At 44.1% G+C, this 72,089-nt stretch overlaps 1 protein-coding gene across 1 annotated transcript; it reads left to right on the forward strand.

Moving 5' to 3' along the window:
• The first annotated feature begins 7,189 nt into the window (after positions 1-7,189).
• LOC147603892 (exopolysaccharide production negative regulator) lies at positions 7,190-35,848 on the forward strand. The gene is made up of 5 exons (XM_086796211.1): positions 7,190-7,894; positions 10,228-10,349; positions 19,079-19,204; positions 19,315-19,445; positions 35,457-35,848. The coding sequence occupies exons 1-5, from the start codon at positions 7,624-7,626 to the stop codon at positions 35,767-35,769; spliced, it is 963 nt and encodes a 320-aa protein (XP_086652337.1). The 5' UTR covers positions 7,190-7,623; the 3' UTR covers positions 35,770-35,848.
• Positions 35,849-72,089: the final 36,241 nt, after the last annotated feature.

Consider the following 72,089-nt stretch of genomic DNA (forward strand, 5'->3'; position numbering starts at 1 on the left):
AGGGAGAAAGATTAGTGGAAGGATTAATTCTTAAGCACCTTTTTTCATAACTCATTAAGGCTAATGAGCATTGAACGGAAAGATACCAATGAGTTGTCAAATTATCTATTTTGGAGCTCATTTATGAAGGGTGTAAGGGGGCGTCATAAAGGTGTGACTTTTTTTATTCCCACTTGCCTTTTTGGGGAAATGCCCATATATCCCTAATTTAAAATTCAAAAAATATTCCCTCCACACAAAGAAATTTGAATTTCCCACTAGACTCCAAATAATAATAATAATAAGACGTTTCACAAGTTAGTGTTTCATGGTGTGAAAAAGACCCCGCGGCCCAAATTTTTTTTTCGACATTTCATGAGTTAGTGTCTCATGGTGTGAAACACATCTATTTCATGGTGTGAAACAGACCTTGTGGGGAAAAAAAAACAGATAGTTTACAAGTTTTAGTCTCACGGTGTGAAATAGACCCCATGGCCCAAAAAAAAATATCGATGTTTCATGATTTAGTGTTTCATGGTGTGAAACACATTTGTTTCACGGCATGAAACAAACCCTGCAGCCATTTTTTTTTCGTAAAACGTACACTCATGAATTAGCGTTTCACGGATTAAGGGTGTTTCGTGGATTAGCATTTCATGCCCCAAAAAAATAATCTAATTTTTTACGTGAAGTCCCATTCATGTCGTGAAACCCTGCTGGTTCACGTCGTGAAACAGGTCCATTGGCCTTTTAAAAAAAGAATTTGACATTTCACAAGTTAGTGTTTCACGGCGTGAAACAGACTCCGTGGTAATAAAAATCGTAACACGTACCTCTTTCACGAATTAGCGTTTGAGGGATTAAGGGTGTTTCAGGGATTAGCGTTTCATGTCCAAAATTTTTTAAATTTTTTGCGTGAAGTCGATTTTACGTCGTGAAACCCTGCTGGTTCACGTTATGAAACAAGTTCGTTGGCCTCCCCAAAAAAGAGTGGAAAATAGCCTTGTTTGGAAGCCCATATTTCCTAAACCGTGAATCCAATGAACGCGCTCTAGTGCTCATTGGAAAGCCAGCATCAAGCTCTTCGAAATTGGTCTTGAGTGTCCGAGAATAAAATCCATCATTTTGACCTTCGACCAATAGTCTCAAAACTTGACTCGAAAATACCTCTTTCTCATGAATTAGCGTTTCACGGATTAAGGGCATTTCATGGATTAGCGTTTCATGTCCCAATTTTTTTAAATTTTTTGCGTGAAGTCCATTTCACGTCGTCCTTGTTTGGAGGCCCATATCTCCTAAGCCGTGAATCTAATGAACGCGCTCTAATGCTCATTGGAAAGGCGGCAGGGAGATCTTCGAAATTGGTCTTGACAGTCTGAGGAAAAAATCTATCATTTTGGCCTTTGACTAGTAGTCTCAAAACTCGACCCGAAAATGGAGGCAAAAAACGGGCCTTAAAGCACTAAAAATTGCATTGAAAAGGATTGCGTACCATATTCAGGCTATTTTTTAAGTGTCTAAACGACAAAATTACAAAAAAATCACAAAGACAAAGTTTTAGTACTCCAAAAACACTATAACTCTCTCATGCAAAGTTTTTCCAAAATCCTTTTAGAACACATTGACAAACAGGTTGCGAAACAGGAAAATCTTTTTGGAAAAAAATTTCATTTTGAGACAGTGACGGGAAAATAGGTTTTGAGACCTCCTCTTCCATCTAGGATGCTACTGGCATGCACTTTTTTCAGAAAAGTTCATCCTCCTAAGAACATTCATATACGCTTTTAAGACCTCGGCTTCCATCTGGAACACCAGTGGCATGCACTTTTTTTAGAAAATATGTCAAGTTGTTCACGTGCGTGTAGCGCCTAAGCTAATTAGGGTAAACGGATACTCGTTTGACCCAAAGAAGGGTGCGCAAGGCCTTTTAAGGCTGTACGGGCTCTGTAAGAAAGCCTAAAAAGCAAAAAAAAGACACGTGCTTGCTCATTAAGGAGCAATTGGCAACGTTAAGATATGGCAACAATAGAGGGATTACCTGGGCTCACACCCAGATTGAACCCAATGGCTGATATCTTCAAGCCATTAAGATCCATGTCCCAAATGCATCTCCTAATACCTTTTTGACATGCTGACAACAAGCGTGTCATCGGGTTTTATACCCCCTGTCACATCAATCCCTCCAAGATTCAGTCCTTTGCCTAGCACTACCACAAGTCCTAAACCTTTAGGAGGGCTAGGTACCAACCCTTTGCAACCCCTAGATGCCCACACCTTGGACATATTGATTAATCTAGGAAGGGAGGTTGCCCAAGAACTAAGTGAGTCTCTACCCACATTAGCACCCACACACAGCCTAAGTGACTCATATAAGAACACGGTCATACAAATTTCCAAAATCATGGGCAAGTACGATGGTACGACTGATCCTGTTCAATTCTTACAAATGTTTGAACATAGATGTGAAGCCTTTGGAAATCCAAAGTGTCCCACCAAGGTATATGTGTTGAACCTATGCTTAGTGGGAAAGGCTAGTCGATGGTTCATTACATTGATGCCAACGATCAAGATGAACTTCAGGACCTTAAAAACAGCCTTTTTCCACGACTTTTTAAAACAAGGTGATCGGTGGAGTGCAGCAAAAGAACTCTATTCAATTGAACGTAAACAAAATGAAACCATTAGAGATTTTATCCTTCGGATAAAAATCTTATACTCATGATGTGAGCCATGGGAGAAACTAAACAATGCTCAATTGAAAAGATGTTTCATGACGGGCATAAAGAATAACAACTTTCACAAGTTCATCATTGTATCCAATCTAGAAACATTCGATCAATGATGTTGTACAGAAGAAATACGTTTAGATAACAACATGATGGAAGATGATCATGATACAAGATGTTTCTCATCTAAACCAAGTGAAGCAATGGCTATATAAAAATTGATCTCGGAATTGTCATTCCCTAAATTCTATGCAGCCTTGCTTAAAAGCTTTGAACCAAAATCTCCAAGAGAGCATGAGCTCCCTCAAAACCAAACATCCTTAATGCCTCTCAAAGTGATGGGTGAAATGCCTTGTGTTCATTGCCATCTCTATACGACCATCCCAATCCCTAATGTGCGTACAATAGGCCTGTCTTTCTATACGACCATCCCAATCCCTAATGTGCGTACAATAGGCCTTTCTTTCTATACTATATATATTGCAAAGCCTTTGGTCACAACACACCCCAATGTCCTAATTCACCCACAGTTACCTCAAAACCTCAATCTCCCGTGTCCCCAAACAAAAACAGTCCAAAGTGTAGAAACTGTTCAGGAAGTAGTTAAGTAAACACTCCAATGTTTCTATCATCGTGGACTGCACAAGGTGGTAGAATGCACAGTTTGGAATACTTCCATGCCCACAATCATTGACACCTTAGAACCCATATATATGTGGTATCGATCACATATTCCGAGATTTCCCAAGGTGAGTTGCTTCCCTGCAACCTGACTCACATAATACAACTCTTAATATCTTGAGTATACAAAACGGGCAATTGTACACGATACCCTTGAATGTGTTTACACGTTTCAAGCCAAGGCATGAGCAACAATAAAAAAGAATGCAAAAGAAAACACTTCAAAATGGATAGAAGAGCATGTTTTAAAGCAGAAACCAAAAGAGGAAGCAAAACCTTCTAAACCCAAGAAAAACAAGGGGCAACAAACTGTCGACACCAAAGTTGAAATAAAGGATAGGGGAAAGGAGCCTGTGGAGTACCTAAACCCAAAATAGCCAAAAACTACACATGATGCAGAAGCATCAACCTCAAAGGTTACCACTTAAACCACCTCAAAGGCTACCACTCAGATAGAGAACAAAAAACAAAAAAGAAAGTTCGTTCTCGTCACATGGGCAAACATAATGAAAACTTGAAGATCCAAGGAAAGTTAGAAGATGAAACAAGTTCTTATACACCACTTAGTAAGGATGAAACAAGTTCTGATTCGTCACTCAGTGCACCTCACATACTAATCAAGAAACTAGAACTCGCCCAACCACCCCAAACTGAAAATCATGATTACATGACATATGCGCAATGCAAAAAGCAAGCTCAGGAGCGCATGCTTAGCATTGTTGAGTGTCATACATGATCACCGATTATGATTGAACCTCATAATGTTAAACGTAAAAACCAACCAAAATACAAAAATCGGAAGAGTATTGCCTACTTTTTCAAGAGGAAGACATACTCTCTACAAAAGAGTCATTAGAGGCATTGCACGAATGATGCGGTTGAAAAAGTACATGAGGAATTCGATGAATCCTTTACGAAATTAAAGTAGTCTCTCAAATCCTCATTTGGAGGAGTGCTCTTCTCTCGTATTGAAGCCAGCATAACGTTAACACTTGCACCTTTGAAGGCTAATCATGAGTTATACCACAGCACATCAAGGGCTACTGCCATTATACACATTGGGTACTATTAAAAAAGCTGAAAGCCAAGAAGAGGATGAAAGTGAATGGGAATATGAAACCAAAATGGGATCTGAAGGCTGAAACATCCATGGTACCACTAGAAGATTCTCTCATGGTATGGTTAGATTTTCCTACGGGCAATGATGTCAAGGGCAAACACGCATTGATTAGCCCTTGAGCTAGTCATAATATCATGCCAATAGACACTTGGATGTCATTGGGGACAACCTAAAATCATCCCTAAAGATAATGGTCTTGCAAGAAGTGCCAATGGACAAAACATTGAAGTTCCAGGTTGCTTTAGCTATTCTACTCAAACAATCGGTGGAAATGTTGAATTTCGATTTTATGTTACCCCAGATTCCCTTGAGTATGATGTCTTCCTTGGTGGAACTTGGGTACGTGACTTGTTGTATTCAATTGATGAATCCATGCAAACAATCACCTTGAACACTCCTGCAAGCATTGTGCAATTGCTATTACGGGAGGGAGAGACCTTGGAGGAGCTGGAACTTCCAACATATCTTACTCATAGTATCCCAAGAATTATGGCTGGATTAGAACTTTCTAATAAAATAACCACAATCCAAGCATATCTTTATCCACAACGAGAGCACAATCTCATGACCCTCGAGTTATGGGATTTGTTAGGTCAACCAACACTCACGGCTCATCCCAATAGAATTCCATTTACACAAGACTTGAATATGCCATGTTTGGGGTACTTTGTACATACAATGTATATTGAAACTACTCCCCTTACTTGCAAGTTTTTTGTGGTTGAGTATGTGTTGGAAGCAGATTTGATCTTGGGGCATAAATGGTGGACTATTACTGCCCAAGCGCCACTGTACTTTGCTAGCGATAGGGTCATCGTGATGGTCAACGACACAAAGTTGACAATACCATACTGCACAGAATAGGATCCAACCCTAATGGATTTCTATGATGCTGAATGCAAAAAGCTACAAGCCTCTTCCTCGAAAGCCCCTCTACATGAAGACCTCCCATCTGAGTCACTAACTAACTGAGACAATGCATCTACCCCTTCACCTCCATCCTCACCAACAAAGTCGAATGCCATAATCTCGCAATCAACAGCTATTTCCAACCTCATCAAAGGAGACAACGGCATGCTCAAACGTGTCATCATCAACAACGTCCATAAGTCTCAAACCCGTAACCTCAGTGCTAACTAATGTGAAGGAGGGCCCTAACCCTTCCACTTCATCCGAAAAAGAAAACTCCACCAAGACAGCCAAGATCAAGATATCTTAATGGTATCCAAATGTGGGTGGAAAAGTAGCTACTTGTAGCTCAAGGCTACTACGAAGGTGTCAATCAAATTTGGGTGCCTCGATCATCAAAGCCTCTTCCTCAATGCAAAACTCAGAGGTAACAACACTAAAATTTTGTTAATGGATACACAATCACTAATCATGTGGATGACTACACTCTTTTGGTATGGCTTAGACAAGGCCTAATCACGTGAATGACTATATTCTTTTGGTATGGCTACAACAAGGCCTAATCATGTGGATTGCTACACTCTTATCGTATGGCTTAGACAAGGCCTAAGGTGGTTTGTTGGGCCTACCCATCCCTCTATCTTTGAGCTATCACCTAGAAGAGCCATGCAAAGCTATAGCGGTGCTTCTACCACAAGATTACCTACTCCTACTCCTAAAAGTTCATTGTCTTGATCCCCTTCTTTTTAGACTAAGTAAAGTCTACACTCTCCATAGGAATCTTTATGCATAAGTGAGCATGCACTTATATGGTTCCCTAGATGATTAAGAAGATTGGAAAGCATGAAAAAAATGTATAACTAGGGGGTAGACGGTTGGTTAGAAGGCTCTTCCCCCTCACCCTCCTACCTCCCTCCCCCCCTTCTCTCTCTCTCTCTCTCTATAAAGTGGTGGTTGGCTCATGGGAATAAGTCTCGTCTCAAGATTTTACCATGGCTATCCCAAGAGACTATCGTTGTGTCAATCAATGATGATCAATGGCATTGATTGGGTTAACTCACACACACACACACACACACACACACACGCTCTCTCTCTCTCTCTCTCTCTCTCTCTAGTATGTGATACTAAACATGTGCTTTTGAAAGTGTGAAGCCCCCCTCTCGACTCTCTCATTGTGTACTGCTAATTGCCTTCATGGACCAAGAACAAGGCTACCCGACGTCAAGAGGTAGATGCTTTGGAAGGCTATGTGGAGCGAGAAGACAAGTGTCCTTTTTGTTATTGTTGGTCGATATAGGTGTAGAAGGGTTCTTATCTTTATGCTAGAAGGGAAAGAGACTCTCTCTCTCTCTCTCTCTCTCGTGCTTCTCAACCTAACAGTATGTTTGAACCAGAGAAATTGGAGGGGTGGGTGGAGTAGAAATTATCTTTCTCCCCCTCCCCCTCCCCCTCCCCCTCACATTGATGCGCAATCCTGAGTAACAACACTAAAATTTTATTAGTCTAGCTGTTAGGGTGCACAATATCTTTTTTGAGAAGTTTTAATTGGGCTATTGCTAAAAAAGGAAGATCACAAAGGATTACATACTAAAACTGGCAATTCAACAATGAATTTAATTTACGTAATCAAAACCTTTTTTAATTAATTAATGAAAAATTAATTAATGAAAAAAAGATAGTGGGTGCATATATTAAATATTAATCATTTGTGGGGACGCCATACCCTTAGATTACGACATACATGATGAGGTCGATGATGATGGTGAGCCACTTTATACTTTTTTCTCAAAATGCATTTCTTCTCTCGAGTCTCCGTCCAACAACAACTTCACCACACAAAGCATCAACGGCATCAATGCAGTTTGACACGTTAGGAAGAGCCATTGGAGCTAATGGGGATTGAATGCTGGATCAGCACAACGCTGCTTAGAGGCTGGGTGAGCTGCAAGCTTAACGGCTGGATTTGTGGGTGATTAAGCTGAAAGGCCCGCCTTAAGGGCTGGATTTGTGCTGAAAGCTTTCTGGGCGCTGGATTTGCAAACGATTAAGCCCAAAAGCTGTCCTTAACGGCCGGTTTTGTGGGTGATTAAGCTTTAACACCGGGCTTAAGGGATGGATTTGTGGATTATTAGGGGCCGCTCGATGCAAGGATGGATATGGGGTGTGATTAGCTGCTGAAAACCTTGATTTCTATGCGGGGCGGCCATGGTGGTGGAGGCCCTTGTGTTTGGAGTGCCGGTGGTGGTGGTGATGCTAGGGGTGCCCATCTGGCACAGCATTGGAGAGTGCAGAAAGGGTCACGCTGTGCAGCTCCGCCTGCTACGATGGTGGCTCATATGTGGGCTTATTGTTTTCGTCTCCATGCTCTCTGGCCTCGCCTTTGGAGTCGCTGGATTCGTTCTCTCCAACCTCTCTGCTCTTCCCTCTCCTTCCAAGGCCTCCCAAATCTCTACTGACTGCAGAATTCTATCCTCAGGTAAAAAAATATATTGAATTTTTAAAAATAACAATTTTTGATGTGCATGTGCTAATGCATCCTGGAGAAGTTCCACTTTGCAGGAAACCCAATGTTCAATTTACCAAGGCACATACCTTGATTTAGAATTTATCATTTTGTATAAAATAATTGAAATTGCAAAAAAGAGAGAGAGAAAAAACCAAGCTTTGGTTTTGTTTTATATTTTTTAAAAGTTCGGAACTTGCATTACTATCATTATCTTCAATATAATCTGATTATGTCATAGAAGTCACAAACGAAGGCTTCTTCCTAGTCAATCAATACGGTCTAAGTTGCAGTGGCTGTACACCTATGGGAACACTTGCCAGAGAGGACTGGAAGGCTCAGCGGACTCTTATCGAGGTAGTTTGGTTCCATGGCTTCCATGGTTTCGAGGAGATGCGAGCTATGGCATTTTCAAGAATGACTCTATGGAGAGAGCTTGCCAAGCATTCTCACATAGAGGCCTACAAATAAGGGAGGCTGGAGTGAGAAGCTCCAAGGACCTCCTGGTAGACAGCTAACAAGCTTCGTCCTTCACAGGGCCAACCTATGCAGCCAAGTGGACAAGCCACGCGAAATTCCTGGCTGAGGGCCCATTCAAGAGCATTGAGAGACAGAGGTTGCAAAGCGAAGACCAAGGGTATGCAGTCACAACATCTGGATCAACAAAGTACACCTCCACATCAGGGTTTTTCATCAACGCACAAAGGAGAGCAATAAGCATTCATTCATAGCATCAGATCATGCACATCATTTAGGCTCAGAGATGAGAGTTGTATCTTTGCCAACCATTGTGTGATTACTGATTCATTCACTAATATATAGTAGCAGTAAAGGGTCTCTCTCTTCTCCTTCTCTCTACTTCTGCTTCATCATTGTGCATGTGATTAGCATTTATCTCTATAGCTTAGGGTTAATCATCATTAATCACACTTTTGCATAGTTTAGCATGTTACATATAGGCCTCCTCTCTCCCCCAAATAGGGACGCGAGGCTTGTGGAACCACCAACAACTTTAGCAATTACCCTAAAGTGTGAATGGGGGAGTGTACGCAGCACTAGGTAACTTTTTAGAAACCTTACAGGGGCAACATGGAAATTGTAGGAGGGGTATGTTCCTTAAAAATAGTTGGTGTGATGGAGAATGCAAAGCATTTAGACAACTTTGGAACTTTGAGACTAAGTGTAAGGATCGCATATCCTTGTAGAAGGAGAATGGATGTTCCTTAAAAATAGTTGGTGTGATGGGGAATGCAAAGCATTTAGACAATGTTGAAACTTTGAGACCAAGTGTAAGGATTGCATATCCTTGTGGAAGGAGAATGGATGATTTGCCCTAAAAACGATAATGCTGGTTGTCGATGATCAGGGCTGAGACGTGCATTGCAGGCATCGTGAGCTGATGGCTAGAAGCGCCTAGAGGTGCTAAACTTGCCTCTTGAAGGATTTGAGCTAATGGTGCCTTGTAGAGGGAGCTCTGAGCTGATTTCCAACAAGGGCCAGTGAGAGATTAGTGAAAAAGCTTAAGAAGAAGATTAAGGTAATGAACTTGGCTCTGGTACCATGTTGTAATTATGTATTGGCATGCTATAGTGGGTAGTAATGAGGCTTATACATAATGATTAAGCATGACAACGATGCTAAGAGAAAGTAATTAACACTAATGAAATGAACAAGACTAATGACAAAAGATGATGAGCATAAGCAATGTTGTTCCTCCATTAATCAAATGCCTTAAATAGGCTCAAGTACATGGCTGTTTGGCAGGAGGAATCCACGAGTTCTTCAAGTGGCTTTAGAATCAATTCAAATCCCAAATTCGCTCCACAATCATCCCCTATATTCTAGGCAAAAAGTGGCTTTACTTCATGGTGAATTTAACTAGCATATTCTTTGTTTTTTTCACTAATAACCTTAGAACCCTTGAACGTTTGCTCACTCTTAATATTGATGGATAATTATTTGCTCTTTCCAATATACATATTGTATCAGCCATCTAGCACTGAGAAAATTGTTAGCGAGTTTCTTTTATTCAGTGTTTTCCATGACTCGGTACTCTCATGCATTTATTGTAATACTTTTTGATCTTATAGACCATTGGAGTCTTTTGAAGACGTGAATAGAACTTTCTTTCTCTCTCTATATACATGCACACTCGTCCACACATATTGGCACGCACATATGCATGTGTGTGGTTGATGGTATGTGTGTGGAGAGTTGGTTAATACTTAAAAAAACCTTAATGTTTGATTGTTTATGTAAGTTCAATATAGCAGGCTTGATTTTGACTGATCTCAGGGTGGTTATAGGTATCGATCTACGATCGGCCAAAATTTGTACACCTCGACTCTTATCAAATGCTCAAGACACTGTAATGAAGCGCTCCAAATTTCGTTGCTATTTTGAGTATTATTGGGCTTCGGTTTTCAAGGTAAGTTTTTCTGCTGTATGACACTAGGATGAGAAGAACTCTTGTAGTTGGCAAGTGTTGAGTTTGCTTTTCACGAGTTCTAGGTTCCTTTTGTGACTTCTTCTCCTTGTTCTCCTTTGTACTACATTTGTTCTCATAGATCCTTGAGGTCTGACGTTAATGTATCTCTCTCTCTCACACATACCGACGCCACACACTACCATCTACTTCACACATGACATGGCAGACATATATACTGGCAGAGTAGAGGATGGGCTCCTACTCATGGATCCCTTGGCACCTATGGATACCATTACAGCCCAGCTGGCATCACTCCTACACACGGCTGCATTACAGAGCTTCCCACATCGTGTCCACTCACGAGAGCCTGCGAGATCTGGGACTATGCCCCAGAACAGATGGTATGATGACGAGTGCAGAGCCCTATACTCACGGCTCCGCATACAGAGAGCCTTGGGAGCCATCATAGAGCAGGAGTCGAGGAGAGAGATGAGGAGACTTACTCGCCGCAAAAGGCGGGCTTTGCAGAGATACAGGAGCTAGAGATCTTTCATTTCTTCATGAGTAGAGATAGCCCTATCTCATGGCAGCATTTCAGAGAGCCCCGGACACCGACACCTATTGCAGACCCACAGACATGGCACACATATGCAGAGGGCCTATACCACGCCCCACAGTAGCCACCTATACCTCAGCCACAGGAGCCTCGACCTACCACAGCTAGCTTCTTTACCCACTAGATGGTAAAGGAAGCTATCCGCCGCCTACAGCATGGACGGGCCGTCGACCATATGGGCCTGCAGGGTGAGCATCTCATATATGCAGTAGATTCTTTGGCTCCTTTTCTTGCACACCTGTTTAACAGGGCACTAGCAGAGGGTTTGCCTGCGGAGTGGACGATGCACACCATTGTGCCGATTCACAAAACAGGGGATATGCTCGATTGGAGCAACTCCAGGACGGTTATGGTTGGCCACGTGTTGGCCAAACTCTATGGTGCAGTGTTGGAGCAAGCGCTTAGCTTATATGTTGAGCGAGCAGGTTTACTTTCATCAGGGTAGGCAGGCTTTAGGAGAGCTTTCTCTACCACTGACCATGTATTCACTTTGAGATGTATGATTGATCAGGCCAGAGTGAGGAAGAGAAAGCTCTATTGCTACTTTGTGGATTTCCGCAAGGCATTTGACACAGTACCACGAGAGAGGCTCTTTCAGCGCCTGCAGTCTCTTGGCATACCAGCAGATATGACATGGGGCATCTATGCATTATATGGGTAGGTTTTTAGGCGAGTCAGATGTCCAGGAGGTATGTTCGAGACTATTGCTAGCACCATTGGTGTGAAGCAAGGATGCCCACTTTCCCCCATGCTATTTGGGTTATACATTGATGAGGTGGCTGACTTCATTACATGGGGAGGCGGAGATGGAGTTGATTTAGCAGGTACCTCAGTACATATTATGCTTTATGCTGATGATATTGTATTAGTGTGTGAGTCTCCAAGAGGTCTACAGCAGCATCTACATGCACTCCATGATTTCTGCACACAGAGGGGTCTTACTGTGAACCTTGGGAAAACCAAGGTTATGGTCTTTCATACATTGAGACAGGGCAAGAGTCAGCTGACATTCACTCTCGCAGGACGCCAGGTGGAGGTGGTGATATCATACGTGTACCTAGGGGTTACCTTCTCTGCAGCAGCCACACGCTTCACCATGGGTTCACCAGCCAGAGCTAGATTGACACGGGGATATGCAGCATTGGCTATGCTAGAGAGACAGTGCCACCAGGCGCATTTTCAGGAGCCCTGGATGAAGGGGTGGCTATTTGACACATTAGTCACACCGGCACTGATGTATGGAGCAGCGGTATGGGCGCCAGGCCTTGCTACCCATTGGTGGACATAGATAGAGAGACCACAGGCCCTCATGATGGCACGCATGATACGCAGCAAACCGTCAGTACCTCATGACATTATCCGAGTAGAGTTTGCTGTGCCCCCTATGATGGTAGAGGCCATATTCCAGACTATATGCCTGCTAGACAGATTCAGAGAGATGCCACAGGACAGATTGTCATACAGAGCTTTTGAGGCATCTAGACAGCTGGCTGAGGCAGGAGACAGAGGATCATGTATGCACAGGTCACACATTGGTTCTCACAGCATGGCCTAGACATGGATCATCTACCACCATTCCAGTAAGACAGGGATGCACCACATATCTGTCTCTCATAGTGAGAGGAACAGAGTATTGAGACAGGACCTATGGCAGCTCTATACACGAGAGACATGGATATTGCCTACACAGCCTCTTCCATCGAAGATGCTATACTACAGAGATCACTTCATGAGTATCACTGATGATGGATTTATAGAGAGGCCTAGATACATGGAGGGCTTTTTACCACACAGCTCCCGAGTGGCTATTGGTCAGCTTAGAGTTTCATCACATTGATTGGAGATCGAGACTAGCAGAACAGCACGGATCCCCTGAGAGGAGAGGGTATGCAGATTGTGCAGAGAGGAGGTGGAGAGTGAGGAGCATTATGTATGTAGATGCAGAGCATATACAGCCATAAGAGAGAGATATCCCATTTTATTCAGAGAGCCACATTCCCTACGCTAGATCTTTGAGGCAGCAGACCAGCGCATATTGGGGAGATTCATTCTAGACATACAGCGTCACAGAGAGACATCATTACAGGCTTAAACAGCTCCAGAGGGGGGACGACAGACACAGATTACTACATTTTTTCAAAGATCCATTCCACTCCCAGCCCCTACACGGCAGGGAATTACTCTCCAGAGAGCAGAGACACTGAGAGCCCGCAGGAGACAGAGGACACCTGGCTTTCGGACACCACGCCTATACTAGAGAGAGATGACAGAGATCAGAGCTCAGTTTCACAGAGAGGGTGCGGAGTGATTGGCTCGCTTCAGAGCAGACCCAGGCATGTTCTTCAGGGAGCTGTGGACACCCCCTTCATTGATGTATACCATTTTATACCCCCAGTATGGTATAGGATGGAGCTAGCTAGGTTGCATATCATGATTGTATACTCCATGCATATAGCTTTGCATTCTCCTAGTAGTAGAGCTCCATCCCCTCCCCCACTCATTGTACTTATTGCACACCCAGATTCAGCTTTTTAGTTCAGTACTTTTTCATTTTGTTGGGATGACAGAGGATACCCCATGCAGGTACACCGATTTGTCTCATAGGCCAAGTTCGGTCTTTTGGAAGACGTTAATAAAATCTCTCTCTCTCTCTCTCTCTTCATTTTTCCAGAACATTGGCCAGGACTGCAATAGAGAGACATGTAATGAAGAGGAGATACAGGGACATTTGACAAGAGCATGACTCAAGAGACCCGCACCAGAACCCTATTACCAAAGGCCACCAACCAAGGATCTCTGGAACCACGGCCATTCAGAGGGAGATCACAAGTGACGTGTTCCTTATGTGTACAGAGGGATTAGCCCACAGCTTCTCAAAACATGACTCTCATGATTGTTTGTAACCCCATTGCCTTGAGAAAGAGTGAGATCACAGCCGGTGGGCCATAGTTGCATTCACTACTCGGTACTTAACCCCAGGCCTGATCATTACAATACATACTATCCCCGATCAGGATGTCATTACTTTTACAGTTTGCATACATTAGGCAGTTTACTGAACATCCTCAACCACTATGAACAGCCCTCCAATAGTGGCATATGTAGAAAATTTATTGAGGTGTAGCATGCGTAAGGTAATTTTCACATGGTCACCTCACCTCTTGTTTTCATTTCATTTTATCTATGTTATAATAGCTCTAGTGAACATGATAGATATCCTCCATTTTTTACAGATTGTATACATTCTGTACCACTTGTTGGAGTATGCACGCGGAAGCGTAGACAAAACAAAAGAGAGAGGGAGCAAAGGAGATAGAGAGCTTGTGGACAAGATCACCTTTTATAATAGCATGCAGCTTTACAATGGCAATAGCCAGCAGGAAAGTGTTGCACTTGTGCTTGGATTGGTTACATGAAGTGAATATGTGAGGCCCCTTTTATAGTGAATAACTGAACTGGCTGAGTACCTCTAGAAACAGGCTGACAGCCCATGACTTACTAAGAAAATAGGTAAAAGTCCATAAAATAGGCATTGCCCAAATTACACTGAGATGCACAATTTCTAACACCACTTAGGTCTCGTTGGCCATCCTAGCCTTTCGCGATGTTAATGAAGCTCTCTCTCTCACTATCTTTCCTCCCCGCCCCCCCCCCCCCCCCCCCCCCCCCCCCCGCGGCAGTAATGGTTGGTTAATTAGATTACGAAAATGTAATACAAAGCAAAGGTCGCACGACCAGCTATACAAACATGTACATTGAGGCCATTAGACCGCACACACTAAAAGGCCACATGAGGCATGCCCACTGTGCGAAGAGCATGTAACCAGGGGTCAGCTTGGCCCTGGTGATAACATGTGCATCCATCAAAGAAGAAACTTGCCAAAGCAATAGACCACGAACACGCTGGACATGACCTTTCACCCCTGATTGTGAATCAAAGATAAAAGCATTTCGCATGAGCCAATTATGCCAAAGACCCAACCATCGGATGGAAGCATTTCGCATGAGCCAATTATGCCAAAGACCCAACCATCGAAAAAAAACAAAGAAGACCTCATGTTGCTGATTGTCCCCCCCCCCCGGCTGATCATGTCCAAATACCCACTGTCTGGGTGACAAAGTGTGTCCAGTCACCATTTGCCACATTGAAGAGATGAACTCCCATATTTGGCGAGCCACTGGGCAAGAAATAAACCTATGCCGACTAGATTCTAGACAAGTCTGGCAGAAGAAACAGTTGCCATTTGAAAGTCTCCCATGCCGAAGGGTAGTGGCGAAAGGCAGGCCCCCAACCATGACTCGCCAAATAAACACTTTGCCTTGAAAAGGAAGCTTGGAATGCCAACCACATAATAGGATGCGCTTCCACCAAGTTGCCGTTTTCTTAACATTCCATACTTTATTAGCTTTTTCTGCAAGCCATCTCTTCTCTTGGACCAAAAGATGATACACAACATTAGTGGAAGCCTTCAACAGCTTGGTGTTGCGACCCAACACCCAATCATCCCATGCATGAGAAGAATCCATCCTAGGAAGGCATCCTAGAGACTGCACTTGTTGCTTGCAACTGCAACCAAATACACTTGTAACCTCGGGGCACATGAAATATACGACGAGCACGACGGAATGATAACATTCGCAACCGCTCGGGCAACAAAGTATCAGACATCCTCACAACACCCAGTCTCGCTATATGATTGAATGGTGCTTCACACTCGCGTTGAATCGCCAACGGAAGGGGGGGTTCGGTTCACACTAGCGCACACCTTTTTTTTTTATTAGAGACCCAAGTGCCAATTTTATTTATTTTTTTAATGGTGTAAAGGTGACGGTGGCCTGGATCACGTAGCCGATCGGAGGAAGGGTGCGCCACTTCGAAAAGGCGCCGCCAGCTACTATGCGAAGAGGGGGAGGGCGGTCGATATTTGGCGGCGAGGGGGCTCAGGGCCGGTAGCTGCACGAAGCAAGCTAGGGCATCCGGGACATGGCTCCATGTGCAAAACCCTGGCATCCCATACTACCAGGACACACCCCTCTAGTGTATGCATGGAGTGGTGTCATGGGCCTCGAGTCCAAGTTGAGGGGAGCTCCCTCAAACTGACTCCAAAAGTCACTTATATAGGCTTCTTATAAACTAGGAGCCATAAATAGCCCATGCCTCATGCTTACTAGTATCCTCCCCATAAGATGTCTAACCCCTAGTCCTAGGTCAACCGAACTTGAAGTTAGACGTGTTAACCTTGCTTTGGACTTGGGATGGATATTATTGTTTTAGGTCAGAGTACTTGCATGGAATGTGTTTTTAGCATGGTATTCTTCGGTCCTAACGATTTGATATGTATGTATAAGTCGGTGCGCACATCCTTTTTGATACTGGTAGCACTCAAAACTTCATTAATGCCAATTTTTGTGTAGAAATTGGGAGTGAAGACGCAATCGAGTGATCATGTGTATCATGTGAACGTAACGGCGGGACTTGGATAGATCTGGGACCGGTGTGTGTCTCTTGATATCTATTTAGAGGTATACATCCATGTAGATTGGAAGGGTAATGTTCTGTCCTTTGTAATGGAAGATGCTCTGGTATGTTTGAAGTGTGATTTTCGAGTCCCACCCTCTATTTTGTAACTCAGCAGGACTTCGTAATGTATATTTGTTATGACGCGTGTAAATGTGTTGGCACCCTTTCATCTAATGTGGATTGTAGTTTATAAGGATTAACTTACATGTTTGAGAGACACTAGTTTAGGAATCATCAGTGCACAGTTTTGTAGATGTTTTCTTTACAGAGTTAGGTTGTGGTCTTGTATATGGATTGTTTGAATCCCAAGGTCTTAGCATCTGAGGATGAGCCAACTTGGGGAGGATGAGATTGCTTGACAGTAGTCAGAGTATCTCAAGATTGGGAGAGATCACATGGTATATTTCCCTATGGGAGCTCCATTAGGACGTGAGTTGTCGGGTGTGTGGACATGTGTGAATAATTTCATTGTTATTCTAATGGTTTACTTGTAGGGTGGACCATGAGATGGGGTGGAGGTGTAGTGCACCAACACTTAGTTAGGAAAGGAATCATCACAATGGCTTGGATTTAAAAGTCTCAAGGAAATTTTATATGATGTGTATCCTAGTGGTATGGGACGCTTGGATCTGTAGCATGTAGAGGTTTTGGGTGTGTGTATATTTTCTAACCTTGCTATTTCCTATCCTTACGGGGATTAGTTACCCTATGGTAGACATAGTTGTGTAGGACTTGACAAGAAAATTGGAAGGGTAATTTGGATGGGGTTGCTAGGATTGGGTGGGTGAATCTTTACCCAGTTTTGTGCTGACTTCTATGATGCCTTGAGAGGGCTATGTCGGGCTGATGGGCATTTCATTCGGTATTGGTTGTAGGTCGAGGCGGGGAGCTCCATTGATTTTGACTAGGACTCAGGGATCATTTCATTGTTAGGGTGGAAGGTAGTCAGTATTATATTTGGAACCGGTTATTGTTCCATGATGATTTAGTCTGTGTGCCGGATTGTGGTGAGATTAGGAGAGAGAGCTCTTATAATTGTCAACAAGAGGTCATCTGGAGGCTCGACAGATTTGTGTTTTTTTGATCATCCTCAGTCCGATGGGCAGATGGAGAGGGCGGGATCAGGTTTTGGAGGTTATACTTTGTGCATACGGCTCCAGCCTCCAGGCGACCATTTTAGTGGGAGAGATACATCTCTATGGTCGAGTTTGCCTATGATACTATGGTTTTGGAAATAGCTAGAATATGTTTGGTAGGAGTTGGGTTAATACCCAGATTCCCTTAGACTTTGATAACTCGAAGGAGATAGAGTTGTGGTGCATGATAGTTAGGAGTCTTTGAGAAGGAGGTATGATATCCCCTAGGTACGAGGATTTACCAGATCTCGAAAAGGATGGTATTTTGTTGCATCTAGCAGATATTTGTCTCAACGATTTTAGCTTTCCTATTCCATGAGGAGTTGGAAGAGTGAAGGATGGTTTATGTTCTTCAAGGACCTGAGAAGGTTTTGTTTTTTTGTCGTGTTCCCGCGGTCACATGTTGAAGGAACATAAGCTTTAGTTGAGTCGGTTCCTTGATATGTGGCTGTGTGGATTTGATAGACACATCTAAACTTGATCTCGGAGACAGTTGATGTAGGTAGCTTGATTCTCCTTCATATTTATTTCCAAGAGTGGAAATGTCCTAAGTGGGAGGAATGTTATATACCTAGCACTAACCCTTGGGGTTAGGAACAAATCTAGCAAGGTAAATGGAGCATGGGAATAGGGAAAGCAAGTGGATTCATCTGGCTAGGGTTCAGATTTTATAAATCCAAGGTTATTGGCTATTTATGTTTGGACTATTATTTATAGCAGCAATAAGCACTATACAAGTGAGTCCTGGGTTATTATTGATTCATTGTGGTCTAGACCTAGACCAAGAGGCTAACTCTTGCCATGGATGTGGCAGATCACGGGTAGTCTTGCCAAGGGCCCTTGTGGCAGGTGCTGGTGGTATGGATGCCAGGGATGAGTGGCATGGACTTTGGGACAGCACTGGCATGCAGCCCAAGATGATGCAGAGAATGATTCCCCCACTAATGGGGGTTAGTGAGTCTCGCAATCATGTTTTAGGGTCACTATTTAATGTGACAATTCGTGCATCATGGCAGCCAGGTCAAGACAACAAGTTAGAAATTTGTGCCTAAAGGTAGCATTTAATATTCAGCAAAAGATGTCAAAAGCACCATTCAAAATTGGATAGTAGATGCATGCCAAAACTTAAGAAAAGACAGCTCAACATGTGCCCAAGGATGGATAGCAAGACCAAGCCACATGATGCCCATAGTTTGCTGACTCAATGGAAGAGGACATGAAAGTGAAAAATCTGCATTGGATATCTAAAATCCAATGGTAACAAGATACTCCCCAATCTTGTTTGACCATGCTCTGGAGTTCTACTAAAGTTGTACTCTTGAGTCTTAATGCAAGTGTGCTGATATTTATTCTTTCACTATCACACAGACACATTCCTCATATCTTTGTATAAAATGAATCCACATTTTTTCAGCTGTCATAAGCTATCTCATATGCTGACCGCTTTGTTGAGCAGGTAGAATTCAAACCTTACTTATCGGAAATGCCAGTTCAAGCAGCAGCGGAGGTCCCTCGAGAAGCACTACCAGCTCATTGTAGGCCGGGTTTTGGTCCTGTATGGACCTTGAAGGAAAAGTACCAGGTGTGGATCAGTAAGCAATCGTCTCATTCAGGCATAGATAGTGGTTGCAAATAATGGGATTGCAGTAGGTGATAGAAATGTAAGCATGCTGAGGACGTCTTTTTTTGCAGGTTAACGAAACATATCCATGTAAATACACTCCCGGAAGCTTGGAAATGGTAGACATTGTGGAGGACTTATTAGCACATTGTAAATCAGAAAAAGTCACACTTTTAAAGCTGATCAAGCAGGCTTTGATTGTGTAAGTATTGTGAACATAAAAAAATATGATAATGAAACTTTACTTACGAGTAATGTATTATATCAACAGAAATATAATGTGATATACTTCACTAATTTTATGGTATATATTATTTATAACTTCTACTCAATTTTTTTACTATGTTCTTATAATCATATACAAGGACGAGAGAAAAAATGAGGAGAGAGAAACAGGACCACACGAAAAGGAAGAGAGAAAAAAAGAGAGGAGGAAGAAATCTGTGAATTAGGGTTATGAAGAGAGAGAAAGAGACACAGGGAGCAACAAAGAGAGAGAAAGAGGGTAACGATGAGACAGAGAAAACAAAGAGGAAAAGATAGATAAATAGAGAGAGAAAGAAAGAAAGAAGAAAGATATATTAAGCGTCTACTAAAGACCCAATGGGCCTGTGAGACCAAAGCGATACAATAATGTCCATGGCATATCTCATCATGGAATGGAAAATAAAACAGAAAGAAAACATAAACATAGCTATCTCATTGGGGTGATACAAAACTGTCCATGGAATACTAAGAACATAGAAACATGAGAGAGAGAGAGAGAGAGAGAGAGAGAGAGAGAGAGAGATGCAAAGAGGATGCAAAGAGAGATACAAGAAGAGGGTTGCCAAGAGAGAGAAAGAGACGACAGATGGCTGTGAAGAGAGAGAAAGAGGCGACTACAGGTTACGGGGTGCCCCCCTCCTCTCTTTTCGTGACCTGTGCTCTCTCTTCGCAGCTGCAACCTTCTCTCTCCTTTTGCTTCATAGGCTACTCAGTTTTTAGTAGGGTTTAAGTCGGTCTTTCATTCCTCTATGTTAGAGATATTAATGTTTATCCTCACTCTGTTTTGTAATGTGTTAAGTTAGCTCATGTTTTGTAAGGCCCCCATTTTAAGGAGAAGCCATGATTGAGCAACTTGACACATAGGGTGGCCTTAGTGGCTAGATGGTATTGGTAGATGTGGAACAGTGTGTGCTCTACCTCCCCGTCATGTTAGTCCCCGCTAGATAGGCTATAGGTAGGTGTGGACTGTAAGCCGGAAAAAGGGACACACTAGGGTAGGTAGAATTTACTCTTGGTTGTGTCATGACATTGCGGGCCCCAAGATGAGTTGGGATGGCCCCAAGATGAGTTGTGTAGTGGTCTCTAGTAGTTCTCTATGGGCAAGTCTACAATGTGGACGGTTGCACCGACTTTGACTGTAGGCCTACATGGTCTAGTTATCGCCGCTTTATGTCTCAAGGCCTATATAGATGGACTATGAGGCCCGTCTTCTCTCTACACAGTTCATCAGTCATAATTGTGTGTTTACTGTAATTCCGAGTGGGTAGGGGTTTCACAAAACACTAGACCATTAATGCAATTATACACTTAAATTGGCCACAACCTTAAACATATGCCACGTAATTCCACGAAATTGTAAAAGAGAGATACATAACATCATGGCATCATACATAGCATTTGACAATATCATCATCATACTTTGAAATCACTGAAATAACAATATGAAAACCTGCACAAAACACAGCACTAGGGGTTGAAGTTTGCGCACCCCCCCCCCTCTCTTCCCCGAGGTATCTTTATTACCAACAGAGTGTTCCAGTACAAGAGAACGGGTGCTAGAGAGTAAACACTCTTCAAACTGGCACTAGATACATCCAGAATAAGATGAAAACAAATCAAACAATTGCTTGGGTCCTCAAACTCAAGCTTCCAAGAGTTCCTCGGGCACAGCCACACTAGAGTACGTGATCACACCCTCTAGTAGTGGTGCTGTCCCGCATAACCAGCCATGAAAAGCTTGGCTCTGGCCACTCGAAGGTTCCACCCTTAGAGCCACAGGCTTCACGTAGGTTTAGAGACTGTTTGCCTGCAAATCTGTTGTGAAGAAATTTGCTGAATTGGACTGAACAGCTCTGTTTTGAGCCCACAAACATGCTATACAGGTCACCTCAAGAGATGAGATGGGTGCCCTGTTGTTTGCCTTGAACCCCGAGCCTTCCGAGCATCAAAGTTCAGCCCAGAAACCTGCTGTACAGCAGTCTACCAGCCCTGTAGAGAAGCCAGAAGGGGTCGCCTACTTCAAGGGAGAGAGAGAAGAATCGCTTTTGCCTGTAGAAGCTGTAGAGGCAAGCGACCAGCTATAAATCCGCCCTATCAGTAGTCGACCAGCTCTCCCAAGCAGTGGTATCAGAGCTTCGGTTCTAGTCTATGGTAAGTCCCCTTGTTGAGGATAGCAGATAGAGTGTTCTGGGCACAGAAGATTACTGTGTTGGCAGAAATTATTTGATCTGCAATCATGGCTGATCATTTGAGTGATGATGAGCATGTGATGAATACACCTGATAGACAGATGCAGAAGAGGTCCCCTGGGATGTACAAAACACCCCACTTGCCGCACCACTTGGATGTATTGTCTGAGTTGGAGACTCTGAGATGCCAGGTTAGGTGATGTCATGATGAGATTGCAACATTGAGAGCCGTACAAGAAGATCCCGATGTACAGAGGGTTTTGCAGTCTAAGAGAAAGAGTAATACAGATGGTGAGGTCTTGGAGGCCATGGCTGCCCAGTTGGGATATCCGAATCCCAAGGAATTGGCCACATCTTACTTGCAGGAAAAAGGAGAGATGAAGAAGGATGTGTCTCATCATGCCACTCATACAAACTCTAAGGAGTCTGATGATGCTTTCTCTTGTTCTTGTCATGCCTCTTGGAAACGGGAACACTCCAAGCATGAAGGCTCTTCTCATTCCCGAAGTAAGGGAGATAGATCTGTTTCTCCTGACAGGTTACGTAGCAAGAAGACGACTCGAGAATTTAAATCAGGAGATAAGGACATAAAATTTGAAAATTTCCATGGAAAGATGGATACTATAGAGGCTCTTTCTTTTGTCAGGAAATTTGAGATAGCCTTTTGTGTTGGAGACTTCACAGAACATGTGGGCATGCACTTGAAAAGTTGAAAGATACGGCTAGTGATTGGTTGATGGCATTGTAGCTCTCTCTTGGACTGACTTTAAGAGGCAGTTTTATGCACAGTTTTTGCCACCAAGCTTTGCTAAGAATGTGAAGAAGGAATGGGATTGGCTTAAGCTGCAAGAGGGAGAGTCTGTGCAGACCTATGTTGGCAAATTTTGGAAGGTGCTGCTGAAGGTAACCCCCTTCATGTCTCTTGATGAAGAAGAGAAGAAAAGAAAGTTTGAAGCTGGCTTGCACTTTGTAATACAGGACAGCCTAGAGGTGTACGTGAATCAGACTCTTCAAAAGCTCATTCATTCGGTTACTGTGGCAGAACGGTTGCATGTTTTGCCCAAAAACAGGCCATTTTCAGACCCATATAAAGGCAAGAAGAGGGCTGTTTATGACCAGAAAAAGGAGGGACAGCCCCATAAAAGTGACTAGAAAGGTTCTTTAGATAGAAAGGCTCGTTTAAGAAGCCGGGGAGTAAATTCTTTGATCATGGGCTGTCCAAAAAGCAGAGGCTGGAGTATGTATGGGATGGGAAATGTTTTGGATGCGGCAGCAAGGACCACTTGTATCTTAAGTGTCCAAAGAATCCCAAGAATACAGGGGACAAAGCAGAGAAGCCTAATGTGAATGTGATTCCCGATGTCCAGGGAAATACGAGGCAGCCTGCTGAGAGCTGAACCATATGCAAGGTGTCATGGCCTTGTGAAAATGGAGCAGGACAAGTGTGGGCATGGTGGTTGCAGGGTCAGAATATTTTATGATTCACATGGGGGGTGCCCGGACAGTGTTTAAGATGTGTGGACATTCCTAGGTGTGAAGGGGGAAACTAAAAACATTAAGTTTTAATGTTTATTGAAGTTTGCCCCTAGGCCTTAGTGGCCCTAGGAACTTATTAAAGTTGGGGCCCTAGGGATTAAAGTGGGGAGGAGTTTTCTCTCTCTTCTCTCTCTCTCTTCCCTTTTTGGGGAGTCGTGTAGCAAAAGTGGAGAAGCCCTCATGCGCTTGAAGGCTAGCGTGGAAAAGCTCAAGAGAAAGGAGGAGGCGATTGATTTGCTGAGTGCTGTAGCTGTTTTTCTGAGTAGAATCAGCCGTACAGCACTGTGCGGCCAGAACTGGGCTCTCTCTCTCTCTCTCTCTTGCTCCTCTGTTGCTGGCGGCGCACAGAACTGCTGCTGGTTTGGCTGCGCAGAAGCCCTGTACAGGCTGTACAGTTTGTTTTTCAGCAAGTACACCTTGTACAGCTGCCGTACAGTGTACGGGCAGCAGGGTACAGAAAGTACAGTTGCTGCAGAGGTGCTAACAGGTGCTGGACAGGTGCTGGACAGGCCTGTTTTCTCAAATTCAGGCAGGTACAGAAGTGGACAGCAGGCTGTTTATGCAAGTACAACGCCGGGCACGTATCCCGAGGCGGTACAGACGGGTACAGTGCTGATTTTCAGATCTGTATTTTCAAGGACAGCATAGGAGTGAGCATCAGGAGGAGGATACAGGCAAGTGCAAGCACACGTGTGAAGCCGGATTGAGGATTCAAGTGCCTGCAGGCACAGATTGGTGCTGTTGCTTCCTCCAGTGTTGTTTCACGAGCTGAACTTGGTAAGCTCTGTTTCTGTTCATCCATCTCTCTTTCTATTGCTTGATGTCTGCTGCAGGTATGTGTTATCTGGCTCCTTGTGAGAGGAGGGGTACGGCAGATTGACAAGGGATTAAGACAGAGATTGAACAGCATATGTATGTTTGAGCTGAGAAGATGTATCATGCTCTTGAGTTATGCCAGATGTATGCCCATGGCTGGCCTGCTTTGTGAACTTGGCTGATCAGAGGGAGGCACAGTGTGTTACTTGAGGACACAGATCTGTGTGCATAGATCCTCTGTGCTGAGAAGGAATTGTGGGCCGTCAGATTGGACTTACAGGTGTAAACTCTTGGCTGGTCTTTGTGTTGTACTCAGCCATACATATTATTTTAATTGAGTAAAGAAATACCGCAAGGGGCGCCAAGCTTTGGGGCCAACAGGTGTCGATGTGTTTTCAGATTTGGGCACTTTAGCTCCAATCTGTGTTTTGTTTCTCATCTAGACTACAAGTGGACGGGTGATTGCTCCTACCACACTCTGGTTTTCTATCAGAGGCCGGTTTCACAAGGTGTGGGGACAACTGAAGGATCAGCCTGCTCTTTTCCTTTTTGATGATGCATCCACAGATAACTTCATCTCTGAAGAGAAGGCTGCTATTGGGTTAAATGTATCAAATTATGGTATGTATCAAATGTATCAAATTATGGTATGCAAATGAATGCTGATGCCGCTTTTGCTGGTAAAGGGGTCGATGTAACTCCTATCATTGGGAAACTTCGCATTTATATCCAGGGCTATCTAGATCATGAGAGCTTTTTGGTTGCTCCACTCATGGGATGTGATGTATCGTTGGGCATGCCTTGGCATGCTCATATGGAGCCGAAGAAGGACTATAAGTCCATGAAAATTTCCTTTTTGCATAGAGGTAGGGAACTGGTCATAGATGCTTGTGCTTCAGGAAGCACCATACCTATTGTCAATCATGTATAAATTCGCAAAGTAATGAAAAAGTCTTGTTGTTCTTACTTGGTTTTTGTTAGAGATGAAGTTGAACATGCTCAAACTAATGTAAATGTGGATCATTTGACGCATGAAAGATTAAAGTTTTTTGCATGTTTTTAGTGATTGCTTTCGTGATGTATTGCTGGGAATGCCTTGGTATGCTCGTATGGAGCCGAAGAAGGACTATAAGTCCAAGAAAATTTCCTTTTTGCATAGAGGTAGGGAAGTGGTCATAGATGCTTGTGCTTCAGGAAGCACCATACCTATTGTCAATCATGTACAAATTCGCAAAGTAATGAAAAAGTCTTGTTGTTCTTACTTGGTTTTTGTTAGAGGATGAAGTTGAACATGCTCAAAATAATTTAAATGTGGATCATTTGACGCATGAAAGATTAAAGTTTTTTGCATGTTTTTAGTGATTGCTTTCGTGATGCTTTGCCTGGTGAGTTACCATGAGAGAGACCCGAAGATCATTGCATTGATCTAATCCCAGGTAGTTCTTCTCCTAATAGGCCACCTTATCATGTGAGTGCCAGTCAGCCAGAGGACATTATGATGTAAGTTAATGACTTGCTTGAGAAAGGGCTAGTGCGCCCTAGCTCTTCTCCCTATTGTTCACCTCTTCTATTGGTACAGAATGGTTCGTACGGCATGTTTGGATTATCGTGCCTTGAATAAAATCACGATTAAGAACATGTTTCCTATTCCACGCATAGATGATATTTTGGACAAACTGGGAGGAGCTGCTTGTTTTAGCCGCATTGATCTCAAAAGTGGCTATCATCAGATCAGAGTGGCATCTCAGGATGTTCATAAGACGGCTTTCCGAACTACTTTTGGACTATATGCATTTTAAGTTGTGCCTTTTGGCCTTACTAATGCTCTCGCCACTTTTAATCGAATGATGGACCACATATTTAGGAAACACCGGAAGTTTACTGGCACATTCTTTGATGACATCATTGTCTTCTCAAAGAATGAGGACGAGCATAGAGAACACTTGGCGACAGTTTTTGATGAAGAGCTTAGACAACATAAGCTCTACATAAATGGTAAGAAGAGTGAATTCTTCTTATCTGAGATTCATTATCTTGGTCATATTGTACCCAAGAATGGGGTACGCATGGATCCAAGCAAAATACAAGCTATTCAGGATTGGCCGGTGAAACCGGCCTCTGGTAGAAACCAAAGTGCGGTAGACTAGCAGTCACCCAATCCAATTGTAGTCCAGCCAATAAACAAATAATCAGGAGCTAGAGTGCTCCAACACAAGAAAGAGAACGACACCTGTTGGTCCCAAAGCTTGGCACCCCTTTCGGTATTTCTTTATTCAATTTCAATGGAAAAGTTTTAAATGATTACAGCATGGCCATTCATGGCTCGTATGTCTGCAAGTCCAATCTGCCAATCCTCAGGACCTCTTAGCAGGTTACACAGCTTTGTGTCCCAAGAACACCGCACTGTTATCTCCTCTAATCTGCTAAGTCAATACATCCATGAGGCCTTAAATATGCATCTGACTGAACCATGCACATAGCCGCAAACTTAGCCATGAAAACTTGAATCTTCTGTAGTACAACAGCCAGCCAGGGAAGCACAACCCGCCCACAGCTTTCTTCCAAAAACAGGGGTGTAGCCAGATGCGCAGACCCCTGTAGCTGTATTTCCAGGCTTGAAATCAGGGCTGCCCACCAGCCTCCTCAAGGATGAAAAGCGCCTCAGCCTATTTCTATAGTCGACCAAGAGAAGAAGAAAACTCCACGCATGTAGCTCTTGCCCGACTGCCCTCCTTTCCCCAAAAGCAAGAGATAGAGAGAGAGAGAGGCATGTACTCCAAAAGTAGAGTAGTCCCCCCCATAAATAGCCTAGGGGCCACTTAAAGTTTTAAAACCTTCCTAGGGGCCACCCAAGGTTATAAAACCTTTTGAACTTTAATTCCTTGGTCCCCCTTCACACTTGGGTTGGTCCACACATGGGTCAATAAACCTTAGCCCCAAATATGAACCTTTAAATATTTATCCTGCTCACCGACCACCATGCTGACACTTATGCTGCACCAATTTCACAAGGTCATCACAGACGGACTTGAAGTCGGTTCACCAAGTCAGAAGTTTTCTTGGATTATGTGCATATTATAGGAGGTTTATTAGACACTTCTCTGAGATTGCCTCACCCTTGCATGATCTCACTAGGAAGAAAGTTGTCTTTAAGTGGAATGATGTAGAGAAGGAAGCTTTTCATAAGTTGAAAGCTTGTATCATATAAAGCCCGGTATTGATTATTCCGGATTTACATAAACCCTTCTTAGTTGAGTGTGATGCATGTGGAGACAACATTGGAGCTGTTTTGAATAAGGAAGGACACGCCATAGCTTTTGAGAGGAGGCGTCTTCAACATGCAGAGCGCCACTTTAGGTTTATGAAAAAGCTCTATTGGTAGTGATTCATGCCCTTACTGTATGGAAGCATTATCTTCTTGGGGCTGAATTTGTTGTCAAAACGGATCACCGAAGTTTGCGGTACTTTTTGACGCAATCTAAATTATCAGAGAAGCAGATGAGATGGGAAAATTTCTTCTCTATGTTTCATTTTCAGATTTTGCATACATCTGGTAAAAATAATGTAGTGGCAGATGCTCTTTTTGGAGGGCCACAGGTACATGTTGTCACTGTTGCCTATCATCATGGATTTGCTAAAAACGCAGCAAGGGAATGACGCCATATGGATCATCGTTGACAGGTTTAGCAAGCAGGCTCATTTCATTCATGTGCGAAAGAATATTAAGCCTGAGCACATATTGAGGATATTCTTGGCCCAGATTTTCAAGCATCATGGTATGCCTAAGACTATTGTGGGAGATCGGGATCCGAGAACCACAAGTCTGTTTTGGCGGGCTTTATTTGATAATATGGGCACAAAACTGAATTTTTCATCAGCTTATCATCCTCGGACGGATGGGCAGAGTGAAATTGCAAATTCAGCTGCACCTGATTTACTCAAATGCTATGTGGCTGAGTGGAAATCAGATTGGGAGAAGTACTTGCCTCTTGTGGAGTTTGCTTATAACAATACTGTACACACCTTGATTGGGAAAGCACCCTTTTGAGATTGTTTATGGTAGGGTGGTGCTTCCATCTATCCTTCGAACGAAGGATGAAATCTTTGCTGCGGATGAGTATGTTAGAGATCTGGACACAGCAGCCATACAAAGAACTTAGGAAAAGCATAAGAAAGCTGCAGATAAACATCGCAAACAAGTGGATTTCAAAGAGGGTGATTGGGTGCCTCTCAAGTTTGAGAAGGCAGCATGAATGACTTGTTTTGACTACTTGGACCCTCGTATTTCTGCTTGTGATTGTCCAAGGGCTCCGAGGACGCGTGGAAACCCTTTGGACATGTGTGTGCACACCTGTTTGGGACTGAGGCGGTGGTGTTATGTGTTTTGCAGGTGGTAAGTGACCCCAAACTCAATTTACAGCTTATATTTTATTATACTAAGGTTTATGAGTGTAGGTGTTCACATACACTTAAATTTGGGCGGACAAATTATAAAGTGATCACATACACTTAAATTTGGGTGGACAATTTTTAAAGTGTTCACATCAAGAGGACCAATTTTTAATAAAACTTGGCCATTACTCAAGGTGGGCATCCCATCAAGCCAAAAAAGATCCACAAGTTGCTATTCTGGAAGGGGAGGGCCAAAATCAACTAGAGACAGACGTTAGTTGGGTATGCAAAAAAACAGCTTGGGAGGGCTGGTTGACTACTGACAGGGCTAATTTATAGCTGGTTGCTTGCCTCCACAGCTCCTACAGGCAAAAACGATTCTTCTCTCTCTCTCTCTCCCTCGAAGCAAGTGACCCCTTCTGGCTTCTCTACAGGGCTGGTCGACTGCTGTACAGCAGGTTTTTGGGCTGAATTTTGATGCTTTGAAGGCTCGGAGTTCAAGGCAAACGACAGGGCACCCATCTCATCTCTTGGGGTGACCTGTACAGCATGTTTGTGGGCTGAAAATAGTGCTGTCCAGTCCAATTCAGCAAGGTTCTTCGCGACAGATTTGAAGGCAAACAGTCTCTAAACCTACGTGATGCATGTGGCTCTAAGGGTGGAACCTTAGGGTGGCCAGAGCCAAGGTTTTAATGGCTGTTTATTCAGGACAACACCACTGCTAGAGGTTGTGATCACGTACTATAGTGTGGCTGTGTGCCTGAGGAGCTCTTGGAAGCTTGAGTTTGCGGACTCAGTCAATTGTTTGATTTGTTTTCATCTTATTCTGGATGTATCTGGTGCCAGTGTGAAGAGTGTTTACTCTCTGGCACCCGTTCTCTTGTACTGGAACACGCTGTTGGTAATAAAGAAACCTCAGGGGGAGGTTGGCCCAACTTCAGCCCCTAGTGCTGTGTTTTCTGCAAGTTTTCATATTGTTGTTTCAGTGATTTCAAAGTATGATGATGATATTGTCAGATGCTATGTATGATGCCATGATGTTACGTATGGGATAAGGTTTTCTGTGCACATGCTTCCGTGTTTGTGACACAATCCTCAAATCAAGTAGAGAGCTTGATTTAAGGTTTCTTCGTGATGGAAGCCTTCAAAACAGACCCCAACAGTTGGTATACTTCCTGGGCAGCCTTGCAAAGAGAGAGAGTAGCCAATATTAGGGTAGCTTGTAGAGGTGGGCAAGAGCCTTAACCATGGAGTGGAGAACCACCAAGAATAGAGAAGAGTTGCCAAACACAAACTTGCCAACACAAACTTGCCCCAAATGTGTCGACACCTCATAATGCTAGTTGTCAAAGTAATGCATACACACTTGCCCCAAAATGTGTGTCCACACCACCAGAAAGCACATGTCAATTGCATACACACACACACACACACACTTGCCCCGATAGTGTGTAAAATATCCAGTGTCCACCCTCGTGTAATTTGTTTCACATCACATAAAGATTGGGGTGTCCAACTTTTAGTATTTATGAAACCTTTTAAATACGAGATGCCCATTTTATAACTTATCCACTCACACCATAAGGTGTCAGAATATGCAGCGGAGATGATGACCAAATCTGGGAACACGAGAGCAAAAACGCAGGCAGAAAAACAGCACAAAAGAGAGAGAGAGATGTAGGCGTGTAACTCTGTTCTATATACACAAGAAGATCCCGAGGAATGATACAAATGAGGTATGGGGGCTGGGGTCCTATATATACCTCCCATAGAGGGCAGTCGGCCGGCAAAAGGAATGCCCACGACTGATGAAAAGACCCACGACTGCATAAATGCAGTCGGCCAGCAAAACAGGTGCCCACGACTGATCAAATCCAGTCGGCCAGTAGCCCTGAAGCCCACGACTGATGTAGATCCAGTCGGCCAGCAATAGGGTGCTCCTGGCATCACCTGGCAGCCCTCCCAAGCCTCAGAAAAAATGGGAAAAATAGGGGGAAAATGCGGAGAGTGGGGAAAAATGGGAAAACACCTCATAAGGGCGGGCACACCCACAACAAAGGCCCTGGTGTATAAATCTAGACAGGAGATGACTTCTAACACCCCCTCTCAGCTCCTGGCTGTGTGACCAACCACTGGGAGCTGGGGTGCCGCCTGAGCAAATCCTGAGAGCGACTTCGTGAAGAGGTCCACCGTACTGTCCTCCGTCGAACAGAACTCCAGCAAGATGTCATCAGCAACGATCTGTTCACGAACAAAGTGCCTTTGGATGACCAAGGGTTCCTCCAGTGGAAGTCCAAACCTGCCATGCAACCTCCTCCTGCTCCGTAAAACTGCTCCTGGGCCATAAGTAGATCCCCTCGTGTCTGAATCTCCTCCCCAAACTGAGTCACTCCATCCGCGGAGTCGGACTCCATCCAACAATCCCCCTCCTGTGTACAAGAGTCCATGATCATTCGCATGCTGCAGAAACCACAGGAAACGCAATCCTGCCTCCCAAAGAGACATCTGCAACCAAGAGCTCAACTGCCTTATCAGGAAGCTCCCGTCCAATTTGGTGTCCATCAACCAGATCAATGAACCATACAGCTTCTGAGTCATAGAGACATCACACTGCTCACAAGGATCAACACTTGTTACGGTGCACAAGCAAGTCCTGGAAACCTTCTGAAGACCACGCAAGGCCTTCTGGAACCTGTCAACCATCCCTTCTGAATCCGGAACCACAAAGCGTGGAGAAACCACCTCCTTCTGCAAGTAATCACCTGTCACCTGCCTGGCTTTCCGAAAGGTCCCCGTGGAAAGAACATCCTCAACTACTGGAAGTTCTATGTCCCGAACACTACGAGACATCAGAGCATAAGTGACCTGTTCAGCTTCCTCTGACTCACGAACACAAGAACTACCAACCTCAGTACTGGAAAGTTCTTGCCAACTGCTGCCATCTACTGGTAAGCTATCCACTATCTGGTCCCGAAAAGCCCGCACCTGCAGCGTATCCACACCTGAGTAGCTATTACCACACTGCCACTCATCACAATCTTGAGGACCTGGGAGAGAGAGTGTTGAAAGCCTGTAGACTCCATTCTCCACTCCACCTTCCCAAACCACTTGGCCTGTTGCTTTGTCCCGGAGAGCAACAAAATGCTCATCAAACTCCACCCGTACGCCAGTCTTGCAAACCTGATGCACTGACAACAGATGAAAACCAAGTGCCGGAACATACAACACCTGGGAGGAATGCTTCCCCCCTCTGCCATCGGGAACTATCTCCATCCTGCCCTCACTGTGAACTGGGATAGTGGACGTATCCCCAGTAAGAATATGACCAGAAAGCCTGCAGAGATCCTGTAAACCGGAACGGGAAGGAGTCATGTGCCTGGAAGCACCACTATCGAGAATCCACTCCCGAGTATCCGTTGCGGAGAGTCCTCCAATCTCCTCCCTGCCTGAAGAAAATGAAGCATCGGTGTCCATCACCTCCAGGTGCACAAAAGCCGGAGTCTTCATGATTGCTGAGGAGTCTTCACCCTTCTCAGTCTTCCGCTTGGGACACTGCCTCCAGTAGTGGCCTTTCTCGCCACAATCATTACAGGTCCTCCCTGCCTTCAGTTTCTCGCGGTCAGCGTCGGACTTCTTCTCAGAAGACTTCTCCGATGAAGCCTTCCCTTTGCCCGAGTTACGGCCTTTCAACCGTTGGCCAGTTAAGGCCTCCGAACCTCCACCCTGAGGAGGGTTCGTGAATCGTTCCTCTTGGTCCAGGACCATGAGCACAAGCTCCTCCCATGTGATGGTGCTGAGCCTGCCACTGGTAATCAATGACGAGTAGAATGCTGAGTACGAAGAGGGCAAATGTGACAGCAACGTTATGGCCATGTCCTCTGACGATATCTCTTTCCCAGCCTGAAGAACTTCCTGCTGAAGAGCCTGCAGCTTGTTAATATGCTCCCGCATCGTCGACGACTTTGCAGGGCTCATAACCCGCATCTGTACTTTCAAGGAAATCCTCTTCATGGGCGATACCTTGTTGTAAAGTGAGGCCAAATGCTGCCATATACCTCTGGCCAGCGTCATATGCTTTACATGATTAATTACCTGTGGTGTGCAATTGAGGAAAATAAATGAACGGACCCTGGCGTTGACGCGATCCCACATCTGCGTCTGGGCCTCCCGGTCCTTTCGGGTTGACTGTAACTCCCCTTCCTCTACTTCCGGCCGTGGAACACCAACAACGACGAAATCGGCGAGGTCGTAAGACTCCAGAACGGATTCCATCATCACCTTCCATATGCCGTAGTTGCTCCCGTCCAACTGACGGTCCACCGGGAACGTGGGGAGTGTCTGGATCTTCACATGTCTCTCGGCCATCTCAAACAGATCTGCCATAGCGGGGATGTACTTTGAAAAGGGTGGGTGGGTGGGAACAAAGAAGAACTAAACCTGCAAGTGGCTGTCCAGCAAATCAGCCCGCCTTCCTCTTGCTTCTCCTCTTCCCGATCAGCCCAAAACAGTCCACCAATCAGCCACAAAAACAGTCCCCCTCTTGCTCACACAAATCCCAAGAACTGTCTAGAGCCTAGGCTCTGATACCATGTCAGAATATGCAGCGGAGATGATGACCAAATCTGGGAACACGAGCAAAAACGCAGGCAGAAAAACAGCACAAGAGAGAGAGAGATGTAGGCGTGTAACTCTGCTCTATATACACAAGAAGATCCCGAGGAATGATACAAATGAGGTATGGGGGCTGGGGTCCTATATATACCTTCCATAGAGGGCAGTCGGCCAGCAGAAGGAATGCCCATGACTGATGAAAAGACCCACGACTGCATAAATGCAGTCGGCCAGCAAAACAGGTGCCCACGACTGATCAAATCCAGTCGGCCAGTAGCCCTGAAGCCCACGACTGATGTAGATCCAGTCGGCCAGCAATAGGGTGCTCCTGGCATCACCTGGCAGCCCTCCCAAGCCTCAAAAAAAATGGGAAAAATAGGGGAAAAATGCGGAGAGTGGGGAAAAATGGGAAAACACCTCATAAGGGCGGGCACACCCACAACAAAGGCCCTGGTGTATAAATCTAGACAGGAGATGACTTCTAACATAAGGGAGTGTGAAGCACCATAAAAGAGACTCTTTTGGTGTCGAAACCTTCGCATGTCTTCGAGGGGCTCTGTTGGTGCCAAATTCTTCCCAAGTCTTCGGGACCTACTGGACACACTTTTCACGCGCAAGACCAAGCATAGGAAGTCCAATGTCATGTAGTAGGAGCATAAGCCAAGGAAACTTCGAACTGTATGCACATTAGTCAACTTTGGCCATTCCATAATAGCCATGACCTTGTCTGGATCCATCCTCACCCCTTCCGTGGACACTATGTGACCCAAGTAGTGAATTTCTGACAAAAAGAACTCTCTCTTCTTGCCGTTCACATATAACTTGTGCTTGCGCAGTTCCTGAAATACAATATCCAAATGCTTTCGATGCTCTTTCTCATTCTTTGAATGCACAATTATGTCATCAAAGAAAGTAGCTACAAACTTTCTATGTGGTCGAAATATTCTTTCTATCATTGCAGATTCCTTCACCGAGTGGGAGATGAGTCAACAAGAAGAGCAACAAGAGGATGAGGTGCAGGAGCAGCATGCTAGTGAGGATGAGACTGAGGATGAGCTTGATGCTTCTTTGGCACAAGCTACCCATGACCACGTGGATGATCATTCATGGATCATGATTCATGGGCCTTACTACTTAGCTCTAGCCTCTAGCCTCTAGTCTTCAGCACTTTTTTGTCATTGACTCATTTGAGTCCGTCCATGTATTCTACCTCCTTAAGACTTAGTCCTGACTCCTGACTCCTGACTCTTGAGTCATGACTCATTTTGTATCTACTTAATTATTAATATGACTCAAAAGCTTACCATTTTAGTGTAAATTTGTGCTCATTTTGATGTACTTCCGAAGTAGAATAAGTGTAGAGTATAAAAATTTAAAAAAAAAGTATTTTTTGAGTGCCGTTCCCTCCCCCCCTACTTATGGCCGTCCCCCGTCCCGTCCCCGTCCCCCGTCCCTTGTGACTATGACCAAAATGCATCACCAAATACTCATGAAGTCCAAAAGTAGTCCTGAATCTGGTCTTGTGAATGTCTTTTGGAACAATCCTGACTTGGTGGTAACCACTCTTCAAGTCAATCCTAGTAGAGATGGTGGCTCCATCCAATCTATCTAGGATGCCATCAATCCTAGGAATAGGAAACCTGTTCTTCACTGTGATCTTGTTAAGAGCCCTGTAATCAATACACATACGCCAAGAACCATCCTTTTTCTGAACCAATAAAACTAGAGAGCAAACTTGGTCTGATCAAACCCTTTTCCAAAAGCTCATTCACTTGCTTCATAATCTCCTCCTACTGTGCTTGACTCACACGATATGGAGGTCGGTTAGGAGGTGAGCTTCTTGGCATGATGTCAATTTGATGATCTTCCGGTCTCTTTGGAGGTAGCTCTCCTGGAAGAGTATTCACAAAACAAGTGTTGATAGAATATTCCTTCCGACTCTGTAGTGTTGGTTGTGCATAAATGGCCATGATTATTTCCTCTTAACCTTCACTTACACACACCCTCTTTAAACCTTAGGAAAGCCTTTTTCTTTGATGAATTAAATTCAACCTTAGGATAACATTTTCAAACTATAAAATGGTGGTGTACACACATACATTGAGAGGACCATACCTCAACTTGGCTCTGATTCTAGTACTCGTCTGAGCTCCCTTTTTCTCCATAAACTCAAGCACATTGTTGGTTCTTATTTGAGTCCAAAATAGTTATTTTGAAAATAGTCCAAAATAGTTAAATAAATATGCATGCCTCTGATATACACATTTGCACATTTGCACCCCTTTAAATGACACTTTATTTATGCAATAAACTGAGGCCTTACACCTTGTTTGTTGATCAAAGGAATTTTGAAGCATGGCATTAAATACAGATTTTGAAATGATCTTTTTTGGCCGTGGCAGGTTGTTTTTCTCAGAACAATGGATTTTCTCCACATCTAGCCAGGCTGGCCTTGTCTTTTGGAAGGCTCTGAGCTCCATTTCTGTTGCGGCATGTTATTCAGTACTTGTCACAGGGTTTGCAAAAACAGTATGCGAGCTGCGTTTTATAATGTTTGGCTCCAATCAATTCTCAGGTGTAGAGAAGGTCTATTTTGAGGCCAGATTGCAGATAACTTGCGTATTTGTAGCAACTTTGGTTGGGGCTATTTGGTACAGTGGACATCTTGAGGGTTTGAACCCTCGCGTGAATCGGCTTTCAGCAACTGCTCCTTGATGGAGAAAGTCTATGCAGCATTATTTTTGTTTTGCTCTTTTTAAACAAAAAATCAAATCTATTTTGGTTATTCTTAGAAGCCTGTGGTCTAGAAGTTACAAGTTTTGATATTTGTTTATGTTCTTGATATTTTCTCATTGAACACTAACAGTCCAGCGAGGTTTCTTTAGTTGATTTTCTTTGTTGAAATTTTTCTTCAATAAGTAAAAAAGCTAGTGCTCAATGAGAAAATAACCAACCAGTGAGATATGAGCTTCTCAACTACTCCCCCCCGCCCCGCCCCGCCCCGCCCCGCCCTGCCCTTTCCTGTGTTCTTCCTTCAGCCCCCCTCTCTGCTCGCAGCATCCCAACCTTTCTCCTCCCACGTTGTACTCCTTTGCAGCCCACCCTCTCTGCCTACTGTGCCCACCCGCATCGCTTGCCTTGCTCCGTTTTCCTTACGTTCTATTCACAACAACCCCCCCACCCCCCCCCCCCCCCCAAATTCTTCCTTCCCGCGCCCGTTGCCTCTCCTCTTGCTTCTTCCAATTTCTTGCTGTGGGGAGCGCTCTCCGCTTTGTCCACCCTCTTCCCTTTCTGTTCTGATTGCTAGTGGAGTACCTTCATTTGACATTTGCGAGAGGTCCCTAGTCTCACTGCTTTTGAGGACTCCATGGCAGCCGTTACATCTTCCCCGATGGAGACCGCCCTCAAAATCCCTTTTTCAGAAGTGGTCCTCCAGCTCTTGTAGTCTTCCGTTGCCTCCTTGGAGAACATCTTTTTCGAGAGTCTAGAACCTCTCCCTTAACCACGTGCATCACTTCCTGGAATGTGCATGGTCCTGGTGCTTGCTGCCTTAGCCGTAAGATGATTATGCAGGAGGAGCTGTAGAGAGCTGTGGTAGGAGGTGAGATTGATGTACTATTTTTCCAGGATCACCATGTCATCATAGGCCGCACACGACAACATGGGAAGGTCCTTTGGGGAGGTAGCCATGTCTTCTAGTCTCATGTTACTACAGGTTCTCGTGGGAATCATGACAGGGTCTGCATCTCTATTAGCAGTCAGCTTCTATCCCTAGTACCTAAGCTGTCTCTGTTCTCACATGAAAAGCTGGAGAAACACAAGCTAGATTGGTTGAGACGGCCAGAGTATCGGCATGCTGGGTGCCCCAAATCTCCTCAATAATGCTTTTGGCCTTCTCAAATAGGTCTGCTAAACTGTTTTTACCATTTTGCAGCTGCGATTGAGGTTTTTTCTGTGATCCATGATCCATGGTATCCAGATAGACTTCATCTAGGATAGGAGTAGCTTGGATAGGATCTTCACCTTGTGGGATGGGACACCAGGTTCACGGACCTGCAGACAGGATTTGGTTGGTCGTTGTGAAGCCTACAACGGGTTAACTAGGTCTCACTATGGTATGTATGAGTTTCTCGACCACTTGGGTAAGAGGAGTGTTGGCTCTATACTCCTCGCCTACACAGCCAAGCTCTCATTCAAGGTGCATGGGCCACGCGCTTCTCCATCTCTCGGTCCACCAGGGCTGCCCTTTTTTCCCTTTCCTCTTCTGGTTTCTGTAGTGGAGGCCATGGAAAATTTCGTGGGGCTGGAGGACATATGGTTGTAGGAGCTCCTGGACTCGGAGTTTGTGGACAACACAGCAGCCTGTACAGAGGGGAACCTACAGCGTTTTGCAGCTGCAATTGGGGAAAATCAATTGGCACAAATGAAGCCTCTGGCCAGTGGGGGTCTTCCAGTGAATTCCCAAATGCATGTGAGTGCGCTATCTAGGGTGCCAGGTTGGCATGGATATCACCTCAGAGCAGCATGTGTCCCCCCTCCTCTTGAACATTCAGTAGAAGCTCTTACACAAGCACAGCTTGGCTCCAAGTTATTTGGGTAGACATAATCTATACCCTCCAAGGATGCCAGGAACACCTGCAGGAGGGCTCAGAGATTATGTGATGACGATGTGCAGCCTTCCTACGTACTTGGAGTCTGGGTCCCTTTCTCACCCGGGACAATGATGGCATATTCTGGCATTATTGGCTCCCAAAGTGGCCTTTTCCCCCCTCCCCCCCGGATGTAATTTCCCTCCAAGAGTGGTTAGCCATGGAGGGAGCTCCCCCCAATCCTAGTGTTTGTGATCTGTCTCCAGATAGATGTTCTCTTGTTTCTACTGTTAGAAAAGAGATAACCATCTTCTAGTGAGGTGCGAGTCTGAGAGAGCAGGGCTCCCTTCATGGCTTGCTGCTCTAGGAGGGAGATTACATGAGAGGGGACAAGGCGAACAGCCACACTAGGGGCTTGTGGCACCATGTGATCTCGTTTGTGCCACTGGACAAAAAAGGACCAGGGCTCCAGATGCATAAGAATGCTGCCCTCAATTTTGCCGCAGCCGATTCAGGTTGAAATTTCAAGTGGAATGCAGATCTGTGCCTTCCCGTTTGGCCTGTTTTTATCGCCAAGGAAACTGCATCTCTGAGGTGAGACGAGTGCTATGTGGTCTTGTGTGAACAGATGCAGGATACACCATTAGACTTGCTGTGCTGTTCAACAGTCCCAAAAGCAGGGTCATGATGGGTTAAAAGAACAAGTGGAATGCAAAAGAACGCTGAGTCACCCAGGCATCTGTGTTTTACAAGATGATATGAGTGCTGGGGCAGTCCCCTATTAACAGATGCAGGTTAGCAAGGGATGATGCACCGATCATGGCCATCTGCAAAGCCATAATTAGCTGTCAACCAAAGAAAATGAATTACAGGTAGATGTGACAGGTACAGAGACTCTTACATAGCTTTACTTTGGCAATATGTTGAGTACTTGCGGCAACACCATGCGCCTAACTAAAGGAAAAAAAGAAGATGTTTGAGTACTTGAAAGACAATTCATTAGCTTAAAAAGGTGTCATTTCCTTGGCTGTCGTTTCTGAATTTGATCTCAAAGGAGAATGTTGAGAATGTAAACTAAAATCTCGACTTACATTCAATTGAGTCCATACTTTTCATGACATTTTTTTAGTTGAGATGATCTATCTTCAATTGAGGTTCTCTCTCATGTCAGTACACTATCACTCTTTCAGAAATGAGAGGTAGGAGAGGTCTATCTTACATACACGAGCAGGCGGGTAGGTAGCATACACCTTAACTAGGGCCTCACCCAAGGAGAAGTTTTGAGTACTAACAAGGTTAGTTGGGAGTTCATCAGCTGGATTTCAGTCAAGGAAAATGAGTAAAAATGTAACCTTAGAATCTGGACTGTGCCTCATGATGGCTTGATGATGGTGGACATCATGAGATGACATGGCATGATAGACTACACATAAAACTCTATGCCATGCTGTGTATAGAATACACGTGAAATTCTTTCACCCTTAAGCATTTTAGTTCTTTTGGGCTGGTATACATTCTATATCACCAAAAGTCAAGCCAAGGTCAAAACCGTAGAACTTGCCACAAAATGCCCCTTTATGTTACTATTTTAGGGATGCTATTAGCGGTTGCTTGTGTAGCTCGAGCATAAACTTGGGCACCCCTCAATTCTTAATACTAAATAGTTGCAATTATCTTAGTTGTTAGGGAACGTAGTAACATTCACAATGAAAGAAATGGGCTTCCCTATCAAACATTTAACTAAAATTCATAACCCAGTTATAATCTTGTTTGAGCTCAAGATCGGCAATGAGAGGTTGAACAGTCACATGATCATGTAATAAAATCACCAAGTTCAACTATGGTGAGATTTGAAGCAAAAATTTAGCTAGACAAAACCTTTGCTTATACAAACTTTTCAGCTAGGGTGGAGGTCGAAAATGCGACTTCCGGAAGATTGTAAGCAAATGTACCAGAGTAGAAGGTAGCAAAGCAGAGCAAGGGGAGAGGAGAAGTGACATTATACTCTCCCCTAGAGTACAAGTGTATAGATACATGGAGGGATGGAAGAATGATGCAATCAAAGCCTCTCTTGGGATGAAGATCCCGTTCCTACAATATTGTCATGTGAGGCCTTGTAAGACTCACTTTTTGATGGGGAACTATTAACAGTGCTAATGCATACTTTGTAAGACAGTGGTGGATCCTTGCTTGGCAAAAAGTATGGTTGAAGTCCTCAAAGTCGTTCACAGTCAAAATCCATGGAAGCTCTTTTTGTGTTCTTAATGGAATATAGAGATCTTGTAGAGGCAAGTTTGTGTAAATAGTTCATGACCCTCAATGTGTTTTGATGAGAGTTTTCCCTGGAGTTTCTCTTATAAGAAACAATTATGAAATGCTCAAAGAAAAATACAAAGTGAGAAAGAGTATATAGTTGAGCTTGAAACAAAGTTTAGTTTGCAAGAACTGATGAAACACACCAATAGGAATGTGCCAAAGAAGGAGAAAAGCAATATTAAAACTTTAAAGGTGGGATGAGGCGATTATGAGCAGCAAGGTAAACTCACCTCGGGTCTCGAGATATGTTTTTGTTCAAATTTGTGGTGTTGTGAGCATTGGTTGAAGTATTTAAAGCATGAGCTTAGGTCAAGGGTACATCCTATGTTCAGTGGTTGGTTGACCTTAGTAGTAAAGGATGTTTGGATGTGAGAAACCTATAAAAAGAAGTAATTGGAAAGATTGTTTGAGTGAACAAGGAAGGCTAGAGGAAAATAATCCTAACTTGGAGTTTATGTGTACATTTAAAAATATATTGGACTTGTTTGATGATGGTAATGATAGTTTTTTTTTGGCACCATGTCAGGGAGGATTTAGGAAAGGTTGTAATGCTACCCCATGAGATCTTGTAAGCATGTATGTAAGGTAATTTGTGATACTAATTTGACTAGCAGGTCTTCGAATTTCGGCCAAACTTGCTAACCAGAGTTAGTTAGCAATCAAGCTATTTCTTAAGGTGCTAGCTATCGCTTGTGATATCAGTGCTAGTTAGCTTGTTTCAACTCAATCTTTGCGAGTGCTAGTTAGGAATTAAGTTGATTCTTACCAGTGCGAACTAGCAATGGTGGTTTGTGCTAACTAGTAGTTGGTCTCTTAGTGTTATGATTATGGATTGACTTACCCTATTCTATATGCCATTGCAAGTTGAGCACGTTTCAAGGCAACCTACATTTGTGCGCATGAATCCTTATTTTGTGCAAAAATTGAAGGATAGGTATGCATTTTCAAATAGCTTCCTTCATGATTCAATACGCAAAAATCCAGCTCTCATTAGTGTTCACCTAACTTGAGAATTTAAAAACTTTACCCATAGGTAAATTGTTCATATTACATCTTTTTAACTTTGGCTAATGACCTTAGAAACTTGCCATCGTATGTAGTAGTTTACTTGTGAGTTCCTCTTTTCCCTCTTATTGCTTGCATGTTTGGATGCTTGCTAGATAGGATTGGTTGTAGGTTGTCTTCTTACATGTTTGGATACTTGATAGATAGGATTGGCTGTCGGTTTGTCTTCTTGCATTAGCTTTCCCTTCATCTCTTGCCTATTGTGAGAGAGAATTATTGCAAAGGGCCATCTCTTACTACCTCCATGTAAGCATAGAGAGCTCTCCCTTCACCCCATTGCAGTGGCAAGGAGCATTTCATTGTGAAAATGGAATGACGACGGGACGGATGAGCTAGCGCACCCACATAGGGAAGTTGCATTTTGTGACTCCAAGGCAAAACCCAACAACATATGCTTTAGCAAAGGCTTAGGTAAGCCCTTGACTTGAACATGGTTCATTGAAATATATGTATCACTTTGTGTATATATACATTATTTTGAAATAAATATTTAACACTAATGGTATGAAATTGGCAGCTAATAATTAAGATATCTTATGTCATTATAAAGATTGTAAGTAAAACTAGTTATCATATATGTTATTTTAGTGATGCCCTCAAGAAGGATGCAAAGTTCATAATAAGACCATTTTCTCTAAAGACCATTCAACATTAGGCAAGTTCATAATAAGATCTCACTTTCTTTTTTTATGTTTTTTTGACATATTTGATTTGTAAACAAGATAACCTTTGCTTTTTATTGTGATAATTTAGATCGACTACAATGTAAAGAATAATATGGGTTCCAAGGCTTAAATATTTTGATTGGTTAATATAGTGAAGATGGAATCCTTTCTTTTGTCCTAATTGCATTTTCTTGTTATAATGCTACATTACTTTCTTTTTTTCAAAATTACATTTTCTTGTCGTGATAAATCCTTCCAGCTGCACATGGTTTGATGATAGTGTAGATAAGGGCTTACTCATCTATACATAATTTGGAGGTGGTTTCTAATAGATTATGTCAAACCTTTTTTAAACCATATTTACCATACAAAGCCTTGTATTTATATGGATGGATAGTTCTATTCTTTGTCAATTAATTACCTACTTGCAAAATAGATAGCGAAGTGTAGGTCTCCCTCTCCTAATGTGTAAACATACTTCCTATAACTAGATTAGGCACAACATGTAAACATGGAATATTGTGTTTTAGTATGGAGATTTTAGAATATTGTGTTTTAGTATGGAGATTTCAGAATAACCTTGAGATTCTTAAAAGATTCTTCACATTTAGGTTTCAATTTGAACTCCACAAATGATTTAAAAATTACCTTGGACCATGAATCTCCCTATAATAGCTACCATGCCCCATAAATCTTTGAAATTTGTTGTGCTTTTTGAGTAGAGGCATTTCATCAATCATCTTGAACTCACAATACATGCGGATATTACAGTATGCATTACTATATGTGCAAGGACAACATCATATGGGGCCATAAACTTGCATTTTAGGAGCTTTTCATTCTTTAAAAAATATTTTTAGATTTGGGGGATGATCTTCGTCATATTTTGTATAGACATAGCTCATTAACAAAGGGCGAGTTTGTCATGAAACATACCAAAACATTAGCCTTTAGAAGGTGGTGGTGGGTAAATGTAATAGAACAAAAGGGATAGCCTTCTAAGTAAAGGTATCCCATAAACCCACAAATATAGTCCTTAGCCCATTCTTGGGGCTAATCAAGACCTTATTATGTTGGTCCTTAGCTCATCCTTGGGGATAATTAGGACCTAATTATACTGTAGGAAATTTCAAAGAAACTAGAACGTAGCCTCGACCACTCTTGCTAAAATATGCTTAGTTATTTGTAAGGGATAGGGATCTCTCTTCATAGGTTCATTGATCTTCGTGATACTAGGCACACTTAGTTTTTTACAATTGTCTTAAGAGATAAGACAATAGTTATACCCATTGCTCATTAACAAGAACATTAGAGTTCTTGAGTTTTTTTTAATTGACTAGCTTGGAGTAACAAAATTCTTACAATTGATTTTTTGTACTAAATGTCCAAAACCTTCTTATAAAGTGGGTCATAACTTTTAAAGGATTGGCTTCCATATTTTTTTTTAAATCTTCATTGAAAGTAGTCGCACAACTGCATCAATAGCTCATGAGTTTCTTCATCTGCTTATTATCGAAAATTGGCCTCATAGATTGGTTGTGGATGATGCTTCTCCCAAATGAGAAAGATATACTACCATAGAATCCTTAAGTGTGGGTAGATTTCCATTAGCCCTTAGGTTAGCATAATGGTGACATTCCACATTAAATGCCCAAAACCTTCTTCCGTGGTGATAAAGTGGGTCATAAATTTAAAAGGAATTGCTTCCATACTTTTTATCTCCATTGAAAGTAGCACAAAATTGCATCAATAACTCATGAGTTTCTTTATCTGCTTATCAAAACTTGGTGAGTAGATCTCCATTAGCCTTGGGTAGTATAATGGTAACATTCCACACTAAATAGATCTTGAAGCGCTTTTATACCTCCCTAGGTTCTTCCTGTGTCACCTTGCAAGGATGCCATTTAATTTTTCTTTTGGTACTCTCTTACTTATTGTTTCTAATTTTCATCCACTAGAAGAGTCCTAGATTAACCATGATGATGATAAATTAGACCTCGACTTTAGTTCTTATGGATGCTATTGATGCCATCTCCTCAATTGTGCTTAGCTTGGATTTATTCCACTTATTGCTTTACTTGAAGCATCATGGTGTTAATAGTTTAGTGACCCTTTTGTTATCCTGGTGAATGGGCTAGTGAGGCCGTTCAAGAGTTAGTCATTATGTGCCCAATCTAATGAAAGTTAAATCTCCTTAATAACTGGTATCCACAACTATCTGTGTTCTCAAAGAGGTAGCTTACATGTCTAAGATGCACCATAGGTACCAATATGTTGTTGCATCTCTTCCTTATTGAACCACACTTTTAGATCTTGGAATGTGATAATTAATATTTTCAAATCAAAAAGAGTTCCTTATAAGGAGGTGATGAATAGCACTTGTAGCCTTCCCATAATCAACACACGACTTCTTTATTATTTCATCTTCTCTTTAGCATTTAAGGCATTTGTTTCCTTCTATGCATGAGGGATGTTGTATTCTTTCCAAATTTTAACTTCTTTGTTAGTTCCCTTTGTGATAAAGCTTCAAGTTTTTTTTTTGTCTTCTATAAAGATGATATTACATTCTATGTATCAATATCAATGGTGGCATGAATGTATTGGACCATGTCTTAAACTTATAAATTATCTCTTTATAGTAATTATATGACCTATGGGATGTTTCAAGCTATTCATCAATCTTTTTTTAAATAAAAAATGCAAACTTTCTACATATTATGTTATAAATTTAGCATTGGATCCCTATTCCCATTGATCTTTTCTAATTTATTAACAAGGCATGTTATACATACCATAGTGGCTTCTTATGTTCTAAGTACTTCAAGCATCCTAAAACCATAAAGCAAAATTGTGATTCCAAGTGCTTCACCTACCAATATCTTCACTCATATAGGGACCTAAGTTTTAACTACCATCTTATTAACCAAAGGTATTATGTGGATGAGAGCACATCCTTGTGCATAATAATAGTTTTGATACTTATTCAAGATTCACCATTGAGTAATGGCAAAAGGAGAACCAAAGTTGTTTTTAGAAGGGAGCACATTATTGTTTACAATAGTGTAATAATTATTCTTATTCAAGATTCACCATTGAGTGCCATTAAGAGTCTTTCAAGCCTCTCATATTGGAAGGGGACCATAGCCCATAACATTGCTAACATCACTTACCCACTTCTTAAAAGTGTTCCTTTTCATGATTGTTTGTATCTCATCAAGGCGTGTTTAATTCATCTTTACCTCATCTTTAAAGAATGCTCAAAGTGATCCATTTGTTAAAGGAGTGCTCCTATGGAAATCTTGTAGTGCCAAATATAGAAACTAAGTCTTATAAGCATCCCGTGGCGCCTTTCTGTTTATCAATTTCTATGGTAATAGTGCACATAGGTCTTCTCTTATGTGTATCTCCTCCATTCCTTGAACTTACATAGATGGTTTATCTTATTTAGATTGAGCCGATAGTCCATGAGTTGGCTCCTTATATTAAGATCTCCCTCCTTTTCTTTTTTTCTCTCACCAATTCTTGGACTAAAGAAAGCTTAGTCATTTCAACTCGAGGATCTGGAGGATGATAAAATTCTTATGGGTCCTTCCTTTCTTAAGCTTATTTTTCTTCTCATAAACATAGTTCTTAGCTATGAGTTTCACTTATTTAATTATCTTTTAAAGTGAATCATATAACTAAGGTCAATATTCTAATTGATATAGCCACTTTATAGGCCTCCTAGTTGGTATACTATTTATCCATCATTATGGGTTTCCAACAAGAGACGAGGTACAAAATTATTAGGTGGTGACACCATATGTATTGCTCATCACCCATGAGCATGTCCATAGGGGTGTAGTGCTTCTCTAGTAAGAGTTTGAGTCCTATGATTTCTTACATTTTAAAAAATCCCACACGTGTCATGGTTTTTCCATTGATTGCAAGTGCTTCTAACATTTTTAAAATTCTGACGTGTCATGGTTTTCCATTGATTGCAATTCGCACATCATTTGAGTGGTGGTCACAACAACTCATTACATATATGAGTTTGTGCATTGTAAGGACACCATGTATGCTCTTTTCTCAAATTGACTAGTTGTGGGACCATCATTTAATAATGGGATAATTTTCTTCTTCTATTTTCACCTTGTTCCATATCTTCTATTTCTGACCCTTTATACTCCATTTCCCTCTCCAAGCTACCTCTTGGATTTTTGATGTTGTAAGAGCCTGATTTTTAAAAAATTAGACTTTTAAGTTGGAAGATCTTTTGATTTATCATCCTCACTATTAATTGATATGAATTCCTTCCTTCACACATCTTTTATAGTCAATAAATGTATATTAAGATTTTGTGCTCTCAAGACACCTTTCTTAATTCTTTGATGAACCAAAATACCAAGTTCTTGTTGCATGGACTTTTGCTGAATTGACAAATATAACTCTTATAGTTTGTTAATTAGTCTTACGACCCTTCTCTAAATCCTTTCTTCCAGGGTTTTTCTCCCTAATATTGAAAGGGCTACTTCTCATGCCTTGCTCGATATTATAGCAAAAACCTATGGTCCACATTCTTTCATGTTATTTTTCTTGTGTATTTCTTTTTGGGTATTAGAGCCATAAACCATTCTAATGTAGAATAAATCACACATTGATTTAGATTCTGAACTTGAATTCATCCTTTTAACCTTATTAATCTCACATGTTTTCTCAAACTACATGTTAAGTATGTATGCTTCCATATAATTCAATAATTGAGTGTACCCAAGCTCTGCTCTTAATTTCATTACATATTTATTCTGTAATTTATCTACCTACTTAAGAAAATTCTTAAATTTTTGTCTATGTTGGTCTTCAATGCTACCCTCATTTTCTTCTTCTACAACATGGCTGATTGACACTTTGGTTATCACCTCTTGATATTATTTCTTTAAGTCTTCTAGATGATATGATATGCTAGAGATTGAGAAAAGTATGCTTTCATAAATTGGTTTTCTATTTTTCCGTAGGTCTTTGAAGCTTATCCTCTACTTCATATTCTTACCTCTCCTTTATAAATTTATAATATTTTTTTAGACATGTGCATGCCTAATCCATAGGTTTTAGTTGGCTACTCTTCTTTGCTATAGAGCAATCTTGCTCCTCATACTCTTCTAAGTATTCTTCAACACCGTATTCCTTGTAGTGATCCTTGTTTCCTTTTTTTTTGTTTTTGTTTTTGGGAGCTTAGGTCAAAAATCCTTGTCACTTTCTTCTTCTCCCTCTTTACTTTCTCATTTTCCAAATGTCTTCTGTGTTGATTTCTTTGAAGAAGGGTATGAAACAAAATACGACACATGCATCAACCCAAATAGCATGATCTTCATAAGAATAAATTGAACTACTTTTGCAAAATAATGATTATAAATGATGGCGATTGGTTTCCATTTGTGTGCTCTGGTTGAGGGGAGATTTGACGATGTTTGTGGAAGATACTAAGATGGAGGATGTGTGCAATGTGAAACAAGGGTGTACATACAATGAAGGGAGATAGACTCACATTTGTAATGATGGATAGTTATATAACCCATTTATATATAGTACCCACAAGAGGTCCACCTGTATGAACCACTCTACGTTGAGTCTAATTGTCACGTAGGCTGTAATGCCTGTGAGACCAACGGGCAGACCGGATGGCCATGTCCGGGGTTCAGTGGGAGAGGACGCCCATGAGAAGTCATGGGCGGCCAGGCTAGTGTGGACGGCGGGGCAGGCCACACACTATATAGCCTGGGGGATGAGGGGCAATCCTCATTCTTCCTCTATGGCTGGGTGGTGAGCCAGAGACCGTCCCCTCCTGTGGTAACGCCCGTAGCAGCGTTACAGGTATCTAACACTGGTATCAGAGCGTCGGTTCGATGGGGTCGTCAGGGTCCGCGCGTGACCGGGGGACCGGAGCCCACTCAATGGTTTTAACCATTCATCTCCTCATCCTTATCTCCACAATGGAGTGTGTGGAGGGAGGCGGCCAAGACATTTTTGAAGGGAAGAACTCTCTCTCTCTCTCTCTCTCTCTCTCTCTCTCTCTCTCTCTCTCTCTCTCTCTCCCCGTCACACACAGCAAGCGATTGCAGGTAAGATCTCGTTTTTTTTCCTGCGTTGAAGCTTATCTGCGAAGTATTTTTTCGTGTAGAGAAAGTCGCCTCTCTACTGTTTGGGGGGGCGAAGACCACCACCCAGCCATTGTGTGCGCCGTTTGGATGGGGCGAAGAGCACCCATGTGCGCCGTTTGAGGTGGGGCGAAAAGCACCCATAATCACTGTGTGTGGAAACACGAAGAGTAGCCCCACGACCTCACGTAGCGCTGTTGTGTAGGGAGGGGGCTTGCCTTGGAAACGGAGGAGCAAACAGCCCCACGACCTCACGTAGCGCTATTGTGCAGGGGGGGCTTGCCTTGGAAACGCGAGGAGCAAACAGCCCCACGACCTCACGTAGCGCTGTTGTGCAGGGCGGGCTTGCCTTGGAAACGTGAGGAGCAACACCGGAGAAGTGGCGGACTCGGCTGTGCGGGCGGCAATGATGCCCAACGCGCAACGCCGGCTCCGAGCAGCCCAGGCGGCCAGCCCAACGGCGGGCGGCCAGCCAGGCGCGGCGGCCAGCCAACCAGAGCAGCCGACGGCCAGCCCACAGGCAGCCGACCAGCGCATCAAACGGCCACGAGAGGAGAAGAAAAAGTAAAAGAAAAAAAAATTATTATATATATATATATATTAATTGTTCATTTTTAATTTATTAAAAATGAAACTAAATTCAAACGAATCCTCTCTCAGCTGGGGAGGAGGGATAATCCCAGCAAGGGATAATCCGAGTTTTTCAGGCACAACTTCCCGAGCGAATTAAATTTTTTATGAGTTGCAGGCATTTTTTCTCTCGGATCGGAGCATCCCGGAGAAGCGGCGCTGTCTAGGCTGGGAGGAAACACAAATCGACAGGCAATCGTAAAGAGGGGTGACTATTCTCTTTCCACCACTGCTCATTTTATTAGCGTTTTTTTAGTAATTTTCGAGTTCTCGCATTGTTTTTTGCAAGAATTAAAGATGTATGCTAGGCGTAGTGTGTCCCCACTGCCTTCTACTTCTCTAGGTTTTTCAAGTCTCTTGTCCTTGGTCGCGGGTTTGACCCCGACCGAATTGTCAGGCCGTACACGCTCGACCGTTGTCCGGTCCGGAGTGCGCTGTCGATCACGCGTGATCTGCCAGCGCCCTCCTCGTCTATTGACCCCTCCTTATAGGACCCAGTGAGCCCGCAGTGGTTGCATTGGCAGATGACCCCTTTCTGGCCGACGAGCCACAAGACATAGACACTGACGTCGCCGAGGGGACCGAGGAGGACCTCTTGGAGTACGACGACGATGATTATGACCTATTGGACCCTGTCGACATCTTGACAGAGACGGAGCTCTCTAGTGGACTGTTTAAATATCTTAATGCCAAATTGAACAATATGGGTAAAGTCCAGGCTGATTTAGTCACGATGCTACAGAGCATCTCCACACGGTTAGATGCACTGACAGCCGCCTCGGCTAGTACTCCGACTCCTCGTGGTAGCCGAGCTCTTGCGGTACGGGTGAGCGTAGCCTCGCCAGTGATTGCAGAAGTACAGGCCGATGCGCCTGCGGGGCCGTCCGTAGCGATAGCTTCGTCGTTATTAAAAGACTTAAAGCCGCCTAGTTTTGGTGGCGAGGAGAAGGAGAGAAACAAGGACTCGGTCAATATGTTTCTAGTGAAGTGGTCAGATTTGCACGCGCTGCAACAGCAGCCTAGTCGTATACAGCCTGTAGAGGCTAGCCTCTCATTAACTGGCAAAGCGTACAAGTGGTGGATGAGTTTGACAACTCGCCCTGCCACTTGGACGGAATTTGAAACGATGTTTCAAAAAGAATTTTTGCCTGTTAATGAGGCAGAGAGAAGCTGGGAGTTATGGGACAAGTGCTCGATGGAGAACAAATCCCTAACTCAGTACATCTCAGACTACAGGGAGATAGTACTCAAGCTAAAGGGAATCGATGCATTCCAGACATTGCGAGGCTTTAAGAGAGGCCTCAAAGATGATTACCTTGAGTACATAGAGCCCTTACGGCCTAAAGACTTAGCAGAGGCAATTCAATATGCACAGATATTTGATGACATCAAGCGCCGTAGTGCGCGTGGTGGTTCTAGCAGGGCCAAGGGTAGTGAAAAGAGGAGGTCATGCCTTAAAAGAAAAGGGTTCCATAGTGATAAACAAGGGGATAGGACGGACCAGGAAGGACAGGGTGGTCATTGGTCTAAAAAACCGCGACCATCCAAGAAGAAAAGAGACAGTGAAATCCAAAAGAAAGAGCAGTATATTAAAGCGCGAAAGGAAAATTACTGCTTTAATTGCAACAATGAAGTAGGGCACACGAAGGCTGAGTGTCCAAAGCCTAAAGCAAGCACGAGTGGCAACGAGCCCAAAAAAGATGGTAAATCTTCTAGGCAGTTGCATACAGTGTAGAGACTCCCTCTTAGTTTCGCAAAGTTCAAAGAGGTGACAGTGTGTCATTGTGATGAACATCACTCTTGTTCAGTGATACCAGCGATGTGGCAGCCTACTGTAGGTCCGCATGACATGGTGCGCATGTATGGCACCATAGGTGGCCGTAGAGTCACAGTTTTTATTGATGATGGAGCTAGCCACAACTTCTTGAACTACTCGTTAGTCAAAAAGTTGGGGTTTGGAGTGATCATGAGTATACTGTTGGCCTAGCCAACGGATATGACAAAACGGTATGGAATACCGTAGTATTGGGGGTCCCATTATCTATGCAGGACTACGAGGCTCCGCTTGACTTTCAGGTCATGCACTTAACCAGAGCAGACGTATATCTAGGCAGGGAGTGGCTGTATGGCTTGGGCCCTAGTCTAGCTCGGAAGTACTTACATAATACGCTATGTTTTGAGCACGGAGGTAGAGTCATTACCCTGCAGGGCGACCGTACTGTCCCTGCCACACCACTTATTTCCTCCATGGAGCTGTGTACAGCGGTCCGCAGAGCAGAGACCAGATAGTAGAGGTATATGCTTGTTACCCTCTTTTGAATTCTGTTTCCATAGATGAAACAATAAATGATGTTTGCATAGATAAACAAGGAAAACAAAATAACCTTGGATGAGACCCACTGTTTGAAAACCCTGTTTGGCATGCATGTGATTCAAACAAGAAAAAATCCAAGGTGAATGAGACATTAAAGAAAAAGTACGTAGATACTTTAATGAATTTATTAGAGAAATTTCAGGATGTTTTTCCTGATGATTTACCAGATGGTTTACCACCATCTAGAGAAGTAGACCATGGCATCAAAGTTATGCCAGGATCAAAACCTATAAGCAAACCTGCTTATAGATTAAGCCACTCTGAGGCACAGGAGGTGGAAAAACAATTAATGGAATATTTGAACAAAGGCTTCATTCGTCCTAGTTCAAGTCCGTGGGCATCGCCTATTCTTCTGGTAAAGAAGAAAGACGGATCTATGCGGATGTGCATAGACTATAGAGCTCTTAATCAGATAACGATTAAGAACAAGTATCCAATGCCATGCATGGATGAGTTGTTTGATCAACTCTCTGGATCGAGATACTTTACAAAAATAGACCTGAGATCTGGGTATCATCAGGTTAGAATAAAAGCACAAGATGTTGCGAAGACAGCATTTAGGACCCGTTTCAGGCATTTTGAGTTTTTGGTTATGCCATTTGGGCTAACTAATGCTCCAGTGACATTTATGATACTGATGGACAGCATTTTACGTCCATATCTGGGAAAATTCGTAGTAGTTTTTCTAGATGATATTCTTGTGTACAGTAAGACACAAAAAGAACACATAGAGCATTTGCGTCTAGTGTTCGAGTTGTTGCGAGAGCACAAACTATTTGCAAAGAAAAGCAAATGTGAATTTTTTGAAACAGAAATTCACTACCTTGGCCATATTATATCCGCCGATGGTACGCGGATGGAGCCAGAAAAAGTAGAGGCTATTCTTAAATGGCCAGCGCCGAAGAATCTCGAGGAACTGTAGATTTTTCTTGGCATATCGGGGTTCTACCGACAGTATGTGAAGGACTACGCGAAGATCACAGTCCCGTTGTGTGACTGACCAGTTACAGTTAAAAACTAAAAACATTAGTTGGGAGGAAGCCCAACAGAAAAGCTTTGATAAGCTCAAGGTGACCGTAGAGCAGCTGCATATGTTTTGACTATTGTCGATCCAAATGAGCCGTTTGTTTTGGAAACAGACGCTAGTAATGAGGCCATTGGGGCCGTACTTATGCAAAGGGGATGCCCAATTGCATTTGAGAGTAAAAAGTTAGATTGTGCGCAGCGTAACTACTCGGCTTATGAGTGAGAGTTACTAGCGATAGTACATGCACTAAAAAGTGGAGACACTATTTATATGGTGCTACTTTTGAGGTCCGGACGGACCAGGAAAGTCTGAAATGGCTTTCAAGTCAAAATGAACTGAAGGGTAGAAAAGCTCGGTGGACGGAGATTCTACAAGAGTTTGACCTTCAGATACATTACCAGAAAGGTAAGTATAACATAGTGGCAGATGCACTTAGTCGCATGCCACAGATTAATGAACTTAGTTTCACAGTCTTCAAGAATGATTTCTTGGAGTCACTACGTGGTTTATGTGAGCACGATCCATCTTTTATAGAGGCCTGGTGCGCTGTACACGTACGCACTTCTTCACAGACGCGACCACCTCCCTCGTTGGCACATGTTGCTAGTCCGGAGAGACTGGCTGAAGGTGCAACGGGAAGGGAAGCGAGAGTTAGTCCGGAGAGACTAGCCGTGTCTTCTGGGTATAGTTTGGAGCCGGAGAGCTCTGATGTAGGCCCTTCATCACCTTTGACTGCCACGGCTTCAAAGGGGAGTGATAAACTTCGTCGGGGGGAGAAATATGCTAATTACTCCATGATGTAGGCCCTTCATCACCTTTGACTGCCACGGCTTCAAAGGGGAGTGATAAACTTCGTCGGGGGGAGAAATATGCTAATTACTCCATTGACGACGGGTACTTACTCTATAAGGGTAGAATATGTGTACCAACTATTGGTGACTTTCGGGCTCGAATTCTTAAAGAAAGTCATGATAGTCCAAGTGCGGGTCATCCTGGGATTTAGAAGACCTATGCACTAGTAAAAAGATAGTTTTATTGGCCTAGTTTGTTTAAGGACGTCCAGACTTATGTGCTGAAATGCAATAAGTGCCAGGTCAATAAACATGAACGTCTTAAGGTTGGAGGAGGACTACTCCATCCGCCGGCTGGAGATTCCTCAAGGGAAATGGGAAAGCATTTCCATGGATTTCATTACCGGTTTACCCAAGACGAGTCGAGGGAATGACTCGGTGTGGGTGGTAGTGGACAGGTTAACTAAAATGGCAAAGTTTATCACCACGAAGAAAACTGTTAAAACGCCAGAGTTGGCAAAACTCTTTATTGAACATCTCTACAAGCTATATGGCCTGCCCGCAGATATAGTGTCGGATAGAGATAGAAAGTTCAACAGTCATTTTTGGAGGGAAGTCTTAAAAAAGTTGGATACTACTCTGAGTATGAGTACGGCAGATCATCTGGAGTCTGATGGTCAAACTGAAAGAGTTAACCAAATTCTAGAGGATATGTTGCGTTCTTATGTTAGTAAGAAGCAATCTAATTGGGAAGAGTACTTTCCCTTATTGGAGTTTACCTATAACAGCTCCAAACACTCAACGCAACTGGATTTACACCATTCATGTTAATGTATGGATTCCAACCGAGATCTCCGATGGCTGTAGGCCTAGAAAAGGAGAAGATTCAATCTGTCAAGGATTTCCTTGAAGATATGAATGATATGCTCAGAGCCGCACGTGAGAGCATTCGTAGCGCTCAGGATCGCGCTAAAACTTATGCGGATAAAAGACGAACAAAGGTGACCTTTGCAGAAGGTGACTTTGTATTCCTTAAGGTTCCTGCGCAGTCAGAAACCATGAAAACGGGAAAGTGTGATAAACTTTCTCCGAGATATTGTGGTCCTTTTAAAATCCTTAAGAAGATTGGGGACGTAGCATATAAACTTGAGTTATCGGAGAGTTCTCAAGTCCATCCTGTCTTCCATGTCAGTAAACTGAAGAAATCAGTTCACGGGTTAGAGAACGCAGTTTCTCCAGAGATTTTGGTGGACTTGATAGAGCCACCAAAGATACTACATGAACCTGAAAAGATTCTAGAGTATCGTGATAGACAAACCTGACATAAAGTGTACCAGAAGATACTTGTTAAATGGACAGATAGGGATGAGGAGGTGGCAACCTGGGAACGCCGTAGTGCAATTTCCAAAAGGTTTTCCCAGTTTGTTTTCGAGGACAAAAACTCTTCTTAAGGGGGGATAATGTCACGTAGGCTGTAATGCCTGTGACCGACGCGGCGGCAGACCGGATGGCCATGTCCGAGGTTCAGTGGGAGAGGATGCCCATGTGGAGTCATGGGCGGCCAGGCTAGTGTGGACGGCAGGGCCACACACTATATAGCCTGGGGGATGAGGGGCAATCCTCATTCTTCCTCTATCGCTGGGTGGTGAGCCAGAGACCGTCCCCTCCTGTGGTAACGCCCGTACGACGTTATAGGTATCTACACTAATTGGACCCAAACTACCACATCACCCAACTAGAGTAAAATTAGGCTACACACTAAGGTAGCAGTAGCTTTCAAGCCCATTTGAGATTGTTTCAACATCCTTGTAACTCAAGGGTAATGCGTCCCAAGAATATCTTCCTTTACCCTTAGTGCAATTTGATATGGGAATATTAGCTTGCATTAACATGCAGCCTATTAGGCTAGACACCAAACCTATTTAAGTTGTTTCTTAACCAACTACTTGTGCGGCCAACGTCTGATGTCTAAACAAAGGTTTGGACATGATGTCTCTGTTGCTCAAATATAAGTAACTTCTTGTAATAAACATGGCCTTACAAAGTAGATCTTCCCAATATTCAAACATTAATAATTTCGAGGGTGGAGCATTGATTCCCAATGAAACCCCATCCCACCACCCCTTTCCCACCCGCGCTGCTAGTGCAAGCTTCTTTGTTCAGCATTAAAAAGACATTAGTCTTTTAAAAAAAGTATTTTTGGTGCCAATCTTGCAGCCTCTTTGAGGGGTGTTCATTTCCTAGATTTTTATTCACGACTTTGCTCATTGCACTTGGCATGTTGTAGACAACTAGCTTTTGTAACTAGTGTGTATAATACATAATTGTTTTGATAACTCACAAGTGATTAATTCTATTGGTGCAAAAGAAGAAATTTTTTTGACAATGTTCTCTTGAATCTCATCAAAGGCACACTGGTATATTTTTAAAAAAATTAAGATTTATAACCATTGTGTGAGGTGATGTAATCAAAATTAAAAGTGTCAAAGTGGAGGAGTGCATGATGAAAACCGTAGTGATGGATTTTAAGGAAAATCCCTCTAGTCCATCTAGAAATTCAAGCGGCTAGTTCTCTAAACCCTAGTGGGAATTGGTGACCCTAAGCATCAAACAACTGGACTCCCTGTCTTCACGGATCCAGATTGTCCACCAGATGAGGGTAAAATATCAGGTAATACCATCTATGTTACTCTTCCTGAAGAAGTTATCAAGGAAGTAGAGATGGATTACTAGGCTAGGGCTTTGATAGGTCAATGTTTTGGACCCAGACCTCTAGCTGAAACCCTAAGAGCATGGATTAAGTAGAGATGGATTACCAGGCTAGGGCTTTGATAGGTTAGTGTTTTGGACCCATACCCCTAGTCGAAACCTTAAGATAGTGCATTAAAAAGGAATGGGTATCAAGGGGGATTGAGGTAGTGACCACACAGTATCTTTTTTTTTCGAGAAAAGATCCTTTCATTAGTTATGTAAAAAACGCCCATAGGGCTACAAAAGATCTCTCCTGCTCATAAGAGAAACAGAGCAGTGAATACATCAGGCAGCCCGGGAGACTCTCCCTAGGTGCTGCAAAATACAAGCATCAGTACAAAGGACTGAGAGGCTAAATCATACAATAGGGTGGGAAAAGCCAAACAGGTGGCCTGTAGTGCCAATGGGGGGATCCCGTGTGTAAGGTGTAGAAGGGGCCACAACGCCAAGTGGTGTGAAAGGCCTGGCGCCGCAAGATCTCCTCATCCGCCGAGTCTCCCCGGATGCGGTCATACTGTCCTCACAGGGTGTGGATCAGCTCCTGCCAAATCCCCCGTACAGTCTTTGCTGGTGGCTCCAATCTCCCCTCAAAGGCCGTAAAGCACCAAGCCCTCCACGTGAACCAGATGGTGAGGTTGCTGATGAGGAGCTCCCATCATAAATCCCTCTCCTATGTCCAGCTGGCGGACGAGAAATCCGGTGCCGGAACCAGGTGAGGCTGGCCCCTAATGAATCTGATGGCCTGCTGCCCTGCTCCATCTCATAGCCCATAACAGGTCCTGACGAAGCCGACCAAGCAGCGGCACCCCACGTAAACATACCCTCTGGAGAGAGGGGAGCCAGAATACGCAGCATCACGCAGCCAAATCTGCTGCGCCTGAGGGCAATCCCAAAGGCAATGTCTCTGTGTCTCCATAGGGTGGCCGCATCGGACGCAGGCCACCGGAAGACCGCTGTAAACAAGCCAAGTGCCAACTGTTGAGCCCCTGTGGTGGGCGACCAGCCACCACTGGAAAGTCGAGATCCTGCGGGCCTGTCGACTAGCCCAGAGCTGAGCCCAAAAATCCTCCAGGAACTCCTGTGAGAGTCCCTGTAGCCGCCAATGCCCCGCTGCCCCGCTGGAGACACCGTCCTTCTCGCCGTCAAAATATGCCGCCCCCAGCCGAACAGTATACTGGAAAAAGGTAATCTCTGTGGCCTCAAGGGATGCATAAGGATCATGCCACTTGTACTCCCCGGGGTCCCACTGTAGCCGGGCCAAGAGGCGCGCTGCATATGCCCATATGCGCCAATCCGGGAGCACATTAGCAAGGTCGGGGTCAATATGCCACTTCCGAGAAGCGACGGCGGCCACTACCCGTATCCTCTGAAAGGTGCACTCTGCAACCAAAGGCGACTCCACCTCCACTCTCTGAAGTCTGCCCTCATCCTGAATCTCATAGTAGAGGCATCTGCCATCCTCAGTGCAAGCTTTGACAGCAATCAGGATCTCCAACTGTGTAAAGGCTCCCATCCACTGTGGGGCCACTGGCATGAGAGGCGTGAACCACTCCTTTGTGAGTGCCTCCTGAATATCATCCCTCATAATCAACCCCCCTCTGAAGTGACTCAGCCTCTCCACCTGGATCTCCTCTGGGAGACTGCAGAAGAACTGCCAATCTCCAAAACTACGTGCTGGGCCTGCCGCTAAAGGCCCCCAGGCTAGACGAGGCCGAGAACCCAGCATATGACCCTGCTCTGTGCAAACCGCTGGGATGAGCGACTGTCTGGCCCGCTCCTCAACACAAGAAGGAGGTCATTGAGAGAGCCCCGATCTCAGCAGCTCCCAAGCTCTCAGGATACTCAAAGCAAATCTGTCCTCCCATCCTCTACTGAGGCCTGTCCTCCTCATCTCTATGAAGATCCAGCGAATCTTTGGTGCCCAAGTGCCCCCTGCTGGGGGCGCCCGAGCCTGCAGCTGCTGCAAGAGGAGCTCTTTCCAAGGCTCAATGCCTGGAAGCAGCCCCCGAACAATAAGCTTCCCCAATCAGATACATACTCAGCCTCCGCAAAGAAGAGAAAAAGAAAAGGGGCGAGAGGACACCCCTAAGTGACGGATTGATCTGGTCAGCTCAAAACTCGGCCCCCGTCCTCCTGCAATCAACACCTGGCTGTGAGCTTTGGAATACAGAGCCGCCACCCCTCTGATCCATCCTGGCTGAAAGCCCAGGCGAAGCATAGTGCCCTCTAAGAAACCCCAATCAACTCTATCGTATGCCTTCTCAAAATTGAGAAGCATCACGACCAAGTCCTCGCCAAGAAATCTAGCTCGGGCCGTCGCCTCCTAGAAAGTAAAGATGTTGTCAAGGACACTGCGTTCCTTGACAAATCCTGTCTGAGTAGCATGAATCAACTCCCCCATGGATCCTCAAACTCAAGGCCTTTGCTAAGACCTTGTAGACAGTATTGAGGATCGTAATAGGCCTCCAATGCCGAATATCATCTGATACTCCCTCCCCCTTGGGGATAAGATAGATCAAGCCCTCTGAAAAGCTCTGTGGCATCACCCCAGTGTCCAAAACATACTGAAAGCCCCTGCGGAGGCCTGGCCCCAAAAGGTCCCAATAGCGTATAAAAAAGGCCGGCGTCAGTCCGTCCTCCCTTGGGCAACTATGTCGCGGCAGGACCCTCAAGGCCTCGGCAAGCTCAATCTCTGACAGAGGTGCACCTAGAATTGTACGCATACGGTCTGTGACCCTCCTCTGCACATGGGCCCACACAGTCTATCTGCAAGCATCTCGATCCTCAGTGGCTGGCTCCGCTGAAAGCAGGTCTCTATAGAATGCAGCGGCAATGGCTCTGATCTCCCCGAGCTCAGTAGCTACTGATCCATCCGGTCTACCAAGCTGACGAAATCCTACTCGCGCATGGCAGGGTCCAGTGATCTAAAAAACTTCTCCAGTCACTCTATCACCAAGCTGCGTCCACTGAGAAGCCTGACCACGATAGTAAAACTCATGTCTCTGCTCCTCTGCCTCTCTAACCTCCTGGCGTGCCTGGCTCAACTGGGACGCCACCCACTCACATGCAGGCTGCTACTCCTGAAGGCGCTGTAGCGAAGCAAGGCTGCATCTCAGCCGATGCTCCCGCTCGAGAATCTCTCCCAGCCGTGTCAAAGCTGCAGTGTGCAGAAAAGAGCTAAGCTCGATGAGTCCCTGGGCACACTGGCCCGCTGCATCCTGGTGAGAGCACTGACTATCATGCCAGATCCTCTCAATGTCTTCAGCGAGACTGGGATCTGTAAGTACCCTCTCTGGGATCCTCAACTGCAAGCTGGGCTCCCGTGTCCTCTCCTCCAATGTCAAGATAACTGGCGCATGATCTGAAAATGAGGTGCCAGCGAGAATGCCGATGGAGCCCCCTCGCTCCCCTAACCAGCCGCCCACATAGAAGCGATCAATCCGTGATAGATTAGTCCCTCCCTGCCGGCGATCCGACGGAGAGAAACTAAGACTGTCCTGAGACCGGGAGAAAGCCCCATGCTGCCATGCATCAGTGATCCTCAGTGACATGCAAAATCGGTCCCAAGCTGCAAGCTCTGTGCCGTGCACTGTAACATGACTGCCTCTCCCACCCTATCGACCGGGTCCTCAAGCATGTTGAAGTCTCCCCCGACACACCAATGTGCGGCCTCTGGCAATGCATCCGTAACCTGGGTCCAGAACTCTGCTCTGGCACTAGCATGATTGGGTGCGCATAGACGTTGAGCACGCCCAATAGCTCATCATGCATCCTCAGAATGACATACTATGCTCTACGAGGCACAATGATCCCTCGATCCACAATGGCCTGCCGCCATACATCTGCAAAATGACCTTGCATACTCCTCCCTGTCCACCCAAAGGACCAAACCCTGCAGACCAAAAAGTGTCCCATCTACCAGGCATCATCGAACCATATCTCCGGATTCTGCTCTCACCCAAGTGGTGCTCCTACAGCATCAAAATATCAATGCTGCCACCAACCAGGCATCTCTGAAGCTCCTACCTCAAACAACCACGATAGCGTATAAAATGTGCTCCGCCAAGGCCCTATACATTCCATGAGATGATCCTCATGGATGCCCTACTGAGGTGGATGCTGTCTTAGCCGTACGGCGGGCCTTTGCAAGCGGCTTGGATGGAGAGTAGTCCCCATCCGAGTGGCTGTGAATCTGCCCACCCGGTGTACTGCAAGAATCACGGATCAGGTGCCAGTGGGTGTGGCCCATGGCGACTGCCTCCCGCTCTGACAGAGCAACCTCGTGTATACACACATATCCAGGGTCGCGTGCTAAGTCTGCCACTATGCGAACGACCAAATGACGAATCCCTGAGGTATCCACACTCCCGGGATCCAAGAAAAAATGAGCCAACTCCCACAGTCGGCCTATCACATCTGTCACCTCCAGATCGCTCATATGATGAGAAAACTCAACTGCCTGAGTCTTCAAAGTGCTGAGAGCGAGCTCTAGAGTCCACTCCCAGTCGCAAGGGCCACATAGAGGGAACGAGAAGGCCACCGCTGAATCTAGTGCCTCCTCCCCGCGGGCCGGAGATATCACTACATGAACTCGGATGGGTGCTGGCTCATGGGGGCCCTCTGCTCCAAAAAGCCGTGTGAAGGCGTAATCAAAAGCCTCCGAGCGCTGTCTAATACCGAGACAACTCAGTCGACTGCAGATAGATGAAATCCATGAAGCCCGAATCAGCATGGGAGGTCTCCTCTGTGATGCTCGAGCGAGGTCGGTACTCAGCGCCCTCCGGACTGCAGGTGAACGCCAGGGGACTGCCAGGGCCTCCGGGGAAGGTGAGGCGGGCGGAGGGGGAGGAGGGGGGGCGAGGGGGGTGGAGAGGGAACCGCTGCCGAAAAACCGGAGCGGGGACGGGAGGAGGTGATGGTGGAAGCGAGGCGGTGGGAGGGGACGGGGGTGGGGGGGTGAAAGAGGGGGTGCTGGCATCTCCTGGTCCTCAGTCGTCGTCGCGGGGGTCTCCTCCTGGAGGGGAGAAAAACTGTTCCTCACGGGAACCCAGTGAGGCTGAGAATGTGGCTACTGCTACAGCGGTCTCTGGGCGTGCTGCTGTGGCTGTCTCCCTCGACGGCGCCCCTGTCCAGGCTGCCACTCCGAGGTCTCTGTGGCCTGAGCAGCTGTCCCAGAGGCAGCCTGCCGAGCCGCATCTGTGGGCGGGCCATCAGTGGCTTGCTGCTGTGGTGAGGGTTGAGGTCTCCTACGAGGGCAGGCCTTGGCCAGATGGCCGACCTGCCTGCAAAAATGAAGCACTGATTCGGGAGCCCCGAGAACTCCACTCTCTGATCTATCCATCCCCCCCTATCCTAGGTAGTTGAATGACCTTAGGAAGGGAGGAGATGTCAGACACCAACACTCTGACCGAAGGTAGCCCAGCTGCTCTGGCCACCACTGAAGCTGCTGAGGGGCCAGTCTCTAGTACCGAGCCCACCAATGCTCCTAGCCTAGAGAGGAGCGGAAGATACTCCCGGCAGAGTCCAGGGAAGCAAACTGTAACATGGAAAAGGCGCTCTCCCTGCTCCGCCCGCTGCTGGGTCAAATCCATGCTGCCAAGGTCTGAAGAAAGCCCGAGCACCCCTCATGTCAAGGGGACTCATGGCAAGGACCTTGGCAACGCTCTGGGCGGCCTCGAACTCGATCTGGTAATGTCCACGGCCCAGTAGCTGTACGTCCAGGATCTTGCCCACACCTGCAAGAAGGCGGGCCTGAAGAAGATCCCGGATCTCCCCTCTGCTGGGGCGAGTGCCAACTATACGGCAGATGGTGGAATGAGCCTGGAGGCGTTCCATCTCTGCGGCGGCGGTGAGGCTCGCTTCCTCTTCTGGTGAAAGAGAGAGCCTGATGGGGGTGTCCTCAGCAGGGGCAGGCGAGGGGGCTGCTGATGAGTCCCTCTGGTAGGGCGGGAGGAGCCTCCATCAAAGTCTGAAGCTGCGGCGAAGGCGAGGCGAAGGCGGAGGTCCTGCTAGAAACTAGTTGCACACAGAGAGGCGGAAGACGGAGAAAAAAAAGAAAACAAAACCCCCTGGGGGCGGAAGCAAGAAAAAGGAGGGGGGAAAGACGAAGGAGAAACCCAAAGGGGGGGGCGGGAGCTGCGCGCAAGAGGGAGGGGAGGAGAGCGAGCTGGCGGAGGGGGGGGACGGGGCGCTGCAAGCGGGGAGGAAGGGGCGAAGGAAGGGGGGGTGCGAAGGTGAGGAAGGTGGTAGGCAGAGCAGCTGGGGAGGGGGCGCAGCATCGAAGGCAGGCGGGAGGGGGGGGGCTAATGGAGGCGGCGGGCAATGCAGCGAAGGCAGGGGGCGCAGCAGCGAAGGCAAGCGAGGGGGCAAGGGAAGGCACAAGGAGCGAGGGGAGGCGAGGGGGCAAGCAGGCGCAGGGAGGCGAAGGGCACAGATGTGCAGGCAACACGAGCAGGGAGGGTGACCACACAGTATCTACGCAATAACTTCTTTATATTCCTTTGTAAAGATGAAGGAATATGCAAGATGAGCCAAAGAAGACATGATATTTTTGGCGGGATCACTTTGGACCACAATCTAAAGGGCCATTGATGGTTGTTATAGCTAATCACCCATCTCTTGTTGAGCACAGATGTCATGAACCTATAGCATACGTGTAAATGGGCCCATGGGTACAACACTATAAAGAGGGCCTTGGGCACATGGATAGAACCTTTTGTCATTTTACTAATCTTGGACATTCCATTGTACCTTTGGCTCCTACTATGGAGACAACCATCTATGGTCAAAGCTCATGGCTAGCTTTCAAGCCATCCTCTTAGTGAGAGGTTAACACACTTAGGCCATTGAGTATCTTTCTCTTTGCTACATACACATATGGATTCTCTCTCTTGTTCATCTTTGGCTATGATGCTTGGAAATGCTAATTTCATGTGTAATGGATGCTAGAATTCATCTTTCATTTGTTTGATTTCATCTTTAACTCTAGATCCATTCCATTTGGTATCAGAGCCTTGATTTTAATCCACTTTCAAGGTTCTTGGTGCATGAGATTGGTATTTCTTGATTTTCTTGAAAATTTTCTTGAATTTCCTGGTCCTTCCTTGGTTAATGCTCCCTAATCATGCTCTAAATTTGTTTATCTTGAGGGATTAGGAGAGATTTGGGTGTTAGAGGCCCCATTTTGATCAATTTTGGCCAAAAATTGGACTATGGGATCAAATTTTGGGGTGCCCGCACCAAAATTTGAACTGCAGGACCAAAATTGGGGGAAAATTAACTAATCTTGATTAACTTTTCTTTAATCCTCATGTTTTTTACTAATTACCCTCTTTCTTGGAGCTTCCATGGCCAGTCTCCATACATGCCCCGTTTGAGCTCAAATCCTTAGGGTTTTTGTTGTGCAACTCATGAGGAAGAGGTAGAGTCTTAATTTTGAGGGGATTTTCTAAAATTTTTTGGTCCCTCTTCTTTCTCTCACTCAAACCCTAAAACCAGAGAATTTCATGGTCATTTACACTCCACAACACCATTTTCTTACCATTAGGAGCTTCAATGCCACATATTTTAGTGTATCTTGAGCATTTAGTAGGTATTTTCACCTCTTTTGGCTGTTAGGCTACTCGCGGCAGCGCCGGCTGCGTGAAGGGCCTCACGGCTCAAATTGATGAGCACCAAGTTAAAGAAGCCTGGCTAGAGTCCTTCTAAGTTTGGCACAAAGGGTGGAGAAGAAGTGGAGACCATTTGCAAGAGTTCTTGGTGATTTTTGTGGCTATGGTGAACTTCCAAAAACCAAAGAATAAAGTCTTCAAAAATAGAGGCATTCAAGCAATTTCCTTCATCAAGATCAACCAATGGTGGTTCTATTCAACATTTTCCATGAATCAAAGCTTCCATTGTAATCAAGGGCAAGTTTGGGGATTCCATGTGTGGAAATCCCTAAATTACAAAAATTAGGGTTTCCTACATGCTTAATTAGCTCATTGCCAAAAATAGGAGTATATAGAGCAAACTATTTGCTCTCATTTGCCATTGAGCCACATGTGGGATGCCTTTTTGAAGAGTTTGATGATCAAGGCAAGCATTCATGCCCTTATGATGAATCTATGGCTTACCATTCTCCATTGGGATGCCATTGATCATTAGAGAAGGAAATCTTCATCAAATGAATGGTATTATGCATGCACATGAATGCAATGGATGTGATTCTATGCATTGGAAGAGTTATGGAACCCATGAATGAGCTATTGGCACCAATTTTGCATTGATATAACACATATTCTCATATCTTTGAGCATTGCAAAGGGTATAGGATGCCATTGAGCCACTTATAGCCATCCCAATGCTATGAAGAGTCACGTGGAGTGTGGGCATGCATATGAGATTGTGGATTGAGCTATTGATCTTGCTTACCCTCACATGCTATTGTTGTGGTGATTGGAGTTGAGTGGTTTTGTTGGATGGAGGGAAGATTCTTGGGATTTGATTGAAAAGCATGAGTCCATGCTCTTTGGTTGTAATGAATGAGTTGTAAAAAGGGCATGAGTCATGCCATGTGATTGTAAGTAATCTTCCTTGATTTTACATTCAAGCAAAGCACACTACCACATCACAATTGTTCTCACAACTTTCCATTCCTAGCATCTAGTATGTTGAGGTAACTCGGGCATTGGAGAAGAGGCCCGAGGGGAGCATGGCTTGAATCCACCGTGCCTGAGTGCCGTGGAAAAGCGGTACGGTGGAGGATTAGGTACTTGGTGGGAAAGACATTGCCCCAACTTGTGCCTAGAATCGGACTAGGTACGAGGGTGGGAAGAGCTTGGCTAGGAGATTAGCAAGCTTCGACGCGCTTCATCAAAGACATTGGTACATGTATTGCAGTGATCCACTTGGGTTATGCATGGATTTGATGCCTATTGGTTGAGGCAAACATTGGGGCAAGGTGTTATGCAGTTTATGCAAGATGCCAACAATGAGTGTTCATGCTGAAATTTGATGCTTAGGAGATTGAGATTTGGCTCCTAGTACAAAGGAGACCATGCCGAATTTTTTTCCAAAATTGTATGCATGGTTGGAGTTATGGGCATTGGTGAGCACATACTATGAGCTTTTGGATGTCAATGGAGTATTGGATGCTTGAACAAGTGAATTGGGGCAAGCGAGAAGCCATTGGTCATTATGAAAATCACTTGGGCAAGATTGTGTAGAATTGTCAAAACCCTAATTCAATCAAAATACTTTAGGACTAAATTAAAGGTGATTACACAAGCCCTTAGTACTTCCTTAGACCTACCCAACAAGCCTTAACCTTCGAAATCCAATATTCCTTTAGGGTAGAAATTAGGGTTTTACCAAGACTGATAAACCCTAATTCAGTCAGAGGGAGTTTATGGTCTCATAGATCTAATCACATAGGCTTGTAGAACTCATCAAGGGCTTCGATTTGAGCAAGAAAGTTTTGAATCCTGATATTTCTAGCTCAAGATATAGCCAAAATACTATTTCAGCCCATATCCTTGAGAACCCTAAAACAGAGAGTAGTAGCACACTTCAATTCTTTTGGGTCTTTGCATAGGGGTTTAGAGTATCTCATTAGCTCTCTATCAAGCTATAGATCTCTTTAATCCAACAACCCTACCCCAATCTATCGCCATTTTTCCAAAAACAGAGATTTTATGGCACCGAAACCTAAGGGACGACCAAAGGCGCAATGCATTGGCATCCGAGGAAGTAGAAGGGGAGGAAGCAATGGAGCATGGCATTTTGGATGTGCTGGAGGAAACTTTTGGGCAAGCTTCAAGAGAAGTGGAGAAAGAAATGAATGTTGGGAGTGTCCCCAAGTATATCCCGCAATCCTCACATTCCATCTCCAATGACGCCCTCCTACAAATGCTAATGGAAATCAATGCAAAGATGGATTCTATGGCTACAAAGGTGGAGGTCAATGATAAACTTGACACTATGGCTACAATGATGGAAGCTTTGGAAGAGAATGTCATTCGACCAATGAGTCAACATCCATATGATAGTGGTCATGGTGGTCACCAGGAAGACAAGCAACATTTTGAGACAGCTTTTGAAGGCTGAAGGGAAGGCAAACAACCAATGATGCAAGAGGCTTCTCCTAAGTTGACACATGAGCATTCAACCAAGAATGTTTCTTTTGGGTTCATGGCAGATGCTCAAAGACCTTCTATGATGAAGGAGACAAAGCCTACTTCATTTCAAGCGGGTTCTTCTCAAATGAATGAAAGGCAACATGCACCTACATTCAAACATGTGGAGTCCAATGTTGGGGATCCTAGAGGAGTACCTTCGCAGCAGCCCAAAGCAAATCAATACTCCATGATTGAAGAAGAGGTGTATGATGTGGTTGATGTGGATGTACATGATTGGAAACTCATCGAGAAGCAAAGAGAAGCTCATGATAGGTGGATGAAAATGCCACACTTTCTCAAGAGGGAGTACAAGGATTTTGCCAATTCTTTGGGTCATATGTGCAAATGAAAAAGTATAAGCCTTCACACCATCATGAGAATGCATCATCTACCGCATCTAAGGATGTGAAAGACAAGATCTCTCTCTCCAAGTTCAAGGGTGATGGATCAGCCCCAAATGAGTTGGAGTGGATGAACAAGTTGGATACATACTTTCAGCTTTACCCAAAGAGTGAAAGGGATAAAGTGCAGTTTGCATCCTTACATTTGGAAGATTATGCACATCAATGGTGGAGACATATGATTAAGGAAGGTACTATGCCACCCACTTGGGAAGAATTGAAGAGGGAAATGAATATGTCATTTGTTTCGCCTTCGGTTCTTGATCGATATACCATGAGCAATGGTATGAACTCACACAAAAGGTATACCGGTTAGAGAGTACATCAAGAAGTTTATGAAGCTCTCTATGTTCGTGGATGGGCTCAATGAAAGCATGAGATTGAAGAAGTTTGTACATGGTCTAGATTCATACATCAAGGTGGATGTTTCGACACAAAGTCCTACCACTATCAAGGAGGCTATGAGGTTGGCGGAGCTATATGAGCCAAAGTATAGAAGATTTCAGCCCAATGCAACCACTCATAAGCCATTCAACTCTTCTTATAATTTTGGGAAGAGTATGTCTTCTACCACATCCACTTACACTCACAAACTTCCATCATCTTCTGGAAGTGGGCATACCATGAATGAAGTTCATAATGATGCTAAGAAGAGCAGTGGGTTCATCAAGAAGTCTCCTCAACCCTTCAAGAAGACTCAAAGGATGGATGCTCCTAAGATTGAGGAGCAAAGACCTTTGTTTCAAATGAAAAGAGAAGTGGTCACCTGGGCATATTTGCAAGTCAAAGAAAGTAGTGGCTACTATGATTATCATGGATGAGGATGATGACTCCAAACCATCTCATGACATGGAAGAGTTTCAAGATTGCAATGAAGAGATACATGGGGAGGATTTGGAGGATCATTATTTTGTTAAGGAAGAGGATGAGTTTCCTTTTGACCCTAGTGGAAGGAATCATGCATGCATTGTAGGTGATGATATGCCCAAAAGTGCAAACTATGCAGAAAATGCAGCTCATGTATGTTCCATTTCACAAGAGCTTTTGGCAGGTTGCAAGAGCCCAAATACTTTGAGATTGATGGGTACCATCAATGGGAGAGTTGCATGCATTTTGGTGGATTCCGGGAGTACTCATAGCTTCATCAACTCTAAATCCATCAACTCTCTCAAACTATCTCCAAATGAGCTACCCATAACCTTTCAAGTGCAAGTGGCAAATGGAGACAATGAGAAAGCTAGTTTGGTTTGCCCTTCAACAAGAGTGATTTTATCCTCTTAATACACTTGGGAAGGTGATTTAGTGGTCTTGGACATGGGACGCATTGATGTGATTATGGGATGTGATTGGTTAGATTCTCTTGGTGATTTCCACATGAACCTCCAACAAGGTGTTATGAGCTTTTCACATAATGGACAGCAAGTGGTATTGGGTGGAAATGCACCAAAAGGGCTTTCTTTAATCAATCTAAAGCGGCTCAAGAAGGAACTCAAGGCTCTTGGCATGATCTATGTGTTACATGTCACTCAAGGAGGAGGGATGGATGGTAATGGACAACACCTAGACAAAGAAATGGTAGCTCTTCTCAAGGATTATGATGACATTTTCCAAGTGCCAAAGAGTTTGCCACTCAAGAGGGAGATTGACCATGCCATTGTGCGTGAACCAAATGCAAGGGTTGTGAACAAGCCTCCTTACCATTTGTCTAAGGTGGAAAGGGAGGAAGTGGCAAAGAAAGTGCAAGATTTGCTCTCTATGGGTCTCATTCAACCCTCACAATCTCCGTTTGCATCTCCCGTTCTATTGGTGATGAAGAAGGATGGGTCCTTTTGTATGCGCATAGATTACCGTGATTTGAATAAGGTCACCATCAAGAATAGATACCCCATACCTCGCATCGATGATCTTCTTGATGAGCTTAAAGGGACCAAGTTATTCACCAAGATTGACTTGAGATCAGGATATCATCAAATAAGGATGAAGGAGGGTGATGAAGAGAAGACGGAATTTAGGACTGAAAGGGGATTATTTCATTTTATGGTCATGCCTTTTGGTCTTACGAATGCCCCGGCCACTTTCCAAGCACTCATGAATTGGGTGTTGGCTCCTTTCTTGTTCAAATTTGTGCTTGTGTTCTTAGATGACATATTGATCTATAGCAAGAGCAAAGAGGAACATTTGGCACATGTGAAGCAAGTATTTGAAGTCATGAGGGAGCATAGATTGTTTGCAAAGGAGACTAAATGTACTTTCATGGTGAATGAGGTTGAATACCTTGGACATCTGGTGGGGGAGAATGGAATTAGAGTGAACCCAAAGAAGGTGGCATGTGTCAAAGAATGGCCAATTCCTAGCAATGCAACTCAATTGAGAGGATTTTTGGGGCTATCTTCTTTCTATAGAAGATTTATGGAGCATTATGCATCTATTTTGCGGCACCTCTTACCGATCTACTCAAGAGGGAAGCTTTCTTTTGGGATGCCATTGCCGACAAGAGTTTTAATGAGCTCAAAGCCCCTTGCTTACATCAGCTCCTATTCTTGTTTGTCTGGACTTTACAAAGACATTCTATGTGAGAGCGGATGCTAGTGGAAATGGTCTTGGAGCAGTTTTATATCAAGAGCATGGAGTCATTGCATTTGAGAGTAGGAAACTTTCCGAGAAGGAGATGGAATTGCATGTTTATGATGAGCAAGAGATGTTGGCTATACTTCACGCAATCAAGAAATGGCATCACTATCTTTATGGTGCTTATTTCAAGGTAAGAAGTGATCATAGGGTGCTGAAATTTTTCCTCTCCCAACCCAATCTTTCTCCCAAACAAAAGAGGTGGTTGGCTACTCTCCAAGGATATGACTTTGAGATATCCTACACTCCGGGAAAGGACAATGTAGGAGCGGATGCATTGTCTAGAATGTGGGCTTGCACTATGACATCAATTATGGAAGTGTATAGTGAATGGATCAAAGGAATTCAAGAGGAGTATCTTGTCAATGAGAATGCTGCCCATATTTACAAAAAATTACAACAGGGAGAGGGTGAAGAATTTCCTCATTATAAGCTTCAAAATGGTCTCTTATGGCACAAGGATAAGGTGTATTTGGTTCCTACCTTATCTTACATTCCCAAGGTGCTTCACGAGATGCATTCTTCACCGCTTTTTTTTGGGTCATCTTAGTGTACTCAAGACATTTGACAAAGTGAGCAAAAGCTACCAATGGAATAAGGATAGTCACCAATTGCCAAGTTGTTTACTCCATCCTTTGCCTATTCCGGATGGGAAATGGACTCACATTTCTATGGACTTTATCACGGGTCTACCAAAGACAAAGCATGGAAGGGATCAAGTCTTTGTGGTGGTGGATAGACTCACCAAATTTGCTCATTTCATTGCTTCCAAGACTACATATGGAGCCTCTCACATTGCCAAGCAATTTATGGAGCATGTATTCAAGACACATGGATTGCCACTCAATATAGTTTGTGATCGAGATACCAAGTTTATGGGCACTTTCTGGTGGACATTGTATAAGAACTTGGGTACTCAAATCACTCCCTCTACATTCTATCACCCTCAAACGGATGGGCAAACGGAGTGCACAAACAAATGGCTTGAAGTGTACTTGAGGCACTATTGTCATGACATGCAAGTATCATGGGATGAATGGCTCTATCTTGCTAAATTTTGCCATAATTCCAGCAAGCATTTGAGTATCGGGATGTCACCTTTTGAAGCTCTTTATGGCTATCAAGTGCATGTGCCATCCATTGCCTTTCACGAGGATAAAATGGTTAATCCTTTAGCCAAGGATGAGTTAGAAAGGATGAGATAGCTTCTTCAATTATGTAAGGACAACATGAAGAAGGCTCAAGAAGTCATGAAGGCAAATGCGGATGAGCATAGATGTGAAGTGGAGTTCAAGGAAGGTGATTATGTGTTACTCAAGCTTCCTAAGAGCCGTTCACAATATCCTCAAAGGTTCTTCCAACCCAAAGTTGGCTCATCGGTATTATGGACCATATTTGATAGTCAAGAAAGTAGGTGAATTGGCTTACAAGCTTGACTTACCTCCTTCCACAAGAATCCATAATGTGTTCCATGTTTCTAACTTCAAGAGGTTTGTGGGTTCTCTTCCTCAAGAGCTTGAAGAACTACCACCAATGGATGAAGGAGAGATAATATATGAACCAGAGAGGATTGTAGACAAGAGGACAAGAGCACTGAGGAACAGGGATATTGAAGAATTCCTTGTTAAATGGAGGCTACTTGGCAATCAATGGAGTATGTACAACAACATGGTTTGCTTGATGGAAGTATTCCTTGACCAAGTGGCATGTTTAGCATGTGGAGAATGGGCATTACATGAGGATTACATATGCTATAATTTCTGGACAACTTTGGTTGGATCCATTGTTGGGGCCATCATTCTACTCCAACACACTTGGAAGATCATCATGATATAAGGCAAAGATGTGGGACTCATTTGGTTGAGGTTATGCATCAATTGCAACCCATTTTTATGGAGATTTCATGAAGTATTTTCAAGGATCTTCACCGATAACAAGGCTGCCATAACAGTCTCATATGATTGCATTGGAGAAAGAGTTTGTGGGCTTCATTACATTTGGACTTCTTCTTCCAAATGTACTTCAAGAGCATTTTTGGGAACCTCTTTACTTCTCAAAGATTCCAATTGGGGCCACACTTGAAGTGTAAATATCTTGTATGATTTTGAGGACAAAATCTTTGGGAAGGGATGGTTTGTCACTCATGAACCTATAGCATACATGTAAATGGGCCCATGGGTAAAACACTATAAATAGGGCCTTGGGCACATGGATAGAACCTTTTGTCATTTTACTAATCTTGAACATTCCATTGCACCTTTGGCTCCTACTATGGAGATGGCCATCTATGGTCATCTATGGTCATTTTACTAATCTTGGACATTCCATTGCACCTTTGGCTCCTACTATGGAGATGGCCATCTATGGTCAAGGCTCATGGCTAGCTTTCAAGCCATCCTCTTGGTGAGAGGTTAACACACTTAGGCCATTGTGTATCTTTCTCTTTGCTACATACACATATGGATTCTCTCTCTTGTTCATCTTTGGCTATGATGCTTGGAAATGCTAATTTCATGTGTAATGGATGCCAGAATTCATCTTTCATGTGTTTGATTTCATCTTTAACTCTAGATCCATTCCAACAGACGACAAGTTCATCTCTATGAAATGCAGATCGGCAACAACTTATCATAACCTGACGAGGTGATGGCCCTAACTGAGAAGAGGCCTCTCAATTGAATGCATTGAGTCAACTCTCTATTCTCCAGAGTGCAACTCTATTAGACAGAGTGTCCATATCATCATCTTCATTCAAATTTGAATAAGTTATTAGATAGATTGATCCACTTTCTAAAACTGTTCCATACCTTCCACAAGTTCATCATGACTAGTTCACTTCCCTTTGGTTTAAATGCAACCTTACTGACACAAAGGGTGAGAAAGGGTAAGTTCTTCCATCTAGGCAACCCAACCACTGAAAAGGAAGACATATAAAGTAAATCTCCCTTGAATAAACCAGTTTTGCTCTTTCTTGATCCAATCATTAAGATGACCAGAAAGCCTTCTTAGCTAGGGCTTTAGCAAATATTTTGAAGGCAGAGGAGAGCATGGTGATAGGTCTCCAATTGAAGCATCTATGAGTTCTATGCCTTTTTTTCAAAAAGAAATGTCACAAAGTCCAAAGTTCAAACCAAACGGTTTATATATTGACTTTTTAAATGTTGCGGCGTACGTACTACGTGCTATTGGGGCGCGGGATGACGGCCGTGGGCATTTGACGGCAACTTTGACGGCGCGTCAGTCTCCCCCGTTCTGCCAACTTGCTGGTGCGCAGTCGGTGGGACACGCGCACGCCTCCCTATACGTGATTGGTTAATCGCGTGCGCTCTGATTGGTCCATTGCGTGCTGCTATTCCTGCCATGCCGTGGTGGTCCCACGTTCATGGGGGCGATCCTCTTTTGTCTTTTGTGGATGCAGATATGCTACCCTTTTAAATGAGTTCACACTGCACGTCCGGTCTGATCACGTCACAATTATGTGAGCCGCAGGTTTGAAATGCCCTTACA

The sequence above is a fragment of the Cibotium barometz genome, chromosome 63 (genome assembly GCF_041138505.1).
Source record: "Cibotium barometz isolate CiBa-2024 chromosome 63, ASM4113850v1, whole genome shotgun sequence".
Classification (NCBI taxonomy): domain Eukaryota; kingdom Viridiplantae; phylum Streptophyta; class Polypodiopsida; order Cyatheales; family Cibotiaceae; genus Cibotium; species Cibotium barometz.

Coding starts and splice junctions, on each gene's coding strand:
- LOC147603892 (XM_086796211.1), top strand. CDS start 7,624: ATGGTGGTGGAGGCCCTTGTGTTTGGAGTGCCGGTGGTGGTGGTGATG. Junction 19,205..19,314: donor CCTTGAAGGAAAAGTACCAG/GTGTGGATCAGT, acceptor CTTTTTTTGCAG/GTTAACGAAACATATCCATG. Junction 19,446..35,456: donor ATCAAGCAGGCTTTGATTGT/GTAAGTATTGTG, acceptor TGGCCGTGGCAG/GTTGTTTTTCTCAGAACAAT.